The following is a 72,089-nucleotide window of genomic DNA, read 5'->3' on the forward strand; positions in this document are numbered from 1 at the left end:
CTATCCTTGAACTATATTTTATCACATTATTTTTGGTATCGTTACAGCCTAAAATTTTGTGTGGTTTATCATGTTTGTCAATTTAGTGACTAGTATTTATTGTTCTTTGAATTTTTGGGGGTTTTCTATGCTCTGCACGTGCCTATTACTGCTGTGTTATTTTTGTACCTTTGTTTCCTGTTGTCCTATATTTATTTGTTTCTTTATTCTATTAGTATCTGTTGTATTTGAATATGGGTTGCATTTTATTCTTTGTATGTGCCTTTTGTGTTATTGACTTATTATTGTTTTCAGCCTTCACTGTACTTGGTGTTGAGTAGTGGCTTGGGTGGCTCATGGTGGATTAGGATCATGTTCGGAGGGTCCTAGGGGTCATGAGGGGCGTGTGTTGGGGTAGGTCGAAGGTACAGAGTTCGAGGTATTAAGGGAGGGGATAAGAGAGGTGATAGTTGGAGAGTAGGGTCGTGGAACATTAGGACCCTGCAGGGTAAGTCAATAGAGTTGGTTAAGATTCTTAGAAAGAGAAAAATTAATATTGCGTGTGACCAGGAGACCAAGTGGGTAGGTTCCAAGGCTAGGGATGTAGATGGATATAAATTATGGCATTCAGGTAGTGATAGGCATAGAAATGACATAGCTGTCTTAGTGGACGAAAAGCTTAGGGAGCAGGTAGTGAAGGTTAACAAGGTTAATGATAGGATTATGACTATTAAGTTAGTCTTGGGGGGTTTACTTTGTACATCTATAGTGTGTATGCTCCATAGGTGAGCTTGGAATAGGATGAGAAAAAGAGTTTCTAGAAGGTTTTGGATGAGGTGGTTAGAGGCGTGCCTAGTTCAGGGAAGATTTTCATAGGTGGGGATTTCAATGGGCACATAGGGTCTTTGCCGTTAGGGTATGATGATATGCATGGGGGCTTGGGTTTGGGTTTAGGAATGATGAGAGAGCTGCTCTTTTAGATTTTGCAAGGGCCTTTGGGTTGGTGGTAGTGAATTCCATCTTTCCGAAGAAGGAAGAACACTTAGTTACTTTCCGTAGTAGGATAGCCAAGACTCAGATTGACTTTTTGCCACTTAGGAAAGGGGATAGAGCTTTGTGTAGAGATTGTAAGGTAATCCCGAGTGAGAATTTTGCGGCCCAGCATAGACTCCTGGTGATGGAATTGGTTATCAAGAATGGCAAGATGAGGCGGGGTGAGAAGGGTAGGCCTAGGGTTAGGTAGGGCAACCTGACTCTGATTGGTGCTTTGGAGATAGGGGTAAAGTTGGAGGGGGTGAGGGTGTAGGAGTGTAGGTGGGACGTGGATAGTATGTGGGATAGGGCTTCTAGTTGCATCAAGGAGTCTGCTAGAGAGCTATTGGGTATTTTGAGAGGTGGTTTTGGTGGTATCGAGGGTATTGGTGGTGGAATAAAGATGTTAAGAAAAAGATCAAGATGAAGAAGGCAGCTTACGCTAAGTTGGTGGAAATTAAGGATGAAGATAAGAAGCGGGTGAACAGGGAGGAGTACAAGTTAGCAAAAAATGAGGCTAAGTTAGCAGTCATGGCTGCTAAGACAATAGCTTTTAGGAATTTATATAAGGAGTTAGAGGAGAAAGACGGGGAGAAGAGGATGTTTAGGCTTGCCAAGGTTAGGGAATAGAATGGTCGTGATTTGGACCAGGTGAAATGCATTAAGGGAGAGGATGGCAGAGTTTTGGTGGAAGACGACCTCATTAAGAAAAGATAACAGTCCTATTTCCATAGGCTCTTGAATAATGAGGGGGATAGAGGTGTGGTGTTAGGAGAGTTGGAGCATTCCAAGGAGTGTCGCGACTTTGGATTTTATCGGCGTTTTAAGGTAGATGAGGTCAGTGAGGCTATTCGCAAGATACGAAGGGGCAGAGCGATGGGGCCCGATGAGATTCCAGTGGATTTTTGGAAGTTCTCTAGCGAGTCAGGGATGAGGTGGCTGACCAACTTATTTAATAATATTTTCAAGTCAGCCAAGATTCTTGAGGCATGGAGATGGAGCACCATGCTTCCTTTATATAAGAACAAAGGTGACATTCAGAGTTGTAACAACTACTGGGGTATTAAGTTGTTAAGTCCCACGATTTAGGAGAGGGTGGTGGAGCGGAGGTTAAGGAAGTTTGTATCTATTCTGTAGAATCAATTTAGTTTTATGCCTGATCGCTTCACAACTGAGGTAAATCACCTTGTGCGGATACTAGTAGAGCAGTATAGAGAGAGGAAGAGAGATCTCCACATAGTGTTTATTGACTTGGAAAAGGCGTATGACAAGGTCCCTAGGGAGGTTTTTTGGAGATGTTTGGAGGCGAAGAGGGTCCGGATGGCGTACATTAGAGTGATTAAGGACATGTATGAGGGAGCCAAAACCCGGGTAAGGAAAGTGGGAGGAGATTTTGTGCATTTCCCAGTCTTGACAGGGTTACACCAGGGATCAACTCTTAGTCTATTTTTATTCGCTTTGGTGATGGATGTGTTGACGCAGAATATACAAGGTGAGGTGCCTTGGTGTATGATTTTCGCGGATAATATAGTTTTGATTGATGAGTCGCGACAAGGGGTTAATGATAAGCTGGAGGTTTGGAGACAAACCCTGGAGTCTAAAGGTTTCAAGTTGAGTAGGACTAAGAAGGAGTACTTGGAGTGCAAGTTTAGTGACTCAAGGCAAGAGGAGGAGGTAGTAGTAAAGTTGGAGTCTCAAGCGATTTGCAAGAGGGATAGTTTTAAGTATCTCGGGTCTATGATTCAGGGAAATGGAGAGATAGAAGAGGATGTCTCTTACTGTATTGGGGTAGGTTGGATGAAATGGAGGCTCGCTTTGGGAATTTTATGTGATAAAAAGGTGCCCCCAGGCTAAAAGGCAAATTCTATAGAGTTGCAGTTCGGCATGCCATGTTGTATGGAGCAGAGTTTTAGCTAGTTAAGAATTTGCATATCCAAAAGTTGAAGGTGCCGAAAATGAGGATGTTGCGTTGGATGTGTGAATGCACAAGGGCTGATAGGGTTAGGAATAAAATTATTCGGGAGAAGGTGGGAGTGGTGTCAGTGGAGGATAAAATGCAGGAAATGAGGTTGAGATGTTTTGGTCAGGTGATAAAGAGAGGCACGGATGCCCCCAGTTTGTAGGTATGAGAGGTTGGTCTTGGAAGGTTTTAAATGGGGTAAGGATAGGCCAAAGAAATATTGGAGAGAGGTGATTAAACGTGACATGAAGCAGTTACATCTGACTAAGGACATGACCCTAGATAGGAAGATATGGAGAAAAAGCATTACGATAGAGGGCTAAGGGTATGGTTGAGTCGTAGTTAGGTGGACTTTGGTGTCCTTTGTATGGAAATGTACATATTTTTGTGGATGTTGTACCTATATTATTTTATTGTGTTCTATGCTCTTGATGCTTGTGTATACTGCCTTTTATCTTGAGCTGGGGGTCTATCGAAAATAGTCTCTCTACCTCTGTAGAGGTAGTGGTATAGACTGCATACACTCTACCCTCCCCAGACCCCATAATGTGGTAATATACTGGGTTTGTTGTTGTTGTTGATAAATTCTTCAAGAAATTACTAAGAAAATATGGATTCTTACATTAAATCCATAGTAAAATCAAGAAATATATGTTAATCTAGCATCCCAAGCTCCCACAAGCTTCACTTTTAAGCTACCACACTATTTTAGGGTTTAACTCTCAGGAGACAAGATGAAAAATGAGCAAAATAGGCCCAAAAGATAGTATAAATAGTGGAACCCAGAACCACAATATACCCTACAAATAAAAAAGAACCAATGCATGCCATATAAAAAAAGCACCAAAATAGACTTTGTGCACTTAATAAGTGCACAATGCCTTTAAATTTGTAACGGCAGCCATCTGACGACGTCCAAAAGGTGAGAATTCACATTGTGCACTTAATAAGTGCACAATCCATTTTTTTTTATGAATTGTGCACTTATTAAGTGCACAATCCATTTTTTAATGAATTATGCTCTTAATAAGTGCACAATCCAAAAAAATTGGATTGTGCTTCATTACCCCTATTAAGATATAAATGTTATTTTCGGAAGATATAAGCTCAGTAAATTTATTATAATTTTGAGAAGAAAAAAGAAAGATTATAAGGATATCTAATTTTATCTTAAAAAAAACACTTTCTGGATCTATTCTAATCTATCACAATAGGTTAGCCCTTGAATTTTTGCCACGTCTACTGCTACATTATTGTTACGTTGTTTTATTACGAAAAAATATATTTGGCTTGTCTATACTTTATCTAAGATGACCAGAGTTTGTTTTAATGATAATGACAATGACTTTTTGGTGAACTCAGGGTGTGTTCAGGAAAATATTTTTTAGATTAATATGTAAGTTTTTGATTAAAAGAAAAAAATGAATTTGATCTCCTAATGTTTGTTGTGATTCTTTAATTAATCCGAACTGGACATTGATACGCCCAAATTACACCTCTCTTATGAGAGAGTAAGCAGTCGTTGTCAAATATATAACCCAACTAGGTTGGGGTCGAATCACACAGGGAATATGGTGCTAATTAAGTTGTATGCAGATTAGTTGACTTTTAATCATTCGTTTCCGTAAAATAAATAGGGGGATTTGATTCAGTTCACCAATTAATGGTTTCAGTTTAACAAGATAAAATACGTGTAGTAGTATTCAAATTCAGATAAATGGCAAGCTAGGGTTACGTCCACCTTGTAGTTTTCAATACTTTCTAACTATGGGCTTTATGAATTCATACATACATCATGCTTACAGAGAAATGTATTGTATTTAATAATATAATCCTAGTGTTTCTCAACCATCAAGGACTAATTCACTTTAGTTCTCTCTAATCAAAAGTGTTCACCAAAAAAAACAATACGAAATCTCCAAGTAGTTAATCCTGCTAAGGCATTAACTTATGAAATAGGGAGTTGGTAATGCATAATGAATTCAAAATCCAATGCATAATGAATTCAAAATCCAAAGTAATAGATTATATGCTACAAGGCTTCCTTAACCCTAACTAATAAACTTAGCTACTCATGAATAAAATGAAAATTATCATAAATATATTCATCATACTAAAATCTAGAAGATGATCTTGGTGTGCGAATAGTGGAAACAAGAGAAAAAGCGTTTTTCTCTCACTCCCAGGCTAAGCCGCCCTTCTCTGCTCTCTCCAAAAAATACTGAATAATGAATAATTGAATAAAAATTCAGCATTAAGCCTTTTAATAATCTTTTCTCTCATAATTGCCTTCTAAGTCCCTGAACTAATTATAAATGACAAACTAGTCTTGGACATAGTTTCTAGGCACCACATTTGGTCCAGATTGCTACTCTCTCTTGTGTCATATGCCATCCACATTCCATAGTCCCATAATGTCTTCATGTACCTCATTAATACCTGAAATCATGCTAATCACATCGTTTAGCTCAATTACATAGAAGTAGAGTAAAAATATAAAAAAACTAGGCACTTTGTTCTCTAAACATAGCTAAAATATGGATAAGTTATGGTGCTTAGGCGTATAAATACACCCAAGATCACCACCCCACACTTAAAGCTTTGTTCGTCCTCGAACAACATATCCATTTATACATACTACACAAGCCTTAGTACCCATAAAGGAAGACAATATGCTTAAATAGGCTCACACAACAATTATGAACAAGAAGTAGATTCAGGAATCATTACTTGAGACAACCTACCCTCGGGAATAGCCTCATTAAGTTGGCAATTTCATGCATATCGTTTAAGCATAGAAATCATATAAATTACCTAACCTTCATCAACCATGTGCCCTCACAACAAGAAAGTTACCCATAATCACTCAAAATCATGCAATTTCTAACAAAATGGGTACAAGAATCAAGTTACGCTCACTCTCACAAAGAATTCTCAAATTACAACTGATGACCATATGGTTTCCCTTAGTGTAATACTCCACTAATATCAGAATGCTAAGATTGGGATCAAATAGGTTTTTTACGTGTTGTAATGCAAGCTAAAGGATGGGTAGGAACTATTTTGGCCAGAAATAGTGACTATCTTCCCTAAGCACTTTAATACACTTCATTATGCAATTAAGACCAATCTCTAACAACCAATTTCCACTTCTGCTATCTTCATAGAGTTGTTTTTCACCCAACTCATTAAGCTTAATTAATAATACTATGGTGGGAGTATGCAACCCTCTCAAATATCCGCCCATTTTTTGTACCCTTTCCATGTTACGCACCCCTATAATAGCCACCCTCAACTTAAGCGATTTGCATTAGTTGAGGTGCACAATGTCCAAGAAGGACCATGGCCAAAACAAGTTCATTGTAACATGTCTGGGATAAAATTTGGAACTTTTTCAACAATTTTTGCTACTCCTAACCACATCAATTTCACACACCAATAACTAGACTTTGGGGAATCAATTTCACCTTTTTCCTCTAATTGTCAAACTCCTAACTCAAATTGATTTTACATTAAAGCGCTTAGGAGCTTTTGGATCAAATTACGGTCTATTAAAGAATGGAATAGGCTACATATGAGGCTAACAAAAGAATAAGCTAAAGGCTCAATGGGGCCAGCTAAGATATATGTACAAAGGTAGGTCAAAAGAAGGTATGAACAATGGCTATCAAAGAAATGCCTAAATCATCTTCTAAACTCACAATCTTTATTTCTCTTTGCACACACACCAGGCAAATTCTAGCATCAGTTGAAATGAGGAATACACAACAGTCTTACACACTTATGGCACGTGGTCAACTCAATTTGGACCATTATAAATTCTCAACCCAACGGTTACATGAATTCAAATAAAACCAACAATCACAACAAGAGTCACAACTAGATCCTAGGTGTTTCAAATGTAATGATCCATCACATACTTATGTTATAATATCATGTGATCCATAAGAATAGCTACATGCAATTAAATGACTAATTTTCTCTTAAGACGGTCGTCATCCATCCATCATCGAGAAAGGCACCTAATTATGACTAAATAGAATAGACATCTAACAAGAAACAAAATAACTAATCCTATCTCAGAAAAATGCTAAGGAGAAGGTACTATTTTCTTACAAAACAAGTAGCACAGTAACTGGCTACCCCACACTCAAGCTCAGCACTGTCCCCAGTGCAAATAACAAGATAAAAAACCTGGCTAGTAGTACTCCTTATCCACATTAGGTGTCATGCCACCTGCATTGAGATCATCATTACGCCATTTTTCCTGTGTTCATCATATCATCCATGTCAGCCACATATAATGAAACTAACTATAATTAAGATGAGGGTGGTGAAGTCACCATCCCACACTTAATTTGTTAGTATAAACCAATTACGTGTTATTATCAGGTAGTCAGACTTCGCTGACATACACTTTGATTTGGTGCACTAACATTAGTCGCAATATAATTCACTTACTTCAATTCCCCCAATTCTATTTCAATGAATCTCTTTTTGAACAAAATCATGCCCTCCAACTTCAACAATATAAAGATATATAGAATACCATCCCTTTCACATGATTTTCTCAACATTATGCTCAACACAATAAAATGGAAACTAATGGTTACACAACTACCATGTTGGGTGAGAACAATTCACTCACATGTACAAGTTTAAGTACTAGCACAATGGTGCTTATCTTCCCAAGATGTTCAAAATCCTTCTTTGACATAGACATGGCAAGAATTTAATTCATAATCCTCAAGAAATCAATTAACTATAACAAAAGATCACAATAACTAAGGGTTAAGAAAGTAAAACTTACCTTGAAAATGGAAGATTGAAGACGGAAGGGGGAAATTCTTGAGATTGTTACACAAAGAGTAATCTTGAAGGACAAATAGAATAGTGAGAAAGAAATCTTGTACAGCTTAGGAGTGAAATAAGGATGACTTTGGGCATTCATGGGGTGGATTCTATTAAAGAGTGAAATTCGGATCGGATTGACACAGTTGGAAGTCGGGTACTAAGCTAAATTGGGAAGGGTATGCGACCCACAAAGGAAGGTAAATGTTTAAGTGTTCACTGCACAAGGTATCACACATATTAAGGTGTGCGGTGCATTGTACATCGCACAAGTGAAACAGTGGGCATAGGCGATTGTAAATACGGTGCATACCCTATCGCCTATATTTACATGTGCGGCACATATGGTATCGCCTAATTTAGGCAGTGGGCATAGGCGATTGGAAATGCGGTGCATACCCTATGAAATATGTGTAGTAGTATTCAAATTTAGAGAAATGGCAAGCTAGGGTTACGTCCACCTTGTAGTTTTCAATACTTTCTACCTATGGGCTTTATGAATTCATACATGCATCATGCTTACAGAGAAATATATTTTATTTAATAACATAATCCTAGTGTTTCTCAACCATCAAGGACTAATTCACTTTAGTTCTCTCTAATCAAAAGTGTTTACCAAAAAAACAATACGAAATCTCCAAGTAGTTAATCCTACTAAAAGGCATTAACTTATGAAATAGGGATTGGTAATCCTGTTTTCTTGTGAATACTCTCTTTTCCGAACGTCAACCTTTCTTTCAAACAAATTGCATTTTAATGCATATCCTCTATGTTTGCAACCACGAGAATTCAAGATAAACGAAGAGAGTATGATGTAAACAAATCAATGCATAATGAATTCAAAACCCAAAGTAATAGATTGTATGCTAGAAGGCTTCCATAACCCTAACAAACTTCGCTACTCATGAATAAAATGAAAATCATCATAAATATATTCATCATACTAAAAACTAGAAGATGATCTTGGTGTGCGAATAGTGGAAAAAAGAGAAAAAACGTTTTTCTCTCACTCCCAGGCTAAGCCGCCCTTCTCTGCTCTCTCCAAAAAATACTGAATAATGAATAATTGAATAAAAATTCAGCATTAAGCCTTTTAATAATCTTTTCTCTCATAATTACCTTCTAAGTCCCTGAACTAATTATAAATGACAAACTAGTCTTGGACATAGTTTCTAGGCACCACATTTGGTCCAGATTGCTACTCTCTCTTGTGTCATATGTCATCCGCATTCCATAGTCCCATAATGTCTTCATCTACCTCATTAATACCTAAAATCATGCTAATCGCATCTGTTAGCTCAATTACATAGAAGTAGAGTAAAAACATAAAAAAATTAGGCACTTTGTTCTCTAAACATAGCTAAAATATGGATAAGTTATGGTGCTTAGGCATATAAATACACCCAAGATCAGACGTTAAGTGCACTTTCATTATTAAACTTGAACCAGAAAAATTAAACTAGAAAAAACGAAATAGAATAAAATAGGTGCACAATGTGAATTAATAAGTGCACTTATCAAGTGCACAATGTTAATTAATAAGTGCATTTACTAAGTGTACAATTCATTAAAAAATGAATTGTGCACTTAATAAGCGTATAAACCATAAAAAAAAAATAGATTGTGAACTTAATAAGTGAACAATCCACAAAAAAAATGGATCTAAAAAAATGGATTGTGCACTTATTAAGTGCACAATCCATATTAAAATGAATTGTGCACTTATTAAGTGCACAATGTGAATTCTCACTTTTTTGATGCCGTTAGACGACTGTCGTTACAAATTTAAAGGCATTATGCACTTATTAAGTGCACAAAGCTTATTTTGTTTTTTTTATATGACATACTTTGGTTCTTTTCTTAGTTGTAGGACATATTTTGGTTCCGGATTCTAAATAGTGCAGATTTTTCTGCACAGCTTTTGCAAAAAAAACTATTTTTTAAGTCTAATCCGGACTTTGACGGGGTGTTCGAAATTCGTTCGGAGTCCGATACATGCAAACAAACTATACAACCATACTAAATTCGACGTTCGGATGCGATGAAATATCGAATTTTCAAAAAAAATCTCGTTTTTACAAAGTTGACTCCCGAAATCCGAAATTATAATTTTTCAAACCGAGGGTCGAAATGAGATTTAAAAGCTGTAAAATCACACCAAATATGCTAACACCCTAAATTCAATATTTTTGATCTGTTGACGAAGTAAGATTTTCCATTTGAGATATTTTGACCAAATGTGGGTCCCATGCCCATATTTCTAATTTTTCAACTTTTCGACCATTAGGTCGAAATGAGCTCTGGTGCACAAAAAACCGAACCAAAGGTCTACCTAGCCAAAAATTTATATTCTAGAGCTGCTAGTGCAGTCTGTTCAATTATTCGTCGCACGAATCAAAAAATATCCACATAAGTTCAAAATAAGGCTCTCGAAGCCATAAAAAACCACAATAATCGCATAAATGATACCAAAATGCATCGAAAAATATGTCAATCACTCCCATATCCCAAAAATATCATAATAAAACTACGGAGAGGGATAAAATAGTCAAATCATGCAAAATCATAAATTTTACATATTTCATCAAATTTTTAGGTAGTTACATCATCCCCCACTAAAAATCTAGTTCGGCCTTGAAATAAGGAAAAGAAATACCTGAATCTATGAAGAGCAGAGGATAAGAACTACGCATATCATACTCAACCTCCCAAGTAGCCTCTTCTACAGGTCAATGTCGCCATTGGACCTTAACCATAAGGATCACTCTAGAGCGCAATTGCCTAACATCCTTAGCAAAAATGGAGACCGACTCCTTAACAAATGACAACCGCTCATCTAACTGAACTAACTCCGAATGAATGACATGAGACTCATCATGAATATAGCGGCAAAGCATAGAAACATGAATAGCTGGATGAACAACTGATAGATCAGGGGAAAAGCCAACTCATAAGCCACATCACAACTGTTCAAAGAATCTCAATTGAACCAATATACTTGGGGCTAATCTTGCCCATTTTCCGAAATCTCATCACACCTTTCATGGGTGCAACATGAAGAAAAACACAATCACCAACACCAAATCTCAAGGCACGAAGTCTACGATCAGCATAACACTTCTGCCTATTCTAAGCCGCTCTAAGACTATCTTGAATGATTGGGACTCTATCTAAAGACTCATAAAGCAAGTTCATACACCGGGGTCTCACCTCTGAAAGATCAAACCAACCCATCGAGGAGCGATAATGTCTACCATAAAATGCCTCGAAAGGAGCCATGTCGATACTAGAATGGTAGATATTATTATATGCAAACTTTACTAAAGCCAAATACTGCTCCCACTAGCCACCAAAATTCCTCACACAAGTGTAGAGCATATCCTCTAAAACTTGAATAGTATGCTCTGACTTACCATCAGTCTGGGGAGAAACGCTGTGCTAAGATCAACTGGAGTACCCAACTCATCTTGAAAAATCTTCCAAAAGTGAGGTATGAACACAAAACCTTGATCTGAAATAATGGACACTTGTGCACTATGAAGACACACAATCTTACAAATGCAGATACGGACCAACCTCTCAGCACTAAATGAGACCTAAACCAGAATAAAATGAACTAACTTGGTTAATCAATCCACGATGACCCAAACACTGTCAGATCCATGAGATATATGAGGCAAATCAGTCACAAAGTCCACGGTGATCCGTTACCATTTTTACTCTAGAATGAGTAACCTCTAAAGCAAACTACCAGGTCTCATATGTTCGGCCTTCACCTAATAACAACATAGACAACAAGCCACAATATACTTTATGTCTCGCCTTATACCACCCCACCAGTACTGTTGTCTTAAATCACGATACATCTTAGTCACACCTGGATGGATAGAATATCTTGAACAATGGGCCTCCTCCAAGATCAACCTAATCCAATCACCTATTCTCGGCACATAAACTCGGACCCCAATCCTCAAAACTCCATCTAAATCAAGTGATGCTTCCTTAGCCTCCCCACTCAACACCTTATCTCGAATCAACCTCAATTCTACATCGTCAAACTAATGAGCTTGAATTTGCTCCATCAAAGAAAATTTAGCCTCCACAAATGCCAAAACATGCCCAGGTGTCAAAATAACAAGTCTAACCATCTGATTAGCTAAAGACTAAACCTCTAAGGCCAAAGGCTTCTCCTAAGTCAAAAGATGCGCCAAGATACCCATGCTAGTCGACTTTTGGCTCAAGGCATCCGCAACCACATTAGCCTTGCTCGGATGGTAGATAATAGTCAAGTCATAATCCTTATGCAACTCAAGCCAACGACGCTGCCTCATATTAAGATCTTGTTGGGTGAAGAAGTACTGAAAGCTATGATAATCTGAGAAGATCTCACAACGGACTCCATACAAGTAGTGCCTCCACAACTTTAAGGAAAAAATAACTGTGCACAACTCCAAATCATGCGTAGGATAATTTCTCTCATGAAGCTTCAATTGACGGGACACATACGTAATCACCTCGCCCTCCTACATCAACACAACAGCTAACCCAACACCTGAAGCATCACAAAAGACGGTAAAACCCACACCCTTCTTGGGCTAAGTCAAGATAGAAGCTGAAGTCAACAAATCCTTAAGCTTTTGAAAGCTCGTCTCATAAGTATCGGACCACTAAAAAGAAATCTTCTTCTGGGTCAACTTGGTCAATGGAGCTACAATGGATAAAAAACCCTCAACAAAACACTGATAATAACTTTCCAAGAAAACAAAACTCTGAATCTCGATGGGTGAAGTAGGTCTAGCCCAATCACGAACCGCGACAATCTTGGTTGGATCAACCATAATACCTTTCTTAGTCACCACATGACCCAAGAAAGAAATAGACTCGAACAAAAATTCAAACATAGAGAACTTCACATACAACTTCTCATCCCTCAATCTTTGAAGCACAATCTATCTATAAATACAATAACAAAGGAGTCGGGATACGGTCGAAACACTCAGTTCATCAACTCCATGAATGCAGCATGAGCATTGGTCAATCCAAAAGACATGACCAATAACTTATAATGACTATATCGAGTCCGAAAAGCTGTTCTTAAAATATCCAAAGCTCTAATCCTCAACTGGTGATAACCAAACCTCAAATCAATCTTCAAAAACACCGCAGAACCCTGAGCTGATCAAACAAATCATCAGTACAAGGAAAATAATACTTATTATTAATCATCACCTTATTAAACTATTAATAATCAATATGCATCCACATAGACCCATTATTTTTATTCACAAATAAGATAGGTGTACCCCAAGGAGAAGCAATAGGTCAGATAAATTCTTTATACAACAACCGCAGCAACTGATCCTTTAATTTCTTTTAATTTATTGGGGCCATCCTATAAGGAGAAATAGAAATGGGCTTGGTGCCCGACTCAGCATCAATAGGGAAATCAATATCTCGATTCGAAGGCATACCAGGCAAGTCCGTAGGGAACACATCCATAAACTCATGGATAATACGAATATAATCTAAGAAAAGAAGTAAAACAGCACTAGTGTCATGAATATGGGCCAAGTAAGATAAACTTCCCCTCTCAACTGATTTATGATCTTAAATATAAGATATAATCATCTTAGGACCCTAATGAAGTGCACCTTTCCAAGCTATCCTTGTCATACACGGTGAAGCTAAAGTCACAGTCTTGGAATAATAATCTAGGATGGGATGAAAAGGACCTAACCAATCCATACCCAAAATAACATCAAATTCGACCATCTCTAATATGAGCAAGCCTACCAAAGTCTCATGACCGACAACAGTCACAACACAAGATCAGTACACCTGATCTACCACTAAAGAATCACCTACCTGAGTAGATACACAAATAGACATGGAAAGAGGCTCACTAACAGAATCAAAACCCAAATCAAACTACGCAGATGAAGCCTCTGCCTTAGGCCTAGATGGTATAGCATAACAGTGACCACGATCACCAATTGTCTGAGTGGCCCCACAACCACCCCCTCGAGTTCCACTACCTCTGCATCTCACACCTCTGCTAGCGACCTACCTCTCACAGCTGGAATGAGAGTAGCCCAAACTACTCAACGGGGAAAGTCCTTAGCCACATGGCCAATCTCATCACACACATAGAAACCTTTATGCCTAGTCTCAATAGAAAAAGGTACAATTAAGCCCGAACAGCCACCTTGAACTGCTAAATTAGAAGATCCACCACCTGAAATCTGTAAAACCGCCACTGGCCTACCATGGTATCCATGATAACCTCTAAAATATCTACCTCAAGAGGTCTAACTCCTGAGCTCACCAAAACATCACGCCTTCCTAGTGCCTCCTGAGATGCACTAAGAATACCCTCTGTCATCTTAGCATGATCCACTATAATCTAGAAAGAAACCACAAACATAACCATCTGAGATAGAGCCAACTAAAGAGAAACATCCAAACCCTTCACGAACTTTCACATCTTCATAGAATTAGTGGAAATGATATCATAAGAATATATAAATAGGGAATGGAAGCATGCCTCATACTTAACAATTTTCATGAAGCCCTGATCCAAATGATCAAACTTGTCCTGCATCCAATCCCTCAAACTATAAGGCATAAATCTCTCCAGAAAGGTATCAGCAAACTGATCCCACGATAACTTAGAAGTATCAAAAGGCCTACAACCAATAAATAATCTTCACCAATCTCTCCCAGTATTTCTCAGCTGATAGTAGTATAAACCATACCTTAGAGTCCACTTATCTAATGATATGGCTTATGGTTAGAATCCTCTTGTATAATGAAATGGATTATGGTTACTGTCCATTTTTCTAATAAAATGGCTTATGGTTAGATTTCATTTATCTAATAGAACAATGTGTGGTTAGAGTCCACATGCTTCGTAAGAAGGATTGAGGTTAGAGTTCTCTTGCCTAATATAACCAGGAAGTTCAAAATTCCTAAGCTACGTGAAATGAAGGTTAGAGTCTTCCACTTCATGTTTCATAATTGGATGTTCGAGATGTATGTTGAGGGCTTGTTCCCTTTCCTGACACTTGATGTATCAATATGTATATACATGTACCTATGTATATAAATATGGTTTCTTATGATGGTTTGACTTGGATTTGAATAATGGAACTATTTTATCCTTACCCTTAAGTTGCATACTAGCGCTCCAATTGCTAACCGTCTTCGAACACTGTGTCCCCACGCAACATAGGGGGAAAAACTTCTTTTTCTCTTCCTGCACAATGATCAAGTCTTCGAGCAGTTCGTGTATTGACTTTGAAGTAGTGAGCCTCCATACTTCGGAAGGCATATATTTCATGGTCTTTCTATCTTATGTTAAAGACTAATTTTAGACTTGGTTTTTAGCTATTGTCAGGGGCATGTACCAACATATTTAGACATCAAATTTGTAGAGTCTTTATGGATGATTGTGGACTTGGGTATGTTGGTTTGGTGTGTTGACATTAATGGAATGATTAGACATTCTTAAGTTATGTTTTCTAGTCTTATTTCCGCTATCTTGATTATTTTCTTGAGTTCATCCGACACTTTTAGATTGATGTGATGGTCCAATAACGTTAATAGGGTGATCTCCGATCCTTGTTGGGCTTGAGATACCCATACAACATGGCCTGGTTTCGGGTTGTGTCATATACTCAATACATTCAAAGTACTATATGTATACTTTTCCTGCGTTATATTGTCATATAATATAGGTTCCGACGATCAGCATCTAAATTGAGTTTAGCACGCTTCCATACTCTACCAACTTCAACATTTGATGAGTGTCCATCATTTGAGGACTATTTCTTAGTATTTCTTTTAGTATTTCATTTTATTTTATTTTCAGTCAGTTGAAGTTAGTTGGGGGCTTGGACTAATAAATCATATGAGTAGAGTCGTCAACCCTGCACTCGCTCGGTGCTAGTTCCTACTCCCAACTGAAAGACACTGAACTGATTGTTAACAAAACTTAGACTGAGCTAAATCTATTACTGATTATCTTACTTGACTTATCTGACTGAGTTTACTTTATTCCGTTGTCTAACGGAATACTTATAAATTCTACTTTGTCTGAATGTAACTGAGTTCTGTAACTAACAGAGCTTTACTGAAATATGAACTGAATACAGAATACTACTGAGGTCTAAATTGAGTACTAAGCTGGATTAGATTGAATACAGAGATTTACTGAGTTTTCTTAACTTCTGTCACTAACTGAAATCTGCTGATCATAGCATGACTGAAAATATCTTGAGATTGACTCGGCTCTAGACAAACAACTAAGTTTTTGGGTATAAATACCCCCAGGACTCGATAGCATAAATAAATAAGACATGACAACTCTTGTGTAACAACATGACAATAGACTATCAATTGCAACATGATCAAGGAAGTATCACTTCAAACACTTGGGAATCTTAAACATGTAATTGTATATGGAGGCATACTATTGTCTCATAACTTATTCAACAAGGAACCCACATGAATAGAGAGTACATGCAATGTATAATAATTCACTCATGTTGGCATTACAACAAACACTTGACATGCATTACTTGTCACAAAATTGGGGATTTTATACTTAACATGCTACAATGGTACTATTTTCTTCATATAAGCAATTTATCAAACATGTAGGAGGCACACTTTTATCATACAACATTCAAGACCCCAAATTAACATGATTACATAATTCAACATGCTTCTTGAAGGGCTTTTATCATGAATATCACATAATCACTCATACGAAGGTCAAAGCTTGATTCTTTATAATCAAATCATGAATCAAAACATATCAACAACGTAAACTTCAACTTATATTCACATAAATCATGGAACCTAATAAAAATAAAATCTTTAAACTTTAAAGAGGATTCTTGAACTTCTTGGGTAGAAGGAACCCAAGAATCAACATCAAACATACCTTAGTATATGATCCTTAAACTTTAAACGGAGGAATCTTGATGACTTGGGTCTTGAATTATGAACCCTAATATTTAATCTTGAAGTAAATTGAGAGAAAACTAGTATTTTTGGGTGAAATAATGATAAATATCATATTAAAGAGTACATAAAGGGGTTGGAAATTAACTATTTTACCCTTGGAAACACGAAAGCTGAAGGCTGAAATGTTGGCCCAAGGCTACAGCCTAGGTGGTGCCCTTCTATTCCTAGGGGAGAACCTGGGCGGCGCCTTGCTCTTCCTATTGAGGAACCTGGGTGGCGCCTTACTATAGAGGGAGGGGGCCAAGGCTCTAAGCTGGGTGGAACCCCTCTGTAGCCTTTATCTACTATTTTGCCAACCCAAATACGACCTTAGGCTCGTCCAAAAATTTCAAAATTCACCTGGGATATTCTCTTGACTTGACCAATCGCAACGCAATAAGAAAATTAAGAAACGGAGGTCGGAAATGTCACAAAATAATTCATCAAATTCTTGAAGGCTTATAGAATGGAAAAGTTTCAACACGTAGCCAAATTTTCTAAGTGTTAAGCCTTTCTTGGCACTCTTTAGAAGCTCTATTGACTCGGAAATTTTATGGGGTGTTACAGTGGGATACTACCTATAACTGACACATATCTAAGTCTGTAATCTCACTCAAAGTGACACCCATGGTGTCTGTGACCTTCTACATAGCATCCAAAAACTCCTACGGATCCTTCTCAGACTTGGATCCAGAAAATAAAGGGGGATTTAGTCGAGTAAAATCCCAAATTCTAGTTGCAGTTGTATTCACCACTGGATTGGTTGGGGAAAAAGCTTACTAGTTATTATGAATAACTACTGAATGGGTTAAGGCCGTGAAAGTGGCCCTTAACTCGGCGTGAGAGACATGGTCATTCAAGGGATCTTCCTAACAAGTGGTGGTATGGGCTGATCCTCGTTCCTTTTTCCATTATTCTTTTTAGGAGGCATTATCTATAAATAAAATAAAGAATGCATTATAAAAAAGAATTCAATAGAGCTCATGCTCTTTCGCATGACATGAATACTGAAAGAAGGGAAAAATTTCCTAAAAATATCTCATAGCCTCTTGTCCATAAATGTGGCGTGCTTTACATGCATGAACAAGACTCTACTCAATGCTTCTTTCAAACAGCTTAGGATACTTTGAAACCTTAGGCACTGATGCCAAGTTTATAACAACTCAAAGTCACCCTCTAGTCGCGACATGGTGCTTAAGGCCACAAGTGACCCCAAGCTAACCCATGATCTAGTACCTGCTATGAGCACTAAATAAAATGATAATAAAATAACATATGTGGAACATAAAATAATAAAGAACTGTCAACTAGAATACTAATATATATATATATATATATAATTACATTTTGAAGTATCTAATAAATTCTAAAAATGAGACTGTTTGTATAAAAGCCTCTAAACATATGGAGTTGATGGGATAAACCCCGTACTAACTCCAACTGACTGATCATAAAGAAATACTGAAATAACTTAAATAACATGTCACATCATCAATGGATAAGGACTCACCACTACTGCTCCGAGGAACTATTGAGCAGTCTAGGGATGGTTGGGAAACTGTGCATCCAAAACTATGTTATAAAACAACATAGCACAAGAGAAAAGTATATGATCAATACTTTTAATGTATTGGTACGTGAGGTAAGGACCAACTGGAATGCATATGGCAATCAAACATGGATGCATGAACATGTAAAAGTGAGAATGCAAGATTCGAGTAAGTCATGAAATAAATTTAATCTACAAAACTAACTGACTAAATAATTGAGAATTTGACTACTTGGTCAACCAAAATTTAAATAATATAGACAAAATAATGACTTAAAATATGGGAGCAATCATGTAATAAATATGACCCAATCTGAGCTAATTAGGGTCTAACCTATAACCCAGTTGGAAAGGTATCGGTACCTTACCATGGGTAATAACACTGGCTATGTGGATCCACTAAACTAGTGTCCCAATGGACTAGGGAGTCACCCTCTACTGGCAGGTGCCCCTATGAGATATGTGTCAACCCTCAACTGGTAGTAAGACTTTCAAACCTATGTTGGATTCATAGTTCTGGATCTCAGGGATTACTACTAAGTGTCACACCCACTACTGTTAGGTGAGCCCCCATCCCTGGGTTAGCTTGATGCTAAATCCTACTCCCAACTATACTGACACTGGTACTGACTTAATTTTAACTACACATCACAACTGATTGTGCAAAACATGATCATAATAACTGAGTATAACGATAAGAATCATGGTTTAACAAACTTATTACTTGAAAATCTAAAACATGAGTAACCACATAGGTATTGGATGTTCATAACCCGCCAATATTGAATAATACTCTAAATATGATAACATCATCTAACACACTGGTGGAACTCATAATTTAGGGGACCCAAAACATACTGCATTTACATATCTAATAATTTCATGAATTACAACATGGGGGTAAGTTAAACTTTAGGGGATATCATGTTTACATGATCTAATACATGAATTTGACAAATTGACATGGTATTGGCCAAACATGACATGGAAGTTTGGAATTTAATTTATATAGAATCACAGTTCCCATGGAAAAGCTAATAACATGACTTAAATGTAAAATTCATCAGGAAACATGGATAAATTTTATGGTTTCACTAGGTTAAATCATAATAGTGTGTAAAATTCATATTTAAAACAAAAAGAAGATTTTTGGGACTCAATGGGTGGAAGAAACCCATTAATGAATATTTTACATACCTGGAATTGCTTGTCTTATGAAGAGAACTTGAATTTTGAGACTTAAAAGATAACTTGGTGGGGGAAAACCTAATCTTAATATTCTTATAGGAGAATGAAATTGTTATTAATCAATTGTAAGTTGAGGAAAATAACGCTCCTTTTTTGGTTATAAGTCGTCGGTTGAGAGAGAATAGGGGAGAAAATAAAAGGCCCTTTTACTGAACATTGCAAGAATTAGTGGTCAGTCTATACGAGTCAACCATACGATTCATATGGTCAGGTCTGACTAGGCTCTTCAACTCGTAAGTTGGGTATAATCAAAGATGGTGTATACTGATCATCATATGAGTGGTAACATATAACTAGTAACATCTCCATACGACTTGTAGCCACCCACTCATATCTTCGATAGAATCTTAGGAAGACTACACTGATGAACTTATGAATTACTTTCAAATAAGTCGTATGATATATGTACGACTCAAGTTAAGGAGTAATACCTAGAACATAATGTTAACCAATTCACACTATCTTGGATATGACTATAACATATGAATCATATGTTGTATACGACTCAAAGGCATGAGTCGTATGTAGTACAATGTCATTTATACATGGGGTATTATAATTTAATAGGTGGTTTGCCTTGAACATCTGATGGTTTTGATAGTATTTGGGTCATCATGGATTAATTGACTAAGTTTGACTATTTCATCCTTGTTTAGACATTCTACACAACTGAGAGGTTGGTTTGAATTTATATTTGAGAGGTAGTTTGCTTTCATGGGGTACCCTTGTATATTATCTTAGATAGAGGTTCTAATTTCACTTCAAACTTTTGAAAAAAACTTCTGGAGGAGTTGGGTACCCAGGTTGGTTTTATCACATCTGTCAAAGTAAACTATTTTGATTTTAGAGGATATACTTTGTACGTGTGTTATGGACTTTAGAGATCGGTGGAGCAATTTTTTGCCTTAGTAGAGTTTTCCTATAATGATAACTACCATTCGAGTATACCAATAGCACCATTCAAGGCATTTATGGTAGGCATTGACCATCTTTATTTGGTTTCTTTGAGACTTCTGAGGTTAGGCCCTATGGTACTAATTTTCTTCATGAGTCTATTAATAGTGTTCGGGTTATTAAAGATAGGCTACGAGTAGCTCAGAGATGGAAGAAGAGAAATGCTAATCACAGGCTTCGTGCCTCGAGATTCAGAGTTGGTGATAAGGTCTTTCATCGTGTATACCCATGAAGGGCATGATGAGGTTCAAGAAGAGGGGCAAGGGCAACCCTAGGTATATCAGACCACTTAAGATACGTTGGATAGTTGGGAAGGTGTCTTATGAGTTAGTTTTACCTTCATCCTTTTTATCTATTCATCTAGTTTTCCATGTATCTATTTTGTGGCATTATATTTTTTATGAGTTAAATATGCTTCGTTAGTACTCATTTAAGTTAGATGAGAAGTTGACCTACGTTGATGAGACAGTATTAATCTTGTCCAGAGATGTCAGATAGTTGTGTTCCTGAGATATCCCATTGGCTACGTCTTAGTGTAGACACCTTCCAGTCAAAGAGTCTAGTTGGGAGACAAATCATTAGATGTAGACCCAATATCCCTTCCTATTCAAGCCTTCATGTACTTCTTAATTCTTTACTTTCATGACTGAAAGTCCTTTTAGTAGTGGTAGTTGTAATGACCCTCCAAGTCAGTTGGTCATTTATTGGATTTTTATAATTTTTCTATATTTAGAGATTGCTCATAGCTTTCTCAAGTCATTTATGACTTTCTAGGACTGACTGTTTGGTTACTGAATAGTTTATCAATTTTTATAGCAATTTTCATGTTTTAGAGCTTTCACTATTAATAATAGGGTCTTGATCCTAAACTTTAGGTAAATGGCCTCGAATGACAATTCTAATATTTTAATTAACTTTAGAAAGTCAATTTTAGGATAGAAGAATCCTTGGTCCTAGGTCCCAAGGTTTTCAAACTCGTCAGGTGATATGGCTAAAATGATCACCTGGGTATGGGATCCCTTTTTTAATCAAAACAACCTTAGATGGAAATTTTGATGGAGCCATTGAGTTCAAAATATGAATTTGATAAGGTAACGTAGTTTTTTGCATGCATGGAGTTCCAAAACAAGCCTGAGCATCTGATTGGAGTCCGTTAGGAGTTCATAAAATTAGGCTGTGCAACCTCTTTAGCAGCCTAAAGATCATAATAGAAGTAGTATCCTTAGTGGCTTAAGGCCTCTTTAGTGGTAGATGCTTAAGTGGCTATATAATGTTTTAGTGGAGGTCGTCCATCCGAGTCTTGGTTTCTAAAGCAACCTCTTAGCGAATTAAATGGTGATCACTTTTGCAGTCATTTAGCTTCTAAAGCAACCATCACCGGTAGTGGTGTATATATTTTATTTTAGTAAAACCAGATTTTGTTCTAATTGTAAAGCATCAAATTATGTGACTTAAAAGCTCTAGATTCATAGGAGATCATAGAATTGGATTTAGGTTTGAGTTGGAGGTGTTATAGTGATCATTTCCCTAGTCTTAATCTTGTAAATTTCTACTTACTTCATCGATTAATTACCGAGTTTTGATTCTTAATTTTTTAACCATTTGGGAATATTTAGAGGCTGATTTGAGCTTCGATTATGCCCTTTTTTGGTAAATGATCCTTGAGTTAAGGGATATTGTGATGATTTCAATTCTATGATTTTGCAAGTGGACCTCATGTGAAATTTTTAGTCCGCTTTTTGACCAATAGCAATAATATCTAATATAGGTATTCGTATTCTCGTCCTGATGCTTAGTTGTTATTTTAATAGCATAACAGTGGTCAGAGGTTTCTCGAAAGGGAAAACCTCTATAATAAAGGACTATACATGTTCTTGGGGGTGTTTTGTGCTTAATTATGATATAAGCATGTACTATGCTATCTATGGGTAGGAAATTTTAGTTTGATTATTGATTTGGCATTTTGTGCCTTGTCTAGTTAATTAGGGGTGCTTTTCAGTAGGATTTGAGCCCGATTTCCCTTAGTTTAGTATATGATTATCCTTTATGATTAAACTTAGTATTTTTAGTACCTTGGTGTAGGATTAAAGAGACTTATCCTAGGTTTGGGTTGGTTCTTATTTTAAGTTGGGTTATTAGGGTTTGGTTTTAGGCCCTTTTTTCTTTTTAGATAGAATGCTTAGAATTACACAATCCGCTAAAGGGGGTCGCATCTTGAAACTTAGTTGTGAATTGAACAAAAGGGTTACTAGATAGTAACTAAATTACCGGTTCAATATGAATAAAAAAGATTCAAATTAATTAATAAAGTAGGTTGATGAATTAAAGTATTAATATCAATCATGATAGAATGTACACTCCTGAATGGATACCTTATGAATTGGTTCTCAGATATGGTTTGATTGATGGTTGGATTTGATATTACTCGATTGACTAAGTGCTAAATGGGACTTCGAACATACTTGTGATTATTGACTACAATTACTTGGTTGTCCTTAATTATAAGTTTTATTTTAATCGATGTTACTTGCATATGATTTTCAGTTGGGTGTTTGTTTCCTTCATGCATTGCTTATAATTATTGACAATATTTGCATTTTCATATACATTATTGATGATATTAGGTGATGGAGGATGGGGTACTATGATGGTACGTATATGATATGTTGGTTATGATAGATTGGGTATTATGCCAATATGAATATGATTTATTGGGTACTATAATGGTACAAATATGATATATTAGTGATGATATATTGGATACCACACTGATACAAATATAATATTGTGGATGAGTTTAGAAGGAAAGAGATTATGCATAATTGCATACATGCATTCATTCATATGTATTGAATATGTGTTTATAGTTATATATTGTTGGTGGTTTCCTTGCAAGGATCGAGTTATGTTAGTGAGATATGATGGTTTCTTATGTGGAAAAGGTATTTGACTAGATATTTCCATCAATTCATTGGATCAGTTATGTCGATGGCTATGATTGGGCATTGTAGCCAACTGTGAATATAAGGTATATCCTGACTTATGTATAACACATGTTTCCCTCTTTATATAGTTGTATGCATGATGTGTATTGTGATTTCTGTCGTGTAAAATTGTGATACTATCAATTGTCTTGATTGATGTAATCTTGATAGTTAATGATGGAGTAAGACCTGTAGAGTTAGACTTTTATGATAAAGACAAGGTTACATAAGCTGAATGGACATTTTAAGATAGACTGGATTATCAAAGAATAAGGATACACAAAAGTAATAAACGCTAGGTGGATCATAAAGAACTAAGTGCAGGTAGTAATATATGTATGAATGTGATTTAGTAACTAGAATTGAAGTTAAGTCATATTTTTTTCCCTATTTGTTATCATTATCATTTATTTATAATCCCAGTCATCCAATGATACCTACCATTATGTGTGGTTTGTACTGATACTACGCTTACTAGATCTCTGTTTGGCCATATAGCCATATTCCAGGTCAGTTGGTATTTCTATAGGTACAGTGATGATTATTTTTCAGCAACTCCTGTCATTTTACTCATGCCTAGATGTTTTGTCTTGAGTCATCTGTTCATTTATTTAGTGCTCTTTATCAATTTAGACTAGGTTTTGAAAAGTTATTTAGTAGAATTCTGCAATATATCTTTTTTTTAAAATAAAGTTTTGTTGTTGAAAAACAATGATTATTTATTCATGGATTTATTTATGTTTAATTTTTAATAATTTCTTCCACAATAAATGAATGGTTGGATGGTAAGGATTCTCCTATCTAGGATCGAGTTGTGTAGGTGTCTGCATGATCCGTGAGTTGGATAGTGACACTATTTGGGAGTGGTATTAACTTATTTTAGGCTCAATCTTTTGAGACAAAAGAAATTAGGTCTGTCAAATAACTACATCAACTAAACATTTAACATTTTCTCAAATCGGTCTATACATATATAAATCAAGATGTACCATAGAAGCTTCTTCTTGACTTTGTAGTGGTATCAACTTGTTTAAGGTCAATCTGCAGAAAAAGAGAAGCTAAAGGTGAATATTCAGATCTTTCAATCATTTCTCAAGAGAAATAGAGAGACATCACTAGCTACAAATATACTGATCAGATCTACTCATATTGAGTTGAAAAAGTCTTCATTAGGTCTGATTTCATGACATTCATAAGAATTGTTGGATGTCTTAGGTAAAATCCAAGGTTTGTATTTTTATATATTTGGGTTTTATAGTAGAAAAGGCCCATGTGGTCTGCTTTAGTTTTTTTAAAAAAGTTAAAAAAGCTAAAACAAAATGCTAAAGGAAACATGACAACACATACTAAAAGAAATTTTCTCATATAAGAAAAGTAATTTTCAAGAATAGGATATTCTTGACCGAAAGATATGGTGGTATACTTTTATCAAAATGCGCACAAGATGGTAATCATTATACTTTTTTAGTTGCATTTTCTATTATAGACTCAAAAATAATAACTCACGGACGTATTTTTTCACCTAGCTTACTGAATATAATCCTAATAGTGATAATTTGTGCATTTTATCAAACAAACATTCAAGTATAAGTAACATTGTTGTTGGTATCTACAAGTTTGCACATCACTAATTTTGTATGTATCATATTACTATGAACTTGAAGTCTAGGTATGGTGATTGTGAGTGTTTAAGGAAAAAATGGTTTAGATTTAAAACATTTCAAAAACTTGGTTAAATTTTCCAAATAATTTATAAAATGAAAGAGTCGCCACTTAATTAATTTAAGGGAAAAAATTATAAGTCTTAAAAAAAAAAAGACTTGAAATTTTAAAAATTTGGATAAGAGATTCTTATTAATGTCTTTGAAAAAGTGTTAAGGCACCAAAATATCCAGTAACACACGGTTATCCAATTTATTTTAAATTTAACTTCTCAAACTAACTTTTAAAAAAGGAGACACTAACTACTTCAAAAAAACTTGTGCCTCAAAATAATCCATTTTTTAATGGAATAGATTCCAATAGTGACATATGACTTAACTAAAGAGATAAAAATTAGAGCAAAGTGAATTTAGTGTAAACAACTAATAAATCTGAAAGAAATTCAACTACCTTAGAAAAATATATGCCACAACCCAACTAACTGGATCGTGAGAGCACCTACTCTAATCCACCTCGATAAAAGAATCTTTACCACCCAATGAGGAAATATGCAGAAGTCATAAAATAATAAAATAATCTCTTTAAGTATTATAAAACTATATGATAAAATAATCTCTTTACGTATTATAAAACATATTAGAATTTCGTGAACAAAATAAAATAAGAAAATCCTTTACCTAAAATACCTTAGTTTCTGGATCTTAGAAAATTTTTTGAAATTCTGATCTCTACACCTAATACAACTCATGGTTACGAGACGTATGTTGGGGTATGGGTGGTATGGTCCGATCGTATACTGACCAGTGTTGGTTGGTGGGATGGATTTTGGTTACTAAAATGATTACGACTTAGGGTTATGAGTCGTATTGCTGGTTACAAATTGTTTGGTTCCTTAAATCAAGCTTAGACTTGGTTACATAGGTTGGATCTGAGTATAAGTGGCCACTATAAGCTATAAGACAAGGTACGAATCCTACCTAGGACTCACATGATAGACAATGTCTAAATCCTCCTGGTATTTTATTTTGCCATGGATACGGGTTATAGATATGAATCGTATGCTGTGGTCAGGACTTGGTTGAATGATTTTTATACTGAAAATATTTTATCCAAGGGTTCATACTTGGATACGAGTGGTGGATACCAATCGTATTGGGAGGATACGACTCGTGAGGTACAGTCGTATCCCTGTGATGGGATTTTGTGCAACTTAAGTGAGGGGTATTCTGGATATTTTCCTACTTATTCTAATAGGGCCGCATGACTTCTAACCTACTTGGGAGGTTATTTATCCTAATATTCTATTCATTAATACTTAAAAACTCTTCCTAAACACTCCATAATTCTATTATGAGATTTTAGGGCAAGAGAGCTAGGGTTTCAACTAAAGGATCAATTTGTGGCTTTTTTTGGTAATTTCTTTTCGTCATCATTTTATTTTAAGGCATATTTTTGTTCCCACATTGTTAATTTAATTAATGACATCATTTATATGAATGTTTTCATGGTTTTACTATTGCATGACTTTGGCTTTCAAATATGATTTGGGGGTTTTGATGTTAATTGCTTGGTTATGGTGTCCCATGATTTTAATTATGCTTTAATATGCATTAATGGTGGTTTTAGATAATCAGATGGAATGAAAATAGTTTATTGGTAAGTGGAATTGATTTTGGTCATATTATGTCCCCAATATGTTCGACAAAATGATTATATAAATATGTTCATTGCATTGACTTCTTTTAATGGAACTCTTGCATGTTTTAAACTTGGTAAAGGAATTCTGCATAACTTAAATGGTTTGAAAATGCTAAAGAATAATTGGGTATGCTTGTGGGAAACATGGAAGTCTCCCAAGTAGTTTAATATGGTAAATGGAAGGGCACTTGAAAGTCCCTTTAAACCTATAAATAGTTGGCTAAGGATGATACTTGCAAGTAAGGGTTGGTATGACGATACCAATAAAAATGGCCTTGGTAAATAAATGGATACTGGCTTGGTTATTTTGATGTTGGTTTTAATTTGACAATAATAGCGAGATTGTAGCAAAGCCATGTAAGGTGGAGGTCCTGGGGGGACCAAAATTGGAAACTCATATTTGTTGATATGAGGTTGGTCTTGGTGATCGTGCACATAATGTCGTACTTTATTTTGGGGATGTACTAGTCATCCCATGGAATACTTTCTTGGTCATGTGGCTACACGCATTGGGGCCCTTTCAGCAGGGAAAGATAAACCCATATAGCTCGTGGGTAGTTTAGGACGGCAAAGCTACATAGCCCAGGTAAAGGTTTTAAAGGCATGCTAAACCCGGTCCTTTTTTTCAGCATAGTTATATATATATGTATGGTTGTGTACATATGGATAATTTTACTTGGATTTATAAATGGCATTATTTAATCCTTATCTTGAGATCATACTAGCGGTCACTCACTAACCCCGTCTACTGGCGGCTATATACCCATACTATGTAGGAATTAATCGCTCTACTTCTTCTACATAGTGATTGACTCATTGAAAATATTTGGACTGAAGTGGTGATCTTCCATCCTTTTGGAAGACATCATTTCATGTTATGGATATTTCTAGATACTTTAGTTTTATTTTGGATATTGGTTTTGGCTATGGTTAGGGGCATGTCCCAATTGGATTTCATTACTCTTTTGGCTGGAGGCTTTGTGGTACTTCTATAGGTTGTTATGGGTGGGATCAGTATTGGTGCCAGCCTTAGCATTGGAATAGGCTGGGAGGCTGGCATTATCAGCCATAATTTTTGACTATTCCATCATATTTTATTTTGAGATTAATTATATTATATTTTGGAACGTCCTTAGTTATGTCCTGGTTTACGACCATTGTTTGGTATTATTTGGTATGGTTGGACTATTGGTCTTGGATGGGTAGACTCGATTGGGTTGGTCATGGTTGTGATTTATTCCTAGTGTCCTTATGTATGCTGTTACACTATTTTGTTACATACTTGGAATTCAGCAAACTCAGGGTAGGTGATTGGAGGTTGGGTTGGGTAATAAGGGTGGTCTCTAATTCTGGTCAAACTTGAGATACCCATTATGTCTAGGCCCTGATTAAAGCTGTGACAAGTACGTATCAGAGCCAGGTTCATGTTCAATTAGGAGTCTAGCAAGCCATGTAGAGTAGAGTCTCTTTTAGGGGTGAAAAACGTATCACACTCATAAAGGAGAGACTACAAGGCATTTAGGAATGCTTCACTATCTTGGTATTCTATCTTCAAGCTTGAATTCTCAGTCATAGAATCTTCTCTAATCCTTGTTTGTTTCTCTTTTAGATCATGCCTCGTAGATCTGGAGCATAAGAAAATGCTTCTATCCTATCTGGGGTTAATGCTGAAGGGGTGTATCATACTTCTAGGGTTTATCTTTGATCTCATGGTCCTATCCCTAATAATTCTGGAGTTCCACCAGTTGCTATTAGTTTATCTCAAGGCGAGGTGACTAATGTAAAAATTCATTAGTTTATTCATGCTATTGCTAAGTTGGTTGTTGCTCAGGCTGAGCGAGATGTGTCTGGTGCTTTATCTGCTGAAGATACAAGGGTTGCATAATATATAAGAGAGGTTCTCCTACTTTTTATAGAGTGAAGGTGAAGGAAGATCCCAAAGGCTTTTTGGATAAGATAGAAAATATATTTTGGGTGATTCATCTAACATGTAAAGGGGTGAACTTTGTCACTTATCAGCTCAAAGAAGTTGTATATCAGTGGTATGAAGAGTGGAATAGGGATAGAGGAGATGTGGAGGTGTCTTCCTTATGGGATTCCTTCTCTAGTACTTTTCTGGATCATTTTTTTACCCAATAGTAGAGGGAAGCAAAGATGGAGGAATTTGTGAACCTTAAGGTATGCTTCTAATTTAGTAGCTTTTATGCGGGAAAGGATGAGTAAGCTTGCCTCTGGTTTGAATTGATATCTAATTTTGGAGAGCATAATTGCCTTTATGATTAAAGATATAACATCTCTAGGTTGAATGTTCATATGTAGAAAGTAGAGGATGAGAAGAGGAGGCAGGCAAAGTTTAAAGATAGGCAGGGTAAGAGGAATAAATTTTCTGATCTTAGTCTCATGGAAGTAGATATGGTGGAAAGAGGTAAAAAAAAAAGTAGGGGAGTTCTGGTTCCTACTCTTATGCTAGTGCTCCTTACCAGTCAAGCGATAGGCGTCATTATGGTGGTGACAATTCTTTGACTCTCAGGCATGTGGAGGTCAGTTAGTTTCTTTATGTCCTTCTTATTTGTTTCATGGTCGACCTTATCGGGGTTATTATGATGAAGGAAGGAACAAATACTTTAAGTTCATCTAGGTAAGCCATCGGCTCAGGGATTGTCTGGTTAATAAGGTTGCTATAGGGGTGAATAAGATTCCTGTGGCTTCATCTTGTTCTCCTACACCAGGTGGTGTGGTATCTTCTTTTATTACTGCTCCTGGTTCTAGTGTTGATCAAAATAGGTTGTATGCTTTGTTATCCCGATAAGAATCTGATGCATCACCTGATGTTGTTACTGGTATGTTACAGCTTTTCTCTCATAATGCATATTGTTTGCTTAATTTGGGGTCTACTATCTCCTTTATGACTCCTTATATGGTTGTATCTTTTGGTTTTGATCTTGAAGTTATTTTGAATCCTTTCTATTTCTACCCTAGTAGGTGACTTAATTATTGCTAAGAGTTTATAGGTGGGGGTATGGTATCTTTTGGTGAAAAGCAGACCTTGGTGGATCTGTTTAAGTTAGATATGGTGAATTTTGATGTTATTCTGGGTATGCACTGGTTACACTTTTATTATGAGTCTTTGGATTATCAGACTCGTAGGTTATCCTTAGGTTCCCTAGTGAGCCAGTTATTGAGTGGAAGGGTGTTTCTTAGCTTCTAAGAGGAGGTTTATTTCTTATCTTAGAGCTTAGAGGGTAATCTCTAAAGGTTGTATTTATTATTTGGTTTGGGTTAGAGATTCTAACTCGAAAGGTCCTTCTTTCCAGTCAGTTCTGGTGGTTAATGAGTTTCCAGAGGTCTTTTCGGATGATCTTCCTGTGTTCCTCCAGATAGGAAAATAGAGTTTGGTATTGATTTGCTTCTGAACACTCATCCAATTTTTATTCCTCCGTATTGAATAGCTCTAGCTGAGTTGACAGAACTCAAGGAGCAACTTAAGGATCTTCTAGATAAGAGGTTTATTCATCCTAGCGTATTTTTTTAGGGTGTACCGGTGTTGTTTGTGCCCAAGAAAAATGGTTCCCTTTGGATGTGCATTGACTATAAGCAGCTGAACAAGGTGACTGTCAAGAACAAGTATCTTCTTCCAAGGATAGATGATCTATTTGATAGTTGTAAGGTTCTAAGTTCTTTCCTAATAAAGATCTTTGGTCTAGGCACCATTAGCTAAAGATTAGAGAGGTGAGTATCCCTAAGATGATTTTTCGCACTTCGTATGGTTACTTTGAGTTTTTGGTGATGTCATTTGGGTTAGCTAATGTTTTGGCGGCATTTATGGATTTGGTGAATAGGGTATTCAGGTAGTATTTGGATCTCATCTTCATCGTGTTCGTTGATGACATTCTAGTTTATTTGAAGAGTGAGGTGGATCATGCTAACCACCTCTATGTGGTGTTCCAAACCTTAAAGGAATAACAGTTATATGCCAAGTTCTCAAAGTGTGAGTTTTAGTTAAATATTTTGACTTTCTTGGGTCATATTATTTCAAATGAAGAGATAATAGTGGGTCCGTAGAAGGTGGTTGTGATGAAGAGGTGGCCTAAACCTATGACTCCATTCAATATTCAGATTTTCTTGGGTTTAGTCTAGTATTATTAGCGGTTTTTGGAAAGCTTTTCTCGATAGCTGCTCCTTTGACTAAGTTCACTCTGAAGAAGGTCAAATTTTCTTGGTTAGATGCTTGTGAGCGGAGTTTTAAGAAGTTGAAAAATAAGCTAATTTCAACTTTAATTCTAACTTTGTCGAAAGGTAATGATGGGTTCGTGGTTTATTTTGATGTATCTCGGGTAGGTCTTAGTTATGTGTTGATGCAGAATGGCAAGGTTATTGCCTGTGCTTCCAAGCAATTGAAGTTACCTAAGAGGAATTATCCTATAATGATTTGGAGCTGTTGGTAGTTTTTCTTGCTTTAAAAATATGATGGCATTATTTGTATACTGTTCACATGAATATCTTTTCTGATCATAAGAGTCTGCAATATATGTTAACCAAAAAGAGCTTAATCTCAGGCAGAGAAAATGGGTTGTGCTTCTCAAGGATTGTGATATGAGTCTTCACTACCACCTAGGTAAGGAAAATGTAGCTGCTGATGCTTTTAACAGGTTATCTATGGAGAGTTTGCCTTATGTAGAGGTCGTACAACAAGAATTGGTGAAAGTTATTCACCATTTGGCTCATCTTAGAGTTCGTCTCTTAGACCCTAAGGATGGTAGTATGGTGGTGCACAAAGTGGCTTGATCATCTCTTGGTGCGGAGATTAAAGAGAAGCAAGTGTTGGATCCTATCTTGATTAAAATCAAGAGTGGCATTGGAGGGCAGAAGGTAATGGTGTTTGAGATCAGTAGTGATGGTACTTTATGGTAACAAGAGAGGTTCTGTGTTTCGGACCTCGACGAGAGGTTCTGTGTTTTGGACCTCGACGGGTTAAGGTAAAGGGTTTTGGCTAAGGTGCATGAGTCGCCCTACGTTGTCCATTATGGCTCGACTAAGATGTATCATAATCTTAAGGATATCTAATTATGGAATGGTATGAAGAGGGATATGGCTAATTTTATAGCCAAGTGCATGATGTGTCAACAAGTTAAGGTTGAGAATATGAGGCTAGGAGAGTTGTATCAAGAAATTGATTTGCTTGAATGGAAGTGGGAAGTGATCAATATGGTCTTTATTACTGGTATTCCCTGGTCTAACAATTAGTATGATTCAATTTAAGACATTGTGGACAAGATGACTAAGTCTGCGTATTTTTTGCCAGTGTGGACTACCTTTTTGGCAAAAGATTATGCTAAGATATATCTTCAGGAGATTGTGAAGCTGCATGGGGTGCCTATTTTGATTATTTCTTATCGTGGAACACAGTTTACATCTAACTTCTATAGGTCTTTCCAGAAAGGGTTGGGGACTAAGGTTTGTCTAAGTACTACTTTTATCCATAGACGGATGGGCAAGTGGAGAGAACTATTTATACATTAGAAGATATGCTTTGGGCTTGTGTGATTGACTATGGTGGGAATCGGGTGGAGCATCTACATTTGGTGGAGTTTTCTTACAATAATAGCTATTATTCTAGTTTTGGTATGGCTCCTTTTAAGGCATTGTATGGTAGGTGGTATAGATCTCTTATTGGTTGGTTTGAGCTTGGTGAAGCCTACATGTTTGGTCCCAACTTGGTCTACCAGGCTATGGAGAAGGTGATTTGAGATAGGCTTAAAGGCTTCCAAAGTCACCAAAATTCCTATGTGGATGTTAGGCAAAGAGACTTGGAGTTTGAAGTTAGGGATAATGTTTTCCCTAAGGTATCTCCATGAAGGGAGTAGTGCTATTTGGCAAGAAGGAAAAGCTCAGTCCTCGATATATGGGTCCTTATAAGATTTTGCCTAAAGTTGGTAATATTGCTTATGAGCTAGAATTTCCATCTAGCTTGAGCTTGGTTCATCTGGTATTTCATGTTTCCATGTTGAGGAAGTGCATTGGTGATCCTTCTTAAGTTTTTCCATTGGAAGGATTGGGTCTCACTGATTCCTTATCTTATGAAGAGGTTCCGATTGAGATCTTAGATAGGCAGGTTCTTTGATTCTGAACTAAGGATGTGGCTTTGGTTAAGGTTCTTTGGCGGAACCATAAGGTAGAAGAAGCTACTTGGGAAGCAGAAGAGGACATGAAGTCCACATATCCGTATTTAAATTCTGCTCTTGGGATTCATGAGGAAGGTATGTGTCTTCAACACATCTTTATTTTTTGAGTTTGTTAAAGGAAAGATTTATATATTTTCCACTTTATTTTCAAACTTTGTTAGAGATTGGGAATATGCTTGATAACCTAATGCAAATGACTCTGGCAAGTGGTTGACCCTACCTTGTCTGGCATTTGGGGACAAATGTTTCTAGTGGGGGAGACTAAAATACCTTAGTTTATGGACATTAGAAAATTTCTTGGAATTCTGATCACTTGATCCACTATGAATCAAAGGTACGAGCTGTATGTCGGGGTATGGATGGTTTGGTCCGATCGTATACTGGCTAGTGTTGGTTAGTGGGATGGATTTTGATTACTGGAATGGATACGACTTAGGGGTATGAGTCGTATTGGTGGTAATAGATCATTTGGTTCATAAACATAATCTTAGACTTGGTTACTTAGGTTGGATCTGAGTATGAGTGGCTCACCATGATCCGGAAGCTAGGGTACAAATCGTACCCAAGACTTGTATGGTGGACAGTGTCTAAATCCTCTTGATATTTTATTCTGCCAGGGATACGGGTCATGGATATGGATCTTATGTTGTGGTTACAACTTGGTTGGATTAGTCGTATACTGGACATTGTTTGATCCAAGGGTTAAGGCTTGGATACGAGTAATGGATACTAATCAAACTGGGATGGTACAACTCATGAGGGAGAGTCGTATCCCTGTGATGGGATTTTGTGCAAAAGAGCTAGGGTTTCAACTAAAGGATCAATTTGGGGATTTTCTTAGTGATTTCTCTCTGTCATCATCTTGGTTTAAGGCATGTTTTTGTTCCCTCATTGTTAGTTTAATTAAAGGCATGGTTTATATTAAAGTTTTCATAGTTTTACTATTGCATGACTTTCACTTTCAAATATGATTTGGGGGTTTTGATGTTAAATGCTTGTTTATGGTGTCCCATGGTTTTAATTATACTTTTATTTGCATTAATGGTGGTTTTGGATAATCAGATTGAATGGGAATGGTTTATTGGTAATTAGAATTGGTTTTTTTCATATTATTCCCCCAATGTGTTCGACAAAATACTTATAAAGATATTTTCATTGCATTGACTTCTTTGAATGGAACTCTTGCATGTTTTAAACTTGGTAAAGGAATTATGCATAGTTTAAATAGTTTGGTAAGGCTAAAGGCTAATTGGTTATGTTTGTGGGTAACAAGGAAGTCTACCAAGTGGTTTAATATGATAAATGGAAGGGCACTTGAAAGTCCCCTTAAACCTATAAATGGTTGGCTATGGATGATACTTGCAAGTAAGAGGTGGTATGGCGATACCAATATCAATGGCCTTGGTAAATTAATGGATAATGTCTTGGTTATTTGAAAACTGGTTTTAATTGGGCAATAATGGTGGGATGTGTAGCATACCCCTGGAAGGTAGAGGTCCGGGGGACCAAAATTGGAAACTTATATTTGCCAATATGACGTTGGTCTTGGTGACCGTGTGCATGATGTCACACTTTATTTTAGGGATATACTAGTCATCCCAAGGGATACTTCCTTGTTCATGTAGATACACATACTGTGCCCTTTCAGAAGAAGGAGCTGAACCCACATAGCCCGTTGGTGATTTAGGAAGGCAAAGCTACACAACCTAGGTAAAGATTTTAAAGGCATGCTAAACTCGGTCCCTTTTTCCCAGCATGGTTATATATATATATATGTATGTATGTATGTATGTATATATATGTATATGTATATGTATATGCATGTTTGTGTGTATATGGATGGTTTTACTTGGTTTTATAAATGGGATTATTCTATCCTTATCTTGATATCATGCTAGCAAACACTCGCTAACCCCGTCTCCTGGCGACCGTTTTACTCCTCCTACATAGTGATTGACTTGGGACAACATTTGGACTAAAGTGGTGAGCTTCCATCCTTTCGGAAGGCATCATTTCATGTTATAGATATTTCTAGGCATTTTAGTTTTATTTTGGATATTGGTTTTGGCTATGATTAGGGACATGTCCTAACTGAATTTCATTACTCTTTTGGTTAAAGGATTTGTGCTACTTCTATGGGTTGGTATGTGCAGGATCAATATGGTTGTCGGCCTTGGCATTGGAATAGGCCGGGAGGCTTGTATCATTGGACAGAATTTCTCCTTGTTCCATCATATTTTATTTTGGGATTAATTATATTATGTTTTCGAATGTCCATGGTTATGGTCTAGTTTACGACCCTTGTTCGGTATAGTTTGGTATGGTTGGACTATTGGTCTGGGATAGGTGGACTCAGTTAGTTGGTCAAGATTATGATCTATTCCCACAGTCTTCATGTGAGTTGTTATGCTATTTTGTTACATTCTTGGGTTCAGCTAACTCAAGGTAGGCGACTGGAGGTTGGTTTGGGTTAAGGGGGTTGTCTCTAGTCATGGTCAGATTAGGATGCCCATTACGTCTAGGCCCCAGTTTGGGCTGTCACATTACCCCAATTATCTAGTCAAGACAGGAACAAAATCTACTACAAGACAAGAAAAATATAAAGCCTCAGGTTCCACCATAGGAATAAGAAGATGGAAGCTACTTGTAATGACCCTCTAGGTCATTTCCTTGATTTATACATATTTTTGGTGTTTTGAGCCTCCCATAGAGGCTATATGTCATTTGTGACCCATCAAAACTGTTGATTCAATTATCACATAGTGTGTTTGGGATTTAGGCTCATATGAGTATCACGATAGCTCCATGAGCTTTGAAATTTGATTTTAAGTAGGGAAAACCTTTGGTTCAGGTCCTAAGGCTTGCCACTCATTTTGGGATATTTTTTGGATTCTATGAATATAGAACTATAGGTGTGAGCCCATATTTAGTTAAAATTGTTTCAAATGAAAGCTTCAATTGTTCCATTTAGTCCAAAATATCAAATTTGGTATGGTAGCATAGTTCATTTGGGTTCACAGGGTTTTGAATCAATTTCGAGCACCCGATTAGAGTCCATTTTGGACTTACCAAAATCTAGTTCATGGCACATCTGGTGCAACCACTAAAGCGAACCTTTAATCTCTTAAGAGGTAGTAGCTTCAGCTACCTTAGACTCTTTAGCAACCTTGGATATTCAGATGAGGTCCTCTTTAGTATTCAAGGATTGCTTAAGCAGACATTGCTTTAGTGACCAATAGACTGCTTTAGAGGTACCCGCATCCCATGGTCTGACCGCTTTAGCAAACTTGTGACACTTAAGTGGTAGCCGCTTAGCAGCACCTGGTGATTTAACAATCTCTTTTCTTTATTCAATTTCCCAATATTTTTCATACCATTTTCTACTACTTTTAGAGATTCGAGAGAGGGAAAACGTGGGGTATCATCCATTGAAGGTAAGGTAAGTTAGCCTAACACTCCTTGGTCATTTTTCATTATTTTTCCCATCAATTTCCATCTCATTTCATTAAAAATTCTTAGAAATTAGGTATTTAAATTCCTAGACCTTAGGGGATTATTTGGGCCCCAATTTATGCACCATTTGTGCTCAACTTTTAAGCATACAATCCTTGTCCTCCAAGAGACCTCGTGATGGATTCAATTTTGAGTTCCATTTGTAGGCCTCACACGCCCATTCTTGACCCAAATTCTGACCTAATCTTTTATATAGAATTCTAAGTATTGTTTTACTCCTAATAATGTGTAGGTTACTATTTTGATAGTGTGGTGGAATTTTTGGATCATGGAGCAAAGGCAGGCAATTTATGAATTATTCAAGAATTGCGGTTTGGCATCGAGGTAGGTGTCAGATTACTCTTCTTCATGAGATAGTACATAATATATATTTCATACAAGGCAAGGATGATAGGATTTTATTATAGGTAGAATACCATGACTTTGCTTAATGAAATAGAATCATTATTCGACCCTTAAGACGAAATCTTATTATGGCCATAGAATCCTATTATCCTAGAATATAAGCATGTGAATCAAAGTTGATGCTAAGTATCCCTTTAGTATAAGGTTTATTATTCAACTTAGTGGATTGGATTATAGTTTTCCCGAATTATAGTATTACCTTATGTTGGTTATAAATAGTTGGGCCCAAGGCCATGGTTACGATACTAGTTGGACTCCAGGTGAGTATTTTACCCTTAGAAAAGGGCATGATTATGGTGATGGATGCTTAGGTTCCTTATGTTATATTATTTAGATGTTGGTGATGGCATTCATACTATTAGGTGCATTCATGCTCATTTGGTCCTGCAAAATGGATTATTTATAAAGGGGATCGTACCACCTTATTTGCTGATTTATGAGCTTTTGGACCTAAAGATGATGTTTTATAAATTAGACCAATATATATTTTGGTTCATGATTTATACACACTTTTTACCACTATTATTACTTCGATCGTGAGGTATTCTAACCTTTTTACCTTATTATGATAATTTAGTCCCGAAGTTGATCTTAGACAATGGATTTGCAAACTATACTCTTTCAGCCATGGTTTGAGTCTGTGCACTTATTATTTATACATCTCTCTAGTACTAGATGGAATATACCGAGGACGATGAATATTGGAAATCTTCGATCATGACCAGGTAAGTGTATATGGATTTTCTAGCATCCCCTAGGTATCCCTTTGTCTATGAGCCATCTTAGTCAGAAAGAGAGGTCACTGTAGGTCCTCTATTTGCAAGCAATTGAGATAGAGAAGGCATATACACTTGTTATGTTATTGCACTTGGATAAAATATGGTACTATAGATTTACCTTGCATTTATTCATTTATCTGCATTGCGTATCACCAGCATATTATTTGGTGCATATATCTATTATCCTTTTTAGGGGTTTTATAGGTATAGGCTATCATTGCTATTTGCTGAATGTTTATTGAACCTTTCAGGTTTATGGGGCTACGGTTAGGTATTGTTTATTTGGACTAGCACATTGCTTCACTGTTGTTATTATGTTTAGTTTGTGGCAGGATGATTATGGAATTGTACAGAAGTTGAAGGTATAATTCTGATCACTTTCATTTTTAAGGTAAATTACATTATGAATAGTGTATTCATAGTTAGACATTTTGAATATAGGCTAGATCACTCTAGCACTTTCTTTTCTACTTGGTTAGGTTTTCCTAGTGAGGTTACGTTGGCGACCTTAGGTTATTGCCTATGGATTAGAGGGAATAGAAAGATAGAACTGGGGATAGATAGAGTAAGGTTCTCGTTTCTTTATGAAATAAGGAATGTGAATTAGTGAATAGGATAAGGATATACCTAGAAGTCTTGCTTGGTTTACTATAGGATGAAATTTAAATGCGTTTATCTTAGGTCTCACATCCCCACTCAATGATGTAGTTGTGGTTCTAAGTTAGATAGGTGATTAGAGGCTCGAGAAACCATGATCATAATATCAACCCCGTGAATGAACAATCAAGATAAGTAATCTAACGAATGAAGTTCAATAGCGTAGTATGATTGTTCATAGTTCTTTAACACCGGGTTTTCATCTATTTATTGTTCAAAGTCTTTACTTTTTCTCATTATTTTAGTTTACTTTTAGTTTATAAACTTTCAAAACTCTTTTGGTTACGTTTGCACTGGTCAATCTTAATAGTTAAATTGGAATTAGATAGTTTGTTAACACAAGTCTACTTGGTAAGACCATATACACTTGCATGTCTGCTTGGGCACAATAAGTTTTTGGAGCCGTTGTCGGGGACTTGTAATTTGGCAAATTTTTTATTTTTAGTTTTACTTTTTAGATTTCTTTGATGCTCTACACTTGGTCTTGGTATTGAATTCGCAGGAAACAGGTCTATAAGTTAGTAAGATAGAAAGGGATAGCGATTTGGTTGAACCAAGCCCCGAACCCGAGCAACGCTTTCATCAGTTAAGGAGAGAAGCAATTCTTCTCCCCCAAATTCTACAGATTCAAGAGGAACAAGACAATCCTGCTCGCATGGCTGAAGATCAACCAGCCCACAGGATAGTTCATGAAGTGACAATCCCACTTTCGACAAATTTGACCTCTCCTTTTTAGAAATTGGTTGTTGGAGGTAAATTTGAGCTGAAACAGAACATGGTGCAACTGTTGACTAGCAGTGGATAGTTTATGGGGCTTTCACATGGAGATCCACAAATCCACCTACAAAACTATCTTGAGATCAGTGACACATTCATCCCTATGGGTGTGTCAACTGATTATGTAAGGCTGAAACTATTCCTCTTTTCACTATTGGGGGAAGCGAAGAAGTGGTTAACTCTAAGAAAGCAAGTCCAATCATAACCTGGGATGACTTAGCCTAAAAAATTCCTCATCCAATTCTTTCCATCTGGTAAGACTACGAGACTGCGCAGTGAAGTTGTGTACTTCAAATAAAAGCCAGATGAGAACTTATATCATGTATGGGAGAGGTTCAAAGTTCTTCTTAGGGATTGTCCATACCATCAGCAGCCCAATGAGTTACTAGCATACACTTTTGTTGAGGCACTTGATCACAACATGAAAATTTTGCTTGATTCAGTTGCAGGTGGTCAAGCTTTGTAATTGATGTATGATGAGTTGTATACCTTGTTGAACCGGATTCCACAAGGAAATCTTGAGCGGCATTTTGACTCAAAAAGTTTTACAAAAAAGGTTACAAGTGTGTTGGAGGTAGACCAATTTACTGTTATATCTGCTTAGATTGCTGCATTATAGAATCAGTTAACAACGCAATCAAGTAGCAACAACTAATACAATTGCGTAGACAAACATTTGATGCGTGGTTTGCGGCAATAATGGTTATTCTACAAATATGTATGCTGCCAATCCTAAGTTAGTGATATTTTTGGGCATGTTCAAAGTCCGAATTATGGGAACGCCTACAATCTAAAGTGGCAGACTCAACCACAAAATCAATAATGGAACGCCTAACAGCAGTAGGTTTAGCAACCACATGCTCAAGCAAATCATGCCACTAGCAATATGGAAAAGGTGATAAAACAAATTTTAGCTGCTCAAGCACAATTGGCAGCAGATATAAAGATCCAGCAAGCAGCTATAAAGAGCCAGCAAGCAGCTACAAGAAGCTTGGAGTTGAAGATAGGTCAGATAACAGCAGAGTAGAATACCAACCCTCAAGGTGGTTTTCCAAGTGGTACTGAAAATCCTAAACAAGTAATGGCAATCACTTTTAGGAGTGGTAAGGATCACAATAAAAAACCTCCAAAGAAAACTAAGGAGGTAGATGCCGATTTGGTTCCTAAACAGGTAGATGGCAGAGTTGTTGAAAATTTGAGGAAGTCTGGGTACTCAAAAACAAAAGTTGTTGAATAGGTGAAGGAGAGACCACCACTATCTTTCCCATAGAAGTATATAAAGGAAAACGAGGATGCAAGCTTTAAAAAGTTCTTTAAAACGTCCAGAGAGCTTTATTTTAACCTTCCTCTTTTAGATGTTTTGTAGGAAATGCCCAAGTATGCTAAGTACTTAAAAGATGTGGTCACTAACAAAGTTAAGCAGCAAGATGTCAAGATTATAGCACTTACTAAAGAGTACAACTCTGTGGTGATATAGCAGATGCCTCAAAAGCTCAAAGAACTAGGGAGATTCACCCTCCCTATTCAAAATAACAATAGTGAGGTATTCCACACACTTAGTGATTGGGGGCGAGTATCAACTTGCTGCCCCTATCTTTTTTAATAAGTTGGGACTGAGAAATCCGAGACCAAGCACTATGATACTTCAATTGGAAAACCAGTCACTAGCCCTTCCCAAAGGAATCATAGAGGATGTTCTTATCAAGGTCGTTAAGTTTATCATTCCTGCTGACTTGGATTATAATGATATTTCAAGTTTGAGAATTTAAAAGTAACATTGGATCATAACGAGAATATAAAGTATTGGAGACAATGATTATGAGAAATCTAGGGTCAAGGCAATTTGAACAATCCTACAAAGCTCTACAATCTCGTTGGTTAGGTTAATTATCTTGGTTATTAATTCACTGGGTTAAAAATATGATTATGTTCTTTTGAGCCTCTAATCATCTATCTATATTAGTCCTATAGCTGCATTATTGGAGATGTAAGAACTAACTTGAACACATTTGTATTTCTTCCCATATTTGAACCAAATGGGGTGAATTAGGTATATTCCTATCCTAATCGCTAATCCTATCTTTAATTCCTTTAAAAGACAAGAACCCACTTCATATATCCCACATTCTAATCTAAAGTTCCTCCTTTGGGGATCACAAGAGAATTATAAATTTATTCTAGAGATCACGAGTCAATAGAATAGTAATAACAAGAATATATGAACAACCAAATACGAGAATTAACTTAAAATCAACTCAATTGAATGCTAAGTAGTTATGCTCATAGCCTCATCCCTAAAATTAGGTTGTTGTCTACTTATAGTCTTACAAAGAATCACAAGAGTGGAAGTCATATGTAAAATTAAAATTAAACTAAATTAAAGAAAAAACCCTAATATGAGCTTTCCTCATGTGTTTTCTCTGTCCCAAAGTCATCCATGTTATTAAGGATAGGAGCTAAGTGTATTATTTGTAGTGTAGGAGGATTTCTGGCTGAAATTACCCTTCAGCGTGGCAGGCCCTTATCAATGATGTCATTGGGCGTGACACACCCTTAACGTACACCCTCATAGGAATTTACATTTCACTTTTTGGCCAAGGGCGTCACATGTGCTTATCTCAGAGCTCTGAGAGCGTGGCACGCCCTTGTGCTCCAAATGCCAAGTTTCCTTTGTTATTTACTCATTCTACTTGCATTCAAGTCTTTGCAATTTGTAGTTGCCTTTCTAACTTCATTTAATTTTTTTCTGGCATCGCTCTTAACCCCTTCCATGGTTTCCTACAATATCAATATAACAAAAATTAGTTCGTACAACACAATAGTGTTCATCAAAGTTTACTAGATTAAGCATAGCTCATACTAGCACCACTAGTTTTCTCGTCTAAACTCTATGTGATCATTCTGATTCTTAACTTGTTTTGAATGCACCATAAATCATTTTGATTCTTAGCTTGTTTTGAATGCACCATAAACATTCTAAACATGTACTTCAACCCATAATTACATTATTGTACCCTTATTAACTCATTAAACACATCAAGAATTCCTTGAAACTAGTCTAAATGCGTATAGATAATGACATTAAGGCGTATAAATACACCTAAGATCACCACCCCATACTTAAAGTTATGTTCGTACTCGAAAATTTTTTTTGTACTAAGCACAATTAAGAAAGACTCTAGCATCACTACTAACTCTAAGACATTAAAGCTAGAGTAAGACAAATACATGAATAGAAACTTCCATATTTAGCATGTTATATTACAAGTGATAACTCATGAACACTACTTCGAAACATCTTAACCTCAAGAATTGACTCTGCCCAGTTGGAAAACTCGTGCATATTACTCAACAATGAGTTCATACAAATCACCTAACCATCATCAAACATGTGTCCTCCTCACATGAGAGTCATCTATATTCACTCATAAATAAGCTAATTATCATAAAAATGGGTGTGAGAATAAAATTTCGCTCACTCTCAAAACGAATTCACATGTACATATGATGAATCATAAGCTTTACCTTAGTGTAGTACTCTACTAATATCAGAATATCAATGCTCAAGATTAAATAGGACTTTAAGGGTTATAATGTTGGATAAGGGACTGGTAGAAACTATTCTATCCAGTAATAATGACTATTTTCCCAAATTGCTTTAGTACATCACACATAACATTGAACTCCTCTCTAATCAACCAACCCACCTTTTTACCTTTTGATATTGGGCGTATTTATACTCCTAAGCACCATAATTTATCCATATTTTAGCTATGTTTAGAGAACAAAATGCCTACTTTATTATGTTTTTACTCTACTTCTATGTAATTGAGCTAATCGATGTGATTAGCACGATTTCAGGTATTAATGAGGTAGATGAAGACATTATGGGACTATGGAATACGGATGGCATATGACACAAGAGAGAGTAGCAACCTGGACCAAATGTGGCGCCTAGAAACTACAATCTGGACCAAATGTGATACATGATAACTTTCTCCTGGGAAAATTTGCCATTTATAATAAGTTGAGGACGTAGAAGGAAATTATGAGATAGAAGGCTATTAAAAGACGTGTTGCTGAATTTTTATTGAGGATTCACATTCTGTATTATTTTGAAAACAAGAGAAAATGGCTTAGCTTGAGGAGAGAGAGAGAAACGTTTTTCTCTATTATTTTTGCTATTCATATTCTCCACCAAGATCATTCTAAGTTTTGGAATGATGAATATTTCTATTGTGATTTCCGTTTTATTCATCAGTAACTAAGTTTATTTGTTAGGGTTATAGAAACCGTGTAGTATACTCTCTATTGCTATGGGTTTTTGAATTTATGATGTGTTAATCCACTTATATCATTACTCTCTTCGTTATGATTGAATTCTCGTAGTTGCAAATATAGGGAATGTGCCATTATAGCAATAACTTGTTCGATAGAAAAGTTACTATTTGGAAAAGAGAGTAGTGACAAGAAAATAGGGTTTCCAACCTCTATTTTACGCGTTAATGCCTTAGCATGATTAACTACTTGGAGAGTTCGCATGATTGGTTGTACACTTTGGATTCGAGAGAACTAAGGTGAATAAATCCTTGATGGTTGAGAAACACTTGGATTTAGAATTAGAATACATCTCTCTATAAGTGCATGCATGTATAAATCCTTATTACTCATAGTTAATAAAGAAGTAAAAGCTACAAGGTGGACATAACCCTAACTTGTCATTCTATATGATCAAATATTAATACACATATTGATTTATTGTTATATTGTAACTATCATTTCAAATTTAAACCAAAACCCCCCATTCAGGAACCTCTGACCAACAGTCCAGTAACAACTACAATACTTAGTAAAACAGTATTCCCTGTGGGATTCGACACCCAATCTGGTTGGGTTCTATATTTGACAGCGGCCGCTTAATTTTTTGTAAGAGAGGTGTAGTTTGGGTGTGTCACCTTTATACCTCTATTTTTCTTACTCCATCTCTATTAGCTAGTTCACACATATTAAGTTGGGAGTAGTTTCTCTCAGCATATAATTAATTTGTGATCAATTGGTCTTCTCATTGTATTCCTCCAAACTACAACAAATGACTTTGTCAACATACCAATAAAAGCTTTATATCAAATTATGGTCAATTTAAAGAAAGGGAATATTCTACATATGATGCTACCAAAGAAGAGGTTGAAGGCTTAAAATGGATAACTAAGATCATGCAATAAGGGTGGATAAAGAGGGTATGAAATATGGCTATCAAAGAAATATCTATACCATATCCTAAACTCACATTCCTTATTTTGCTCTGAAAATACACCAGGAAAGTTTTGGACATCAATATTCAACAAAAAATATAACAAAAACCTCTCTCATACATAGCACATGCTCATATCAAGTAGGATCTATATAGACTCTCAACCAAGTAATAAGAAGAATTCAAAAAAAAAGCCAACATCACACAAGAGTCATATAAATAAGCCAAGGTGTCTTAAAACTAGTCAATCAACTCACAACATATGCATCTACTTTTAAAACCAATTTGCGTCATGTAATCATACATAGAGCATAGCTGGAACATCTCATATGTTCCGAATAAAAAATTTGAAAATTACTCCTAAAAATGAAAAAGGGATATTAGGTTCAAAGGATGCACCTTAGAAAAAGTACTGAAAAGAAAAATCAAAGGGTGGGTGAAGTGTGCTTCTACTGAACAGACACCAACGAAAACTTAAAAAAACAAAGATGAAATCTTTTTATAGTTTTTTTTACTTTAGTCAAAAGCTAATAACTAGAAAATAACTAACAATGAAAATCCTATAGCAGAACTTCACCTTAAAGAATCAGAAGATTCCCCACCCCACACTTAAAATAAACTTTGTCCCCAAATTATAACTTATAAGTAAGGATATAAATATACTATGAGGCCTCTAGGACTAGCAATTATCATCTTGATCATCAAAGAAGTCCAGAGGAACCCACACTCTGTCTTTTCCATGCTCCTTAGCTGAGATCTCTGGTGTTCAGAATTCCCTTCAAACTATGACCCAAACAAGAAAAAAACAAAAGTAATACTCAATAAAAACTAAAAAATAAATTACCTACCTTAACTTGGGTTGCCTCTCAAGCAGCACCTGATTTATTATCACCATATGACTCAAATCACAATTTTCAACCATACTCTTTCATCCTCTTTTTCCTACTTGGAACCCATATTCTTACTCTTTTCTGACCTCTTGAGTTCTTACTTTCAAGATATATAACTTTTTCCACCCTTACTATTTCATGCTCCTCTTCACGTTTCTCAATCTCAACCTTAATTATTGCTTTGGACAACTCCATGAGAGTGTCTAAAGAAGTTAGTGGAGGTTTAAACTCTACCACCCCACACTCATCCACTTCCATGTCTATTATCATGCATAAAAACTTATAGTGTGACGGTATATTAAGTGTCTTTTACACTCTAAAGACCACCTCTTGATCATTTAGTTTCACTTTTAGAGTGCCCTCTCTCATATCTATTAGTGTTCCTCTAATTGCCAAGAATAGATATCCCAGTATGATTGGTACCCTCTCATCTGCATCATAATTAATAACAACAAAGTTAGCAGGAATAATGAACTTACCAGCTTTAATAAGAACATCTTCTATGATTCCCTTCGAGAACCACTCTTGTCCTATACACCATTTGGAGAACCACTAAATACATGATCGATTTCTCCACTCCAAGAGTACTAAAAATATATAATGACATCAAATTTGTGATTTTCCCTAAGTTACTCAAAGCATGTGCCCATTACTTTCACCAATTTGTATGGGAAGGGTGAAACTCCTAGGGTCCTTGAGCTTATTGGGTATCTTACTCATCACCACAAACTACAATCATCAATAAGTTTTATCATATAAATGTCACCCATCTTTGCCTTATTTTCCACCACATCCTTCAAGTACTGAGCATACTTTGGAATTTCCTTCAACACATCTAACAAAGAAATGTTAATATGCAGTTCTCTGAATGTGTCAAAGAACTTCTTAAAGCATGCATATTCTTTTGCATTTTTAAGCTTCCAAAGAAATAGTATTGATGGTCTATCTTGTGATTTCTCAGTTGCTTTTGCTTTTGGGTGCTCATACACCTCAAATTTTCAACTTCTTTGGTTTGTGCTTGCTTCACATCAGCCTATTATAGGACTAACTCTGCTTGTACCTCCTGAGTTTTCATTTTAGTTTTGCTAAATTTCTACCACTCCTTGATATGATTGCCAGCACTTGCTTTGGATTCCTTCTATCAGTAGGAAAACCCCCTTGAGGTCTTGTGTTCTATGCTTGGGCCAACTTCCCCAATTGTGTCTCCAAATTCTTCTGAAATAGTTGCTGATTTTTTATCTCCACAACTATTTATTCTTGATTGTACAGGATCTTTTTCAAAGTCTCTTCAATATTACTGGCTTGAATGTTATTTTGAATGATCTTCTGCTACAAAAACTACTGAGTCTGAGTTTGATTATTGCCCCATGGGTAATTGGGTTGACTCAGCCAACTATAGTTCTAGGAATTACCATAGTTATGGATACCCTTCTGTGCATTGCCCACAAAATTCATTGACTCCAGATTTTCTCCATATTAGTCTGTAGAGTGACAACTATTTTTATAAATATCACGCCAAAATAGAGATTATTGAACGTATTTACTTAGGCCTGAGGTTGACTCACACTCAACTTGTTAAATTGTGTCATCTTTGATTTTTAAAGGATGACAACTAAGCAGACAATGGTGTAACACTGTCAACCTCTATCATACCTGTAGGCTTCTACACTACACTTCTAGAAATATCATTATGCCATTTGGGATTACCTTGTGTAATTATATTCAAAAAAGTATACAGCTAGTCATAACTTTTCTCCAAAGCTTGACCACCTATATTTAAATCTAACAAAATTTTTCTATTATGGTCAAGAGCTTTCAAAAAAGTATGAGCTAATACCTCATTGGTTTATTGGTGGTTCGGATAATCCTTGAGAAGAGAATAAATCTATTCATTGTATAAGAGAGATTCTCATCTAGATTTTATTTGAACCTCAAGATCTCAATCCTCAACCTTATAATTTTTCCAGATAGGAAAAATCAGATAAGGAACTTCTTCCGCAGGTCTTCCTGAGTTGTTATGGAGTTTGAAGGTTCTGCCTTCAACCATTTCTATGCTTCCCCTAATAGTGAAAACGGCGAGAGAGTGAGCCTCATGTAGTCTGTGAAGACTCCATTATGAATAAAAGTGTCACTAATATCCAAAAAGTTCTATAGATAAACCTATGGATCCTCATGTGATAGTCTTGTGAATTGCCCACTGCTGTGCAATAATTGCACCATGTTCAATTTCAACTCAAATCTACCCCCAAGTGTAGGTCTGCGAATAACAAAGGTAACGTTAGTTATGGTGGGATTGCCACTTCATATGATATTCTTGTGGGCTAATTATTCTTTAGCCATGATGACAGGAATGGTTTCACCTTATTAGACTTGTGAAATACGATAGAGACATATCGCTTCTCTCCTTAATTGATATTAGTGTTGCTCAGGTTCAGGATTTAGACCTATACTTGCAAGTTCAGTAGATAACACCAAGTTGTGAGCACTTATAAAAAAAATAGCAAAACTAAAATAAGAAGGTTTCCAATCTTTCTAGTCCCCAGCAACTGCGCTAAGAATTTGTTGCAATTTTACTACACACATAAGTGTACGTGGACATGCAAGTAATAAAGTGGCCCCTTTAAGCCGAACGTCATCCCCACAGGGACTTGTGTTCCACAAGTAATCCTATTCTTGTGTTACTAAGATTATTAAATAAGTGCAAGTCACAACCATAGAGATTTCAAATTTGAGAATTTAAAAGTAATAATGGATTACAAAGAGTATTTAAAGTATTGAATACAATGATTATGAGAAATCCAGGGTCAAGGCAATTAGAACAACCCTACAAAGCTCTACAATCTCATTGGTTAGGTTAATTATCTTGGTTTTTTATTCATGGGGTTAATAACATGATTATGATTTTTGAGCCTCTAATCATCTATCTCAATTAACCCCACAACTACATCATTTGTATTTCATCCCGTATTTGAACCAAATAGGGAGAATTAGGTATATTACTATCTTAAATGTAAATCCTATCTTTAAATTATTTTAAATACAAGAACCCACTCCATATATCCTATGTTATAATCTAAAGTTCCTTCTTCTAGGATCACTATAGAACTACAAAAATATTTTTAAGGTCACGAGTCATTAGAATAGTAATAACAAGAATATGAACAACCAAATATGATAATCAACTTAAAGCAACTCTATTGAATGATAAGTATACATTTTCATAACCTCAACCCTAGAATGTGGGTGTTTAGCCACTCATAGTCTTACAAAGAATCACAAGAATGGAATTCAAAAGTAAAGCTAGAATTAAACTAAACTAAAAAATAAAAAACCTAATTGGAGCCTTTTTCATGTGTTTTCTCTCTCCCAAAGACGTCCAAGGTGTTTAGGATAGGATCTAAGTGTCCTATTGATAGTGTAGGGGGCTTTCTACCTAAAATTACCTTAGGTGTGGCACACTCTTAACGCGGATTTTCTTGGGCGTGCCACACCCTTAAAATGTACCATCACCAGAATTTACATGTTATCTTTTGTCCAAGGGCATGTCATTCCCTTATCTCAAAGCTCTGGGCGTGTGGCACGCCCTTGCTATCCAAATGACAAGTTTTCTTTGTTGTTTACCCCTTCCACTTTCCTTCAAGTCCCGTATTTTGTAGTTTTCTTTCCAACTCCATTTAAATTTATTTTGATTCTCGTCATAGCTCCTAACACCTTCTATGGTATCCTACAACATCAAGTAACAACTGTTAGTTCTATAACATAATAGAATTCATCAAAGTGCACTAGAACAAGCATAGATCAGTCTAGCACCACTAGTTTTCTCATCTAAACTCTCTGTGACCATTTTGGTTCTTAATTTATTTTGAATGCACCATAATCACTCTAAACATACACTTAAGCACATAATTACACCATTACTCCCTTATTAACTAATCAAACACATTATGAAGTCCTCAAAACTAGGATAAACACATATCAATAATGACACTTAGGTGTATAAATATGCCTAAGATAAAAGATTAAGAGGTTTAGCCTTGGTGTTGGGATTTTAGATGTAAGCATTGAGCTTAGGGGAAGCCTATATTTTTTTATTTGTGTTAGTTGAGCATTCATTTATAGGCTAACCTGACCTACTCCTTATCTACCTATTTGATTTTCTTCAATTCAGCTAGATTATGGTTGCTAGATATTAGGATGATAGCTCGTTGGCACTTGATAATGGTTTCTTCCTCTCTTGACATTGATTTTCAGTTTTGTCATAATTTTGGATTGTCTACTCAAAAAAATTAGTATGATTAGGTTAGGATTAGCATGGTTTCATCCTCAGTTGAGTGGGACATTCTGGAGCAGATAATTCAATTCCAAGATCTTATGCTTTAGACTCCTAACTATCAGTTTTGAAGGTTGTTCGGACTAGTTGTATCCTTGATGGTTGATTATAGGCTTAACTATCTTCCCTAGTATGTTCAGGTAGTACCCTATGGGCTTATCTTATGTTTGTCATTATGGATTATTGGTGGATCAGCTTTAGTTATTTGAGGTCACTTTGATGGGATATCACGAATAGGACTTGAATGATTTTTTACGTTTTGGAGTTGATAAGAGGTTTGGAAAGGAAAAAGATGGCTATAATTTGATGTTGGAGTTCGTTGCATGATTTATGCCTTCGATTTCCTATGGCTTGGTTGGGTTTCTACTTAATTGTGTCGGTATCTATAGGGTATTAATATATGGTGTATTGGGTTTTCTTGCATTAACCATTCTTGATTCAGCTAGAGGCCAGTTGATTATTGGGTTGAGCTTTGGCTATTTAAGAAGTGAATTCCAAAAGTTGGTTGAAAAAGGGATACCTACATCAAAATCCCTTGAAAGTGTTGTTTATTCTTAGAGGTTATTTGGAGAGCTTTTCTCAAAACAAGTTGGCCCAGTACCTCATCCCTTCGAGCCTCCATTCCCTTTCTATACATTGACTTTTGCAATCAAAAGTCCTTTTAGTAATGGATATTATAATGAATCTTCATGTTATTTACTCAATTTACATGCATTTTCGGTGTTTCAAGCCTTCCTATAATAGCTATAGGTTATTTATGACTTATGAAACTGTCAGTCCAGTTATTGATGTGCCATAGTTTTATGGCACTTTCAATGCTTAAAGCTATAAAAAATATACAAGAACTTAAGTTATTTTGGTAAATATAGTGGGTGTTTGTGTTTATGTAATAGGAAAATAGGGTTGGAAGTGATTAGAACAAGATGAGAAGAGAAAGATTCAAAAAGTGAAGTTATATCCCAGATTAGGAGTCATTGTTTGACCATTTGACTTGTAGCCAAATTCAGGAGAACACTGAGAAACACTAACAAGAGGAATAAAGTTGAAGCTGGCTACGACTCGTAGGGAAAAATCGTTATGAGCACTCATGGTGAAAGATGTTGAGATATTACAAGTTGGTGCCCAGTGGATATGAGACTGATGACGACTCATAGTGTTAGTCTACGACTCGTAGCGCTTAATGTATATGAAGGGATCTAAGAAATAGAATTTCACTAGAGAGACAATGAATCTATCCAACGACTTTATAGGAGACACAATGTGTCTTTTCCTAGTGGATATGATACATTTTAGTAGAACCTGGGTGAACCACATACTTGGAAGTGTGATCTTCATCAAGATTCCTTCTTGCAATCCATCCACATTTGGCACACATAACCTACCTTGATACCTCAAAATCCCATCACTGATAATTTCAAAAGCCATTACCTTTTGTTGACCAATATATTTCTTAATCTGTATCAAAATGGGTTCCTCAGCCTGCTTCTCCTTAACTTCTACACATAGGGAGGATTTAGCTACCCCGTGCACGAACACTCCTCCATCTTTGGAATCTAGGAGCCGAACACCCAAATTTGCAAGCTAATGAATATCTCTCACCATATTCCTCATTCCCTCCTCCACATGAGAAAGACTACCCATAGGCAACCTGCTAAGGGCGTCGGCCACCATATTGGCCTTGCCGAGATGATAATTCAAGATCATATCATAATCCTTTAGTAATTCCAACCACCGCCTATGCCTGAAAGTAACTTCTTTCTGCATGAAAACATACAACAAACTTTTGTGCTCAGTAAATATATCAACCTGCACCCCATAGAGATAATGATGCCAAATCTTTAGGGTGAATGCCACAGCTGCTAATTCCAAGTCGTGGGTAGGATAGTTCTTTTCGTGTACCTTCAATTGTAAAGATGCATAGGCCAACCACCTTCCCATGTTACATAATCACACACCCAAGTCCCACCCGGGATGTATCACAGTATACAACAAAGCCCTCTTTACCCTCAAGAAGGGTTAAAACTGGTGCAGTACTTAACTTGTCCTTCGTTTTTCAAAACTATCATCATAAGAGTCAGACCACATGAATTTCACCTTTTTCTAATTTAATCTCATAAGGGGGTAGCTATGGAGGAAAAAATTTCTAGAAATATCCTGTAATACCCTGCCAAACACAAGAAGCTCCAGATGTCGATTGAAGTCTTGGGTCTGGGCCGTTTTATCACTGCCTCAACCTTTTGGGGGTCAACTTTGATCTCCTTACTAGAATTGATGTGCCTCGGGAAAGCAATGGAACTAAGCCAGAATTCACACTTGGAAAACTTTTCATACAACTAATGATCTCTAAGGGTTAGAAGGATGATTCAGAGGTGATTGGAATGATCCTCCTCATTCTTAGAGTAAACCAGGATGTCATTGATAAAGACTATGACGAACAAATCTAAAAAATGAACAAACACCCTATTCATTAGGTCCATAAAAGTTGCAGGGGCATTAGTCATTCTAAAGGAAATAACTAGGAATTCATACTGACCATAGCGGGTTCAGAAAACTATTTTGGGAATATCGGCCCCCCAACCTTCAACTGATGATACCTTAAATGAAGGTCTATTTTAGAAAAACATTTGGCACCCTGAAGTTTGTCAAAAAGGTCATCGATTCTGGGATGAGGGTACTTATTATTTACTATAACTTTGTTCAGCTGACGGTAATATATACACATACGGAAAAAGCCATTTTACTTTCACACGAAGAGTATCGGAGCACCCCAGGGAGAGACACTAGGACAAATAAAGACTTTATCACGTAGGACTTTCAACTGGTCTTTCAACTCTTTCAATTGTACAGGAGCCATTCTATATGGCTCAAATAGAAATAGGACGGGTGTTCGGCAACAAATTAATACCAAAATCTATCTCCCTATCTAGCGATACCCCGGGGAGTTCAACGGGAATGACTTCAGAAAATTCATTAACTACAGGGATAGACTGGAGGGAAGGACTTCCAACATTTGAATCTTTGATTCGAACAAGATGGTACAGACAACCCTTCGACATAATCTACGAGCTCTAAGATAAAATATGAATTTCCCTTTGGATACTAGAGAACATCCCTCCCACTCTAACACCGGCTCATTAGGATAAGAAATAGTAAATTCAACAGTCTTGGGTAGCATAACATGAATGAAGTCAATCCATCCCCTGTATAGCGTCAAAATAAATCATGACCAGCTCTACCAGATCAGCCATAGTATTACGGTGAAAAATAGACACTACATAATTTCTATAAACTCTCGTAGCCACAATAGAATCACCAACATGAGTGAAAACTGAAAAGGGTTTAGGGATATTTTCAGGTTTAAAATCAAAAAGAACTGCCACATAAGGGGTCATATGACAAAGTAGACCCGGGATTAAGTAACACTTAAACATCACGGGAGAAAATCTGTAACATACCCATAACAACATTTGGCAAAGCCTCTGAATCTTGGCGGGCAGGTAAGGCATACAACCTATTGCGACCACTGAATCACGGTGAAAAAAGTAGTATACTTTGATGGTGGAGCTGTACAGTTAGTTTGGAACTTAGAGCCCCAACACTTCCCCTAATTAAGAGGTAGTTTCTCTAAATTTGGCCCACATGGCCGCAAGAGTAGCACGTTCGATTCTCAAAATAACACTTCCCTGGGTAGTTCCTCCTACAAATACTACAGTGAGGGTATAACCTAACGGGCTGAGTCACACTATCCTGGGACTGGGCTTCCTGAATCCTTAACCCACTATTATGCTGGGAGTTATAAAACAGCTAATCAACAAGAGGTTTGGATACAGGGGCGCTAGCTGAAGACTGAGCAATGCTCCAACACATTTTCTTAGACCATTGTTACCCCAATTGCCACCTTGGTTCTAACTGAAATTCTGATCCGCAGACCTAGCTCTCTTAGTTTGCCTTTCCTTCTTCTTCACCTCAGCCATCCTCTTCTACTTGTTGCATATGCATCAATAACCTCGAGAAATCCATGTCCCTATTTAGCATTGCTCCTTTACATTCCAATACCAGATCATCCAAGAGACCATATGCAAATTTTCTCATATGGGCCCTCATGTTTCCTACTAACTCTAGGGCATAATGAGATAGCTGGGTGAACTTTAATATATACTTTTTAACACCCATCATTCCTTGTTTCAAATTCATGAATTCTTTATCCTTTGCCTCCCTCGGTTCCTGGGGAAATAAATGGTCCAGGAAAGCTTCAACAATATTACCCCACACAAAAAGTTTAGCATCTTTACACCTCAATTTCTCCCACTTGTTGTATCACAGGTTAGCTACGTCCTTCAACTGACAGGCTGCCAACTCAACCCCTTCAACTTCATTACCATGTATAACTCTAAAAATTTTCTCTATTTCATCAATAAACCCTTAGGGGTCCTCCTCAACCTTTGTGCTAGTAGAGATGGGTTGGTTCAGCATTATGAACTAACCAATCCGAGTAGATTTAGAAGAACCAGGCACCAAATTCACATCTTCCGACCGACGGGACTGGGAAGCCACAAGCTAAGCAATCATATGGATGGACTGTCGGAACTCATCATTCGAAACTTCTCTTTGAAGAGGCTGGGGATGGTTAACACCGGTCTGTGGAGCCAGAGGTGGACTAGTCTGGATTAGAGGAACTCCCAGAGTAGCAATAAATTTTGGAGTACGAGTTCTGTTATGGGTCCGCATCCATGAGTAGGGCGGACATCATCAATATTGGGGTTCTGCTCATTTGATCTACGAGAAGGCATGATAAATCTCTAAAATATAGGAAATCATGAGTTAGGAGACATTCAGACTCTAAAGAAAGAACTAAGGCATTAAGAAAAGAGAGACATTCCTAAACTTCTAGTAGCTTCCCCCTTATAAGTGTGGTATGCTACACACCAATATAAAGGATTCTACCCGATGTGATTTCACAGACACCTTAGGATCATGAACAGTGCTCTGATACCAAGTTTGTTATGACCCTAATCGAGGCCCTAGCCGCGATGAGTATGCCAAACCATGAATGCCCGAGAGCTCAGTTAACTTTTAAGCATATGCATAATTCAACAACTAATAAAAACACAAAAGTAAACTGGAAATACGGTTATCTTATTATTTCAACTAAAACAACACAAACATAAGTTCATACAGACCCAAAACCATCTAACACAATTCTGCAAACTCGCTACTAAACTGAAAACAACATCTTTCTGAAACCGGGACAAGGTCCTCGGTCGGACCATAAACTAAGTCCAAATGAAAATAACACACAAAACAAGGCCTTCCGAAATAAGGGAGGCTCACCAATCCAAACATCTTAAATGATCTAATGCTTAGCGGGACTCCAGGACTGAGCCTCAGATCTTGAAATACAAGGGGTCAATACGATTATGCTGGTACGCAGAGCAAACCAAAATAGCATACTTTTATACAACATACATGAGAGCGATTCATAAAATATTCTGCATACGATATATGAAAACACATGGGCATACTAAAAAGACTTTGAAATTGTTCTTTGAAATCATGAGTCACTCTTTGTCTTATTTCTGAGCTAGATGGTACACCCTACAGTTCTGTAATTCTAAAAGCTATATGAAATCCTCCCTAGACTCGGCGGTCAAGCCTCCCAGTCCATGTTTGTCGCAAGGATTAGAGTTTCAATAAGGGGGACACGCAAGACCACAAAGAAAGGTGCCATAATCCCCAATCAAATCAACATGTCATGGTAGTGCACAAGACCAAAAAGCATGTCTCCTAACCATAGTACTAAGTTGTGACGGCATGAATCAAGGCACACAAGACCACAAATCATGGTGGAATAATCCAGAGTCGGCGAACAACAGTTTCTAGCGTGGAGTCTTTCAACTCATGCTTTATTCGGGTAATCTTCTAGCTCTCTTTAAGCCCAATGTCTAGCCTCTTAAAACGTAACTCATGGTTACTAACAAATCTTTCTCTTTGTTATTAAGGGCGGATCACAACAGGGTATCGTCATACCTATACTTGCAAGCCATTCACATAATATCAATTCCATAACCCTTCTCCTTCCAAACATGTAAATGACCACCAAAGATTTTATCAAATCATACGTGGATTCTTATTGTCAAAGGCATATAAAACTCATACAACCCATTTTCTTTACAAGACATTAAAATGTGGTGCCATTCAATTTATTCAACACATGCACAATGGTTAGGGAAACTTTTAAGACTTAATAAATTATCCTCTTTCATAAACTAGCCCATACATAGTTAAAGATAAAACTCATGACCAACAAAGTCTCTTAAATCATTCTCTCAAAACAATTTATAATAGATATCATGCAAAGTCCATAAATGTCATCATGGAAAGTAGAGATTTTACAACTTACGTTCATAATTCATCTTTCAATTCAAATCATATATGCACAGGATTATAAATCAAACATCATGGGAAAACCCTATAACAATAACATAATTTCTTCATATTGGTTTCACAATGCATGCTCTTGAATTAATTTACCAAATCCAATATGTTATACGTGTGTGTATATATATATTTAAAATTTAGAAAAATCATAAAAACCTATGCCCATGAGATTTAGGATATCCCCACGTACCTTAGGTTACTTAGTTTAAAGAATGGAACCCTAATCTTGACACTTTCTTGAGAATCTTGAACCTAGAGATTGAACTCTTGATTTTTGGGGGAGGAGTTAGGGTTTAGTTGGGAGAGAAATTGAGTAATCTTTGGCATATAATACCCTAATGAGGACTTAATTTCATGTTATTATGACATGGGGCTATGGGGAAAAGATAAGACTGCCCTTTGGAATTAACTTCATAACTGAATCCGGTTTTGGAGTCCATCGCGTTGCACTAGAGGGCTCATCGCCATAGGCACTGCAACACAGTGAAATTGCAGTGACCTGCTATTTTTGTGATCCAAATATGGCTCAAACCTCGTCTGAAAAATCCAAAACTTCCCTGAAACATGCCCTTAACACCCCCGAACATGAAATAACTCATAAATCTACATCTCAAGGTCCAGAAGACCAATTTAAAAATCATTGAAGTTAAGGGCTTAAAATATGACTACGCCTTTCAACGCTTAGAAAAATTTCAGGGCTCAAACTCCCTATACATGCAACTATGAGTGTTATCAACTTAAGAATGCTATGGGGTGCTACATGAACATATGATTTGGGTCTTACTACTTGTACAATGATCATAGGATTCTTATGATTCCCATTCGACCTTGGAAAAAAACCAACCCAAACCATCGTAAGTATCATACGACTAAGGACTCCAAACTATATCCATATCATATGATAAGTAAACACAAGTCGTATGATTTCCAAAGACCTCTAAATTAAGAAATTTCAAAGGATCAAAATTAGGGTGTTTTAATTCTGCCCCACTTGGATCATTCGTCCTCGAATGATGGGTAAAGACAATTACAAGCACGATTCAACATAATGTTACCTATCAAACTTCCTTCTAAACAAGTTAGAAAACAAAGACATAAAACCAAGATGAGAAGTTCAACACATAGCTCAAGAATAAATCTCTGGAACGAGGAACAAATGCAGATACTTGGACTTTATGTCCTTTTCTGCCTCTCAAGTAGCTTCTTCAACCTCATGATTCCTCCAATGAACCTTTACCGAAGCCACATCCTTTGTTCGCAACCAATGAACTTGACAATCCAAGATCTCAATTGGGACCAACTCATAAAATAAAGAATCTGAGATACCCAACCCTTCCAAAGGAACAACTGATGAAGGATCACCCACACATTTTCTCAACTTAGAGACATAGAAATCAGATGAATAGAGCTCAAGCTAGAAGGAAACATTAACTCATAGGAAAAATTGGCAACCCTCTCCAAAACCAAGTACGGACCAACATACCGAGGACTGCGCTTCTCCTTCTTACCGAACCATATTACTCCCTTCATGGGAGACACCTTTAGTAATACCCAATCACCTACCTTAAACTCCAACTCTTTACACCTCACATCTGCATAGGACTTTTGGAAACTTTGAGCGCTTTTCTATCTATCACGAATCACCTTTACCTTCTCAAAGACTTGGTGAACCAAATCAAGGCCAAACAACTTACCCTCACCAACTTCATGCCATCCAATGGAGAATAATATCTACAACCATATAACACCTCAAAAGGATCTATACCAATTCTAGAGTGATAACTATTATTATAACCAAACTCTATAAGAGAAAAATGGTCAACCCAACTACCACCATAGTTAATCATTCAAGCATGAAGCATATCTTCCAATGTCTGTATAGCCCTCACGGCTTAACCATCTGATGGCAGATGGAAAGTGGTTCTAAGGCACACCTTAGTCCCTAAACCTTTTTAAAACCATTGCTAAAAATGAGATGAGAATAGAGTACCACAATCCGAGATGATAGAAATAGGAGCACCATGTAACTTTACAATCTCCACAAGGTACATGTGTGCAGACTTGGTCATCCTATCCATAAAACCTAAATCGAATCACACTGATTCTGAGATCGAGGAAGACCAATAATGAAATCCATATTAATTACCTCTCACTTTCATTCGGGCAACTCAATCTCTTAGTACAAACCTCTGGGTTTCATATGTTCAACTTTCAATTATTAACACACCATACACTTAGCTACATAGTCAGCCATATCTCGCTTTATATTATTTCACCAATAAAACTCTTTAAGATCATGATAAATCTTCATAGAACAAGGATGAATAGCATAACGAGATCCATAAGCTTCAACCAAAATCCTTTCCATCAAACCATTGACATTGGAAAAACATAACCTTTCTTGGTACCCCAAGATACCATCACTACCAATCACAAAGTCAACAACCTTTTGTTGACCTACATTGTTATTAATCTTCATCAAATTAGAATCCAACATTTGTTTTTCCTTTATCTTAGCAATAAGGAATGACTATGATACCTGATGCATGAACACTCCATCATCCACAGAGTCTGTGAGACAAACTCCAAGACTAGCCAAATAGTGACTGTTCTTTACCAACTCTCACTTATTCTCATCCATATGAGCTAGACTCCATATGGATAACCTGCAAAGAGCATCAATAACCATGTTAGGTTAACCTGATGGTCATAGAGACTCATATTATAGTCCCCTCTATTGCCTAAGATTTAACTCTTTCTGATTAAAGAAAATATGTAGGGTTTTATGGTCAGAAAAGATATGAACATAAACCCCATAGAGATAGTGATGCCTAATTTTCAATAAAAAAACACAACCAACAACTCCAAATCATGATTATGGTAGTTCTTATCATGAACTTTGAAATGCCTAGCAGCATAAGACACCACCCTACCATGCTGCATTAACACACAACCAAACCCAACATGAGAAGCCCAACAATACACTATGAAGCCATCATTACCCTAGAGTAAAATCAAAATCGGAGTTGAAGTCAATTTATCCTTCAACTTCTAAAAACTACCCTAACACACATTCGATCACAAAAACTTGACCTTCTTTTTGTTTAGTCTAGTCAATGGGGCATCTATAGTCAAACAACTTTCCACAAATTTCCCATAGTAACTCGTTAAACCCAAGAAGCTTCGAATATCTATTAGAGTTGCAGGTCTAGGCCACTTCTTTATCACTACAACCTTTAGTAGATCGACCATGATCCCTTCAGTAGATATAACATAACCAAGAAAAGTCACAACCTTTAACCAAAATTAACACTTAGAGAACTTGGCATACAAATATTGATCCTTCAAGGTTTATAACACAGCACAGAGGTGATCTAGAAACAGACAGAAGAACCTATTCATCAAATTCATAAATGTTGTCGGACCATTGTTCAACCAAAATAACATAACTAGGAACTTATAGTGACCATATCGGGTCCTGAAGGTAGTCTAGTCTTAGGGATATCTACCTCTCTAATCTTAAGCTGATGATAACCTGACCTAGGATCAATCATGGAGAAACACTTCGCACCTTAAAGCTGATTAAATAAATCATTGAATCTAGGAAGAGGATATCTATTCTTTATAGTCACTTTATTCAACTGATGGAAATCAGTGCACATCCATAGGGAATCATCCTTCTTACGCGCAGACAACACAAGAGCACCCCAAGAAGACACACTAGGATGGATGAAACCTTTATATAAGAGATTATGTAATTGCTCTTTAAGCTTAATTAATTTAGCCGGAGCCATTTTATAAGGAGGGATAGAAATAGGATAAGTATCCAGAACAAGATCAATCCCAAAATTAATTTCCCTATCGAGAGGGACACCAACAAGATTATCCAGAAACACCTCAGAAAACTTATTAACCACAACAAAAGATTCTAAAGAAGGACCTTTCGAGTTAGAATCTTTAACCTGGACTAAATAAAATAAGCACCCTTTGGAAAACAGCTTTCGAGCTCTAAGATATGAGATGAATCTCCCCTTAGGCACTAAGAACCCCCTTCCCATAGAATGACCAACTCATTAAGGAATTAAAACATGCCCTTATGGGTCTGACAATCTAAGAAAGTATAGAACGAGTGCAACCAATCCATCCCTAATATGATCTTGAAATTAACCATATCCAACTCAATTAAATCCATAAATGTTTCTCAACCATTAAAAGATACCACACACCCTCTATAGAATTTTTTAGAAATCACTGAGTGTCCAATTCGGGTAGATATAAAAAAATTATCAATAATAAACTCAGGACCAAAACAAAAATGCACATCCACAAATGGGGTCATTTAAGAAAGAGTGGACCCTGAATCAAGTAAACTATACACATCATGGGAGAATAGTTTCAAAATACTAGTAATGACATCGGGGGATATCTCAAAATTCTAACGAAACATAAGAGCATATAAAAGATTTTGGCTAGTGCCAGTACCAGAAGCATAAATAGATGTAAAAGAAGCACCCTTTAGTGTAGGAACAGATAAAGAGGGAGCACTACCCATGGAGAAAGAACAAAAACTCCCTCACTTTTTCTTAGGACACTTACTACCACCTCTACCACTTTGCTCAGAAGGCCTAAATTTCTTCCCATACCTCTTACTAAACTGAGCCTGCTTCCTCTTCTCTTTTTCTACTTGATGCATGTATACGTCCAACCTAGAAATATATATGTCCTTGATTAATAAGGCAGTCTTACTTTCCAAAATCAACACATGAGATAATCTTGAATCAAGCTTTCTCATTCGATCCCTCATACTAGAAACTATCTCTGGAGCATACCGAGATAATTGATGAAATTTAAAGGCATGCTCCTTGACTAACATCTTCACTTACCTCATATTAACAAAACTCCTCTGCCTTAGCTTCCCTTAACTCTTGAGGAAAGAAGAGGTCTAGGAAAGTATTAGAGAAATCCTTTCACGGAACTGACTCTTCACCGTCACCCCTCACCTGATTCCATTCTTTATACCATTGGTACACCATTGAAGCTGATTATACAAATCATCGATTCTAGGAAGAGGATATTTATTTTTGTAGTCACTTTATTCAGCTGATAGAAATCAATGCACGATAAAGGGAACCATCCTTCTCACGCATAAACAACATAGGAGCACCCTAATGAGACATACTAGGGATGAAACCTTTATCTAAGAGATCATTTAATTAATCTTTAAGCTTCTTTAATTCAGCCGAAGCTATTCTATAAGGAGGGATAGAAATAGGAAGTGTGTCCAAAACAAGATAAATCTCAAAATAAATTACCCTATCGAGAGGGACACCGGAAAATCATCAAGGAAAACCTCAGGAAACTTATTAACCACAAAAATAGATTTTAAAGAAGGACCTTCTGAGTTAGAATCTTTAACACGAACCAAATGATACAAGATCCCTTTGGAAATCAGTTTTTGGGATCTAAGAAATGTGATAAATCTCCCCTTAGGCACTAAGAACCCCCTTCCCATATAATGACTGACTCTTTAGGGAATTGAAATATGATATTATGGGTTCAATAATCTAAGAAAGCATAACACGAGTCCAACCAATCCATGCCTAATATGACATCAAAGTCAACCATATCCAACTATACTAAATCCATAAGAGTTTCTCTACTATTAACAGATACCACACACCCCTATAAAATCTTTTAGAAATCACTGAGTCTCCAATTCAGGTAGAAATAGAAAAATAATCAAAATAACTCAGGACCAAAACAAAAATACGCAGCCACAAATGGGGTCATATAAGAAAAAGTGAACCTTAGATCAAGTAAACCATACACATTAGGTCATATAAGAAAGGAGAATCGTTTCAACATACCAGTAACGACATTGGGGGTTGCCTCAGAATTCTAATGAGACACAAGAGCATATAAATGATTTCAGCCTGTGCCAATACCAAAAGCAGAAACAGATATAGAACCAACGCCCTTTAGTGTAAGAGCAGATGGAAAGGGAGAATTAGCGATGGATAAAAAATTAAAACACCCCCACTACATTTTTTCCACTTACCACCATCTCTACCACTTTGCTCAGAAGGATTAAATTTCTTTCCCTATCTCTCACTAAACTCAACCTACTTCCTCTTCTCTTCTTTCACCTGTTGCATGTATATATCCAACCTAGAAATTTACATGTCCTTGTTTAATAAGGCAGATTTACTTTCCAAAACAACACACGAGATAATTCTGAAGGAAACTTTCTCATTTGGGCGCTCATTCTAGAAACTATCTCTGGAGCATACCAAGATAATTGATGAAATTTCAAGCCATGCTTCTTGACTAAAATCATTCCTTTTCTTATATTAACAAACCCCTCCACCTTATATTTCCTCAGCTCTAGAGGAAAGAAGCGGTCTAGGAAAGTATTAAATAAATCCTCTCATAGAGCTGACTCATCAACGTCACCCCTCGCCTGATCCCATTCTTTATACCATTAGTATGCCATGTCCTTCATCTTATAGGCTACAAACTCCACGCCCTCCACATTCGTGGAATTCATAATTTGAAAGATCTTTTCTATTTTATCCAAAAAAAACCCTAATGATCCTCCTCCACCTTAACACCAGTAAAGGTTGGAGGACACAACCTCATGAACTTTCCAGCCCTTGTCGCCTCAGAAGATGTAGTAGCAGATGCACCACGCTCAGCCTGAGAAATTACCAACTAAGAAAATATATGAATCAACTAATGAAACTCAGCATTCATCATGCCAGCTTATGGAACTTTGGAACACTCAAGAACAGCACCCCTAGATCGAGTCTGGACTCCATAAGTTGAACATCTCCCACTAACATCATCCCCAATTGGAATAGAGAAATTTCTATAAGCATCAGATCGTCGGCGTATGATTTGAAAAATGAACAAATGAAAATCAGAAGAATCCAAGACCTTAGACTCTATAGCTTGAAATGAGTCAACAAGAAAGTGAAACATTCCTAAATGCTTGTAGCCTCTCCCTTATGAGTGTGGTGCACTACACACCCATAAAAGAGAATCTACTCAACATGGCTTTATGGATATCCAACTAACCATTACACGACCCTAACCTGGGCGTTATCATAATAGGCATCCTAACTCCAACAAAAACTATAGATCGCCCCTAATACCCAACCCCATCATTCAATAAGCCACAAAAAAATTACCAAATCCATAGCCATTCTATAACATATCCAAGTCCATAGTTTTTTTATACAAAGCCTCTAAAACAATGCAAGAATATTTAGTTAGGATATGCTCTCGACCATAGACAAAAACTGATATACAAGTCTAAACCAATAAAGACATAAGAAAACTCAAAGTGTGAAATAGAGCCTTTTGGAGTATGGAAGCTCACCACTTCAAGTCAATACAAGTTCTCCCCAAGTCCAAGTCACTGAGCATGAGGGATAATAGTATGACCAACACCTGCATTGTGTGGGGATACAATACCAAAGATGGTTAGCATTTGGAGCTCTAGCATGTAACTCAAGGATAAGGATAATATAATGGCAACAGTTCAAAATCAATTATCCAATGCACATAACCAAATGCAATACATTTATATATATATATATATCGTGTTGGGATAGGGAACAAGATTAGCATGAGCTTTGAAATCATTAACCTGGATATTTAACTTAACCGTCATATAATAAAGCACCCAGGGCTATATAGGCTTAACTCTCACCTAATTAGAAGCACCCCAATATGTGTAGCTGCACAAACCAGAGAATATCCATAACTGTATATGCCTAGATAAGATAATTAAACTGACTAAAGAACTAATATATGTATTATGGGGGACTCGAACCTCTCATTCTTATATTCATTCGAGGGACTTGAACCACCCGTTCATAAAGACACCCACACCAGCTAGCGCGGTGTCTAATATTAGACCTTTAGACTTCACTTTCATGGCCCTGCTACACAAACTGCTTTTAAAACCTAATTTAAAACCAACATTTCACATACACAACCATTAAACCAACTATTTTCCAAAGGCACTTTGTTGGTATTGGCATACCAACACCACTTGCAAGTGTACCATATTCTATAACCATTATTATTTGACTTTGGGACTTGACCCATTTTTTATACCAAGCCATCAATTTAATTCAACATTTAGGGACTCAAACCTATTATCTAGTAAAGACATAAACAGTTTAATGTTTAGGGACTCAAACCTTTTTAGCCAATTGAACCACCAAGGTAACCATTTAAATCATTGCGTGGCCAACAACCCCTTCACAAAACCACTTACCAACCATCCACATTCATTAGGCCAATGCCTTAATTGAAAAAACCATTAACATGTGACTAATTTATTCTCTTACATATTTTCACAAACACTTTGAGGGCATACCATTACCAAGACCAAAACCAAAGTAAAAACCATCAAGTTTAGGGTTAACCACTACCCAATTTATAAACCACACTTACCAAGCACACACATGTGTAAACCATCAACAAAAACATGTATAAACACCATTTAAACTAAGAGTAAATAATACTTAATAATATACAACAAAAGCCTCAACATTGGTTTTTAAAACCACCATTAATGAATCATAATCAGTGTTTAAAATGCATGATATTTGAGAACTAACAATTAGGGAAGAGTCACATGCCTTATTCGAGAAGATTCACAGAAAAAATTTGACTCTTGAGTCTTTAGATGATCACCTTATAGAAATCCCAGCCCAATCTTTAAGGGAGTGTTTAGAAAGAGTTTTTGGAGTGATTTGATCTTTCAAAGTGTGTTATAAGAGGCCACAATATGTTTTAAGACGTAGGGACTTTAGGATTTTGGGGTGGAAAATATCTAAAATATCCTCAGCTTAAAGGCTGAAAAGGTGCATAGGAAGGTACGACTAGCCCCAACTCATATACCAACATATGAGTGGTACATCATTCATGCCCTTGTTAGAATCTTGGACTCGAATTCTATCCAACATACGAGTTCATGGCCTAAATCATATCTAATCATACAATTGGTACCCATAAATCATACCCTAAGAAGAATGTGATTAAGAACATACTGGTAACTTACTATTTGGGTCTTACTACTCATACCATGATCATATGACTCGTATGATGCCTATTTGTACCTTCGACAATAACCAACCAAAACCATACTGAGTATCATATGACAAAGGACTCCAAACCATATCCACATCATATGACAAGTAAGCACAAGTGTGATGATCTTCAAAGAGCTCAAAATCAAAAAAATTCCAAGGATAAAAACTAGGGTGTTTCACGCATCCCATGGCTTGACCGCTTTAGCAAACTTGTGGTGCTTAAGTAGATAAGTAGCTGATTTAGCCTGGGAATGTTAAATACCTATTTTTCATCTGATTTCACAATATTTTCTCCACTATTTTTGGAGCTTAAAGAGACTTAAAGATTAGATAATCAACCATTGAAGCTAAGGTAAGTTAGATTAATACTCCTTGGTTATTTCCCATTATTTTTCCCATCAATTTAAATTCCATATTATTAGAAATTCTTAGAAATTAGGTCTTTAAATCTCTAGACCTTAGAGGGTGATTTGGGCCTAGATTTAGGCACTATTTGTGCTCAACTTTTGAGCATACATTCCTTGTCCTTTGAGGGACCTCGTGATATATTCAATTTTATGTTCCATTCACACTTCCCGTGGGCCTATTCTTTACCCAAATTCTAATCCAACCTTTTATATTGCAATATGGGACTTGTTTTACTCCTAATGATGTTTAGGTTACTATTTTGATAACACGGCAGAATTTTGACATCGTGGAGCAAAGGCGGGTTATTTATGGATGACTCAAGTATTATGGTTTGGCATTAATGTAGGTTTCAGTCTACCCTACTTCATGAGATAGTGTATGATGTATATTGCATGCTAGTTAAGGATTATAGGATGTGATTATGGATAAAATACCATGACTTAGCCTAATGTAGGAGTTTGTGGATAGAAGGGTAAAGCATCCCTAAAAACAAAATACATATGGCTATAGAATACTATTATCCTATTATATAAGAATGTGAACCATAATTGATGCTAAGAATCACTTTATTATAAGATTTATCACTCGACTTAGTTGTAGTTTCCCTAAATCATAGTATTACCTTTATACTAGTTATATATAGTTGGGACTGAGGCAGTGTTCACAACACCAGTTAGACTAAGTATTCTACCCTTAAAAAGGGAATGATTCTAGATATGGATACTTAGGCACCTTATGTTATATTGCTTAGATACTGGCTATGGCATGCATACTATTATGTGTGTTCATTCTCATTGAGTTGTAAGATTCCAACCAAAATAATGATTTTACTTCTATTTAGACTAAGATAGATTGTAGCTTGTTATTTATTATTTACATCGATTGTAAGAGACTCTAACCCATTCTATCCTATTATAATGATTTAATCTGAAAGTTGATCTAAAATAATAGATTTACAGACTAAACTCTTTTAGCCACTATTTGAGTTCGTGCACTTATTATATATACATCTCTCCAACACTAGATGGATTACACTGAGGATGATAATAATTGGAAATCCTTGATCAGGACTAGGTAAGTGTGTGTATATATATATATATATATATATATATATATATATTCCTAAATCCCCTAGTGTCCCCTTCACATATAAGCTATCATTCTAGAGAAAAGTGGGCATTGTAGGTCCTACCTTTGGGAGATATTGAGTTGGAGAAAGTGTATACACTTGGTACGTTATGGAACGTAGATCAAATATGGTAATATATATTTACCTTGTATTCATTCATTCATATGCATTACCAATTTCTAGTATATTATTTAATGCTTATATCTATCAACCTTATGGGGGGGTTGCATAGGTATAGACTATCATTATTGTCTTCTAAGTATTGATTGAACCTTTTAGGTTTATGGGGCCTCGGTTAGGTATTTTTTGTCCGGACTATCCGTTTACTTCATTATTCTTATTATGGTTAGTTTATGGCAGAGTAATTATGGACTGGTATTAAGGTTAGAGTCATGAGCCTGATCCCTTTCATTTTTCTGTTAAACTACATTATGGACAGTGTATTCATGGTTAGACATTTTGACTATAGGCCCAAATAGTGGTTTCATTAGCTTTCCTACTTGGTTAGGTTTGAAATTCAAGAGAGGGGTGAATTGAAATTTTCTTCTATGAGTCGACTTTTCAATCCTCTCAGTCGACTCGCCTGCAAATCAGTGTACTTCACAAACGGATTAGATTTAAACAATTAAGCACATAAATAATAGGAAGTAAAGTAATAACACAAACATTTATCCTAGTTCGAAACACCAATGTGGTGCCTACTTCCTGTCCCCTTAGGTTTCAAAGTTTCCTTAGATCGTTGAATATTGGGTATGAGTACAATTATAGGAAACAAGTTCTGAAGACTTATTTTGCTCTTCAGATCTTATGACACAACTTCAGTTGATGTTACAAAGTTGACTCGATCCTACTCTTTATATAACAATTGTAAACTAAAAGTTATAGAGCCTTATAATACTAAAAATGAGACACTTTGAATTTTCTCCTTGATGTTGCATAACTTGTACCTGTCTTCAGTATTCATCATTTATAGTATTCAGTTGAAACTATTCACAAGGAAATCAAAGATATTTCTACTCAATCAAGGATTTAAATTGATTCCTTAATTGAGGAATATAGTCCTTTGATATGTCCATATCAAATATGTCAATACACGACTTTAGATCATTTCTAAGTCAGATATGTCTGTGATCTATCTTTTCTTTTAGTCTTCTATAAATTGATTTTCATATGATGGTTTTGGCCTTCATTTCTTTTGTTTAGCTCCTAGATGGTTTTTTGATTGATCTAGTCTATCGTGATTTTGGGGTGGTGATTCTCCTTCCATTTCCAAGATATTTGATTAATTTGCTTGCCATGCTTGTTTAAGTGTCGTGATCTTCTTATGATTGGATGTCTTTCCATTTGTGGTCTCGACTTCCTTCATTAGTAGTCATCAATATCCTGCAAGGATCCACTTTTCAATTCTCATTATTAAAATATAGACTTTAAAGGCTAACAATCTTCCCCTTTTTGATAATGACAAACATAAGTAAACATTAGTTGACTTCCCTATCAGTCATCTTGTTCTCCCTAACTTGTAAGCATCAGTCAGCATTTGTGTAATGAAAGTCGACTTTGATCCCCTTGACTTGTGAGCATCTTTTTTATTCTACGTTTCTTGGATTATCCTAAGTTTCTTGGATATTCAGTCGACCTTTATGTGTTAACAGTTAACTTATTTCTCCTGACTGATGGATGTTTCCCTTTTTATATTTCTCCCCTGTTTGGTATAGTTAAAAAGAATAGCATTAGAAAGAAAACAATACACACACACAGAGAAGCACAAAATACATTTAAAAAAAGGCAGTAGATAACCATGGATAGTCATAATCTATTAACTAGGCATATCAAAAGAAATTGTCAGATAGTTTGGTAAAAATCATCTTAAAGCCCATAGACATAAGGGATGGGACTCTTTTTTTAATAAAAGGTTCATAATTCATCGTTTCTCTAGAAAGTAGGTAAGAGTGTTATGCATATTAGACAGAACTTGCCATAGGATTTTTCAACATTCTTAGCAAAGGAAGAGTAGGAGTTTTGAACACAGAAAGCCAGATAATTAAAGCAGATAATTATCAAGGAAGATACTTGGGATTTCAAAGAGTCCATGCAAGAGAGCACTCGAGAGAACAACTTGACTCCTTCTTGTTTGAGCCCATCAATTCCCAGCCGGACCACACTTATGTCAAGCCTTAGTTTTTTCCCAAGGACCAAGAGCTTGGTAATAGACTCTTGGATTTACGTGATACCTTCCTCGATGGATTTTAACCGCTGCCTAACTTCTTCAAGATCCTTCATCAAAGAGACAGAGGGGTTAGAGACAGATTTACTTACCTTTGGATGCTAAGCCTTAGTACGGGTAGACTCCTTCTGCACCATTCATCTTTAACTAGAACATATCCCATATTGCTGAAAGTTCTTGAATCATAAGTTGCAACCACTTCTACATGGGGAAAGCAGAGAGATCGATGGAGTAGAACAAGATGATCTGGGTAATAAGCAGTCCATATGGCAAACTGGCAGATGCATTGACTTTTCTTGCGCTCTCAAAAAAGTACTCGCGTATCCAAGTGGCCTAATTTATTTTGATCTTTTTGACCACTTAGTACATCATAAATACATCACGATAAGTGAGGTTGCTTAGGGATCCTTTTCACAGAATCAAAGTGGTAAAAATGATATGGTCTATAATATAAAATTTGACGCAAAACGATGGAATATGGATTTAGGATTGGAGAAAAATTTCTTGGCTTCATCAATATATAATTGAAAGTCCAAAGTCTAGTTATTGTTCATAAAAGGGACCACACCAGAAAATTTAGTATCAAGAACATTTTCAAACATAAAGTTATTCAAGACAATTCTTGTGCCTAGCACAAGAGTCTCGAATTTACCACTATCTGGGGAAAGTATGATATTGGTGTAAAACATATAAAACTGTTCTTCATAAACTAGAAGTCCACAGAGGCAAAAAAGTAGGGACAGATCTTGAAATTTGAAAAAGTGGCTAACATTGCAAGAGGCATCTTTAAGTTGGCTGAGATTGACGATACAACTAGGAACGATTGAGCAATTTTTAAAGGAGAGGAGCTTTTGTAGATGTTTGTCCAGAATTAGTGCATCTCCTCTGGAGGGAAAGAGTTAAAAGGATTTGTATGGGGTTTCTTTGCAGAGGAAATAGGGTTGGAAGAGGATTATCATCTCTTGAGAAGATGGACTGAGACGAGGACTCATCCAAGGATTCTCAAAGAGAAATAGTACCATTGGAGGAGATTCTAAAAATGTTAACCATAGAGCAGGTTTTTGTCATAAGAGAGAGTGGGTGAGATTTAAAAGAGGAGAGAGAGAGAGAGAAGGAGAGTCGGTTCAGAGAATCTGGAGGAGACGACTGTTTAGAAGAAATAGGAATGGAGAAGTGAAGGGGTTTAAAGTGAAAGGGAACTGATGGAGGTAAAAGGACACTGCATGGAGAAGAGAGAGGGGAGACAGAGGTGGCATGGGAAACGGTTAATTAATGATAACATCCTTTTAAAAGAAGATTTTTTGGTAAAATAAGTAAAATTGGACTAAGTAAAAAATATTGTGACCAAAAATATGACTCATAAGTTGGACTAAGTAAAATGATTTGTGTCCAAAAATATGACTCATGAATTATAAACACCAAATCTTTTTCAGAGAAATTAAGATTTCTTCCTTTTCGAAAAGATCCAATTTTCTGCAAGATCATGAAAAGAAAAATACTCAAAGCTAATATAATTTTCCCAAAATACACAGAACATTTAGGTAGACTATCAGCATGGTATTATCACACTTTATGGGAACAATCTAAAAAGATAGATTAAAATTTAAGTAGTTGACGCAAGATTCAGAGAATTTAAGTACAACAGCTTCCAAGAGTTTTGTATCTTGCTTCAGTTCTTTGAGAGTCAACTAAAGTTTTTTCCTTGCTTATCCATGAGTTTGGGGCATCAAAACTTTCATTAGAATGGCAAAATTCTCATAAGAAAATGTTAGAATTATCAAGAATAATGTTAAAGCATATATAGTAAAAATAATAATTAACTTTTAAAGGCTTAGAAATGTATCAAAAGTTGCCCCTTTTAAGAAAGTTTTAAAAATGGATTTTCAAATTATGGAGATTGTTTCACAAAACTTTCTTTATGAAAAGAAATACATGAAGCAGCTTAAAATTTTTGAAGGCATCAACTGATAAGGATAATTTTTATTTGATTCTAACCTTATCATAGGGACAAAATATTTTATTGAGATTAGTACCCTCCTGGAGGGAATCTATCTTTATCTATATTTCATCATTTCAGATGCAAGAGTCGACTTTGAGGGGGTGTAGTCGACTCTTGTGACATTGCCTCTGGCATTGTCACTGAATCTGACTATTTATACAACTATATTTTTTAAAAAAGACAAGATCTTTTTCTTTCCAGCTATACTTCTGGAATATCCATTATCAATCCCTCCTTTTTATAGATTTTGCGGATATAGTCCTGCAAAATAAGAAGATCAATTCTGTTGAGGTACCCAAGCGGTCTTGGATCCTTGTGGGTTAGATGTTCTTACTTTGGATTTCTACACCCACACACTTTTAGGATTATGCCTACAACTGTAGGCTTTGTGCCCTATCTATCCATAGATAAAGCAGACAGGCCATTGAGAGAAGAGGGAGGTCTTAGCTGATTTAAACAACTCTGGTGAGGAACTCGAATAGTTTTTTAAAGAGTTTGATATTATGTAACTATGGCTTGGGTTTGCCTTAAAATTGTTTAATCTTATTTTGCATCACTAAGATCTTCATGAAGCAGATCAATTTTAATTTGAGATGCTTTAATTTCTATTTGCCAGACATTGTTCCTTTTCGAGCTTCGCAACTTTTCTTTTCTTGAGCTAGTTTGTTATATTCATCTATAACCTTTTAGAGCTCATCAATAATCATGTCTAAGTTAGATTCAGGAGTATTACAATTATGACAATCACGTAGTCTTACCTTACTAGATTTACTTGTTGCCATGAAGCACATATTTGTGGCTTCTACTTCTTATTTGGTTTCATCTTCATATCTCCAGACTCCAAAGTTTTGATTCTTTCTAGATGATCGTCATCTTAGTTTTGGAAAATTTTGTTTGAAATAACCAGGCCTTCTACAGTAGTAACAGAGATCATTGTTTCTGGTGGGGTTATTATTTTTTCCTCCTTAGGATCTTTGTTGCCTTTGTCTCATGATCTGCCTTACCCTATGATTGATGAGGGTCAACCCTTCACTATAAGCATATTCCAGAATGTCCTTCTCTCCATTTGGAGCA

This window comes from Capsicum annuum, chromosome 10 (assembly GCF_002878395.1).
Source record: "Capsicum annuum cultivar UCD-10X-F1 chromosome 10, UCD10Xv1.1, whole genome shotgun sequence".
Taxonomy (NCBI): Eukaryota; Viridiplantae; Streptophyta; class Magnoliopsida; order Solanales; family Solanaceae; genus Capsicum; species Capsicum annuum.